This window comes from Eptatretus burgeri, chromosome 12 (genome assembly GCF_056783735.1).
Source record: "Eptatretus burgeri isolate ZD-2024b chromosome 12, Ebu_testis_v1, whole genome shotgun sequence".
NCBI lineage: Eukaryota > Metazoa > Chordata > Myxini > Myxiniformes > Myxinidae > Eptatretus > Eptatretus burgeri.
The window spans coordinates 45,342,656-45,414,744 of record NC_140972.1 but is presented as its reverse complement, the minus strand read 5'-3'; the positions used below and the strand labels follow the sequence as shown (position 1 = coordinate 45,414,744).

The following is a 72,089-nucleotide window of genomic DNA, read 5'->3' as shown; positions in this document are numbered from 1 at the left end:
CATTTTTCTTCACGCGGCGGCCTGATTCAGCATTATCTTGCAAAACAAGTAATCTATAATCATGTATGCCTGGTGTTGGCTTAATGGTTAAGGTAGTGGGCTTGGGATCCTAGGGTCCTGAGTTCAAATCCCGCTCAGCTGTTGAATTAACACCAGGTGTGGTTGACTCTGCCTGTCATCCTTCTGAGGTCGGCAAAATGAGTGCCAGCATGCTGGTATACTGTGTCGGAGTGGCGACCCATACAGGATTGTTCCCAATAGCCAAGGAGACTGCTTCGGCGGCACCAACGCTCTGCACAGAGTATGGTCCTAATGGATGGAGTTATAATCATGTACATTTTTCTCCTCCTTGATAATTAGTTCGGCGAAATGCGACCCGGAAACGATAATGTTATCGGACAAAAAATTAACGGACATTATCGGATGAAAAAATCGAGTTATCGGAAGTTAACTGGTCCGATCACGATAAATGGAAGTTAACTTCCGATAATAGTCCGATAAAAAAGTTAACTTCGATAATTATATATCGGATTATCGGTTTTGATTATCGATTACCCGCCCACTTTTAATGGGATTTTATAAACCCCGCCCACTTTCCATGGGGTATTCCCAGAAGCCACGCCCACTTTTCTAAGCCCCGCCCACTTTTCTCTAGCTTCCGCCCACTTTTTATGAGGTATTCCCGTAAGCCACGCCCACTTCGCTAAGCCCCGCCTACTCTTACATCATTTCCAGTTCATCTCTGACTCACAAAGAAATCACTAGAAAATTCTTGCATGTTATGGTTTTGAAAAATTTGCCTGGGCTTGCCCAGGGAATTTCCAAAGGAAACCACACCCACCAGTCTTTCCCTATAAAAGCCTCAAGCCCAGGCTCCATTTTAAACACATTTTTTTTGCTGGCAATGGTGTGCTGTGTGCTTGCCTGGAGATAGAATACTTGTATGGAACTAAATCTTCAAGTTGATAAACTGGATTCAAACCTCTTATCAGTTGAGGTAAGATTTTATTTTCCTATTTTCAAAGTTTGAATGAAGCATACTCATTTAATAATTAAATCACTTAATTAATACATTATTATTTTCTCTCACAGGAAATTGTATCTGAAAATACGGATTTTGCCACAACTTGGGGCGAAATTGTTGGCTTGGTTGAAGACTTTGTGAGCGACCAAGACCCACAGAATGAGCTAGGCCTTGAGTGGGATGACTTTGGGGTTCCTTGGAGATCGACGACTTGTATGGAACTAAACCTTCAAGTTGATGAACTGGATTCAAACCTCTTATCTGTTGAGGTAAGATTTTATTTTCATATTTTCAAAGTTTGAATGAAGCATACTCATTTAATAATTAAATCACTTAATTAATACTTTATTATTTTCTCTCACAGGAAATTGTATCTGAAATACGAAATGAAAATACTGCTTTTGCTACAACTTGGGGCGAAATTGTTGGCTTGGTTGAATACCTTATGAGCGACCAAGACCCACAGAACGAGTTCGTCCTTGATGACCCAACCAAAGAGTTATACCTTGGAGACCAGCAAAGTCCTGAAAAAGAGTTTTGCAACAATAGTACTCATTGTGAGTTATCAAGACAATACCCCCTGAACAAGTTATACCTTGATGAGCCAGAATACAAGTTTTACCTTGGAGACTCACAAATTTCAGACATTTTGAAAAATGGAGTTTTCCTTGATGATCCACAGTTTTACGATGTGAGATCTATCACTGAAAGCCATAAAAATTGGAAAAATGGAGATTTCCTTGATGATCCACAGTTATACTATGTGAGATCTATCACCGAAACCCACTATATTTCTGGAAATTGTGATTCTACCTTGGAGTCGTGGATAGATGGTTATATTTTTGGAGACTTGAAATGTGGGTTCTGCCTTGATAACTCACAATGTGATACGTATCTTGGAAACTCAACAGGAATGTGGTTATACCTTGGAGACTTGGAAAGTTGGGTTTATTTTGGAGACTTGAAATGCGATCACTCTTTGGGATCTAAACCTATCAAGAAAGTTCTTACTCCCCCTTTCTACATCATCAAACCTGAAAGCCTTAAAAGACAGAATTGGAAGAAGAGAAAAAAAACATAAAAAATATATATTGTTAGTTCTGGGAAGAAAGTGCAGGCTAACTCCCCCTTTCTACATCATCAAACCTGAAAGCCTTAAAAGACAGAATTGGAAGAAGAGAAAAAAAACGAAAAAATATATATAGGTGGAAATCTCATTTTGAAAAAGACATTGTGTTGGGTGAAGGTTGGGGGGTTGGGGTTGAGATTTTGAATGTGAGGGTTGGGGTTAAAATTTTGAATGTGAGGGTTGGGACACACACACACACACACACACACACACACACACACACACACACACACACACACACACACACACACACACCACCAAACAAAAGTTAAGCCTTGAATATTCAGTTGAGGATTCTGTGTTTAGGGTTCACAGATCTAAGAACGTCCCACTTCACACACATTATATACTGTTATACACCTCAGACCTGGCCCTCGAGTGTCCACAACGGTGTATAGTAGGAGGGAGTGAAGCGCCAACCTATTGCTCCCATTGCACACACACACACACACACACACACACACACACACACCAACAAACAAAAGTTGAGCCTTGACTATTCAGTTGAGGATTCTGTGTTTGGGGTTCACAGATCTAAGAACGTCCCCCTTCACACACATTATATACTGTTATACACCTCGGACTTGACCCTCGAGTGTCCACAACGGTGTATAGTAGGAGGGAGTGAAGGACCAACCCATTACTCCCATGGGTATTATCTGGTTAGTTTTGTCTTTTGTAATTCCTGTAAATAAAATGAACCTAAAATCTCTTCCCCTTCTAAATCATATATCTTATAAGTCCAAGGAACCGTATCTATTACATAAACAATTTTAAAAAGTTCGTTCGTGCATCGTTTAATATAACCTTTTTCAAAATGAGATTTCCACCTATATATTCTTACGATATCACCAACTTTGAACTTAGGTTTTCTGATATTAATCTCTTTTTCATATTTTAATTTTGTAAATGTTTCTGATGGTTTCATATTCGTTGACGTGTGAATCGTGTCATTATACTTATCCACAATATCCTGAATAAAAGATGACCATTGTTGTGAACCGAGTTCTGTGAATTTTTTATATAGTCTCTCTTTTAAGGTACGATTAAAACGTTCAACAACAATGGCCTTCCCTTCATTAAAGGTACTGTATAATGTAATAATGTTATTTTTTAGAAAATTCATAAATGTCTTGTTATAAAACTCTCGACCCTCATCAGTCCACAATTTTTTAGGTTTTCTCTTACTTTTATTAAATATCTGTTGAAAGGCTAACATAAGAGTATTACCTGTTTTGTTTTTTAAAGGGACAACCCATGCGTATCTACTCCTCAAATCAATAACGGTTAAAGCATACCTGTACCCCTTATCATTATTGAGTTCAATCAAACCAGTGTACCAGATATAATCAACTTCCTTGGAATAAACCTTCCTTCTACGAAACTGTGTGAATATTGGTTGATGTAATTCATCAGCTAATTGCTCTTCAGTCTTAATGACATCATTAGAGCCCATAAGTTTTTTGAATTTCCAAGTCCAAGTTTCAATTTAGCACTGATCATCTTCTTCACGATGAACCGATCAACTTTTTCTCTCAAGGTTGGATTTTGTATCAGAGACAAATTATACAACATTTCTCTATCGGCTTCATGCTTTTCTTCCAAAGTTGTGGTATTCCCATAATCAATATCGTGTCTCATGCACACTTCATCAACTCTATTGATGGGTTGACTCCATGATTTAGAATTGTCTGCCTCATCTAATGTTTTATCCAAGTTTGTGCCTGGACCACAGAAAGAATACCCTGGTAGATGTAATTCCCCTCGTATTCCAGTAGTTGTAAATTTACTTCCTGGTAAAAACTTTTGCATATCTCCTCCGAGTTTGTGTTTGGAGATAAATTAATTTTTTTTTGAACCACACACCGAACATATACCTTTTTGTATAACCCTGTTATTTTTACTTTTAATATACGAAATATTTTTCGTATTCGTTTTCTTTTTACATTTGAGACAATAACTCATTTATTTATGAGAAAAATTCCTGCAGAGTGCAAAAACCTTTTTAGTTTCTAGCATGCACATTTGAATCTTGATTTTTAAAACATAAAGAATCCTGAGAAATGCCTTCGCTCTCTCCTCCATTTATTTAAGAAAAAAAAAATGAAAAACTTGAATTAAAATGAATATCTTGCCGATGTCAATAGTCTTGTCAAAAATATTGCAAATAGACTTGTCAATTCTTTGTTTTCCTCCGTCGTGGGTTGAGTTATTTTCTGTCATACCCCCAATCTTTTTTTAATCTCACTGGTTTCCATATTTTCAAATTTATTTAGTCTCGCTTTTTCCTCCTTCTCCTCCCTCTCCTTCTCTCTCTTCTCTCTCTCCTCCTTCTCTCTCTTCTCTCTCCTCCTTCTCTCTCTTCTCTCTTTCCTCCTCTTTCTTCTCTCTCTTCTCCTTTTCCTCCTCTTCTCTCTCTTCAACTCCTTCCTCGTCCCTTACTATCCTCGAATCGCTTACACCCCATAGAATATCATACATATATTCATCAGGATTTCTTGTTATTCCTGTATCCAAAATAATTTTTTTACAACAGGAAACCAATAAAATTTCTTTTGAATTTCTAAAAGAGCCTTACCTTTTCTTAACTTTATAATTTTTTCATTATTTAACATTCTAATAAAATCTAAAGTTGTCGGTTTATCAACATCAGCATAATGCCAATCTTTTATTGAAAATGCCTCATTCTTATGTTGTAGTACATATTTATAAAAATACCGAATACCCTTTTCTTGAAGGTATGCTTGGACACAGAAATGATAATTTTCTTGAAGCCTTCTTGCTGTCATTTATGTATTAGAAATATATGTCAGAATAATATTATGGCACGAAACACCTCCCCATCTTCCCATAGTTAAATAATTTTGTATTTCCTTACTTATTATATATAATCCTGTTTTTTCTGTTTTCATGATATAAACTATGGCAAAACCATTATTATATTTACCCTTATTAAATTCTTTTATTTGTTGTTCACTAATCGTGCTTCCACAAAACTCATTCTCTATACCAAGTGGATAATATTCTTCCTTACGAGACTGATTTAATTGTTCTAGGTCTTCTAGGTCAATTTTAAATGACCAATTATACCCTAAATCATTCATATCATACCCCCATTGTTCTATTCTCATACAAACGATACGGACTTCTTTATAAAAATTTATTTTAATTCGAACTGTGAATTCTGTATGACCTGGAGATAAAATCAACACTTCTGTATCTTTGGAATAGACGGCTGTTTTATTTAAGGATATATATTGTGATAAATTGCTTAATCTCAGCAAGTCATTCGCGTCAGTCGGGCTTGGATAATTTTTTTAATTTATTAGCATTTTTCATATTAATATTTTTGGTTATATTATATTTATGTCATTCAGCCTGTGCCTTTGTGTAATAATTTGATAAATCAATATCCAGTTTTGGGATACACCAAAGATAGAACCATCTTTACCAACATAAGTCATTTATATTAGATTAAAAATTTTGTCGTAAAATTTTTATTTTTGTTGAGTTGAAATAACACATATGGACATAATTGACCACAACACTTGGAATTTAATTATTGGACTTGAAATGTTTGATAAACACCATTCTGTAAGAATTTTATGACTTCAACAGGTGGTGGAAGACCAAAACTATCAAAATAATATTTGTCTTGACTATTAAAAATACAAACCCAATGAGAACCGTTCCCATTATTATCTTCGCAGTTCATAATAATATTCTTTGTATGTTTAGGCACATTTGTTAATTCATCTCTCATACAAATAACCACATTATGAATTTTTAATTTCTTACAATATTTGACAAGTTGTAAATTTGATGTTGTATTCTTTAAACCACTCATCAATGCTCATTTATTTATTAGAAAGACATAATCCATTACCTCTTTTAGTTAATTTTACACCTGCTTGTGTGATAGAAGAAAGCATATCTCCAACTAACAATCTCGCTTTATCAGGCAGACCTTCAAGTTTTTCAGCAAAATCTACAATTACACCACTTCCACTAATTTGTTTCTCCAACTCTTTGTTATGTCTTTCCAATTCTTTTTGAGCCTGGAGTTGAGCCTTCCTCTTGTTGGCAGTTTTCACCGCTGTTGATATACCACCCGTCAATGCTCCAACCGCACTTAAACCAGCAAATAAAGGAATTAGAAATGGGAGAAATCCTCCACTCGTCTGTCTTATTGAATATTTTTTCAACATTGGTTATGTCATTTTAATTTTAATTGAGCCAGTATCATTCAAGATTTTAACCTGTTCTCTTGTGAGCAAAACATCAATTCTTACTGCTCCTTTTCTCTGAATTGTATGAACGTTAATCGTACAAGGCTTTTGATTTTGAGCACAAGTTGATAGTTTATGAAGATTGATTTGATTAACATATACCCCAGTTGGTACTTTGCCACTCATTTATTTAACAAAAAAATTATGTGAGACTAATCATAACACCATTATCTGTATTAATCTGCAATTCTGTTTCTTCCAAAAGCAAACAATATGTATCAAATTCTTCACTCTATCCTCTTTCAATGTATTGGGAAGTATCCACTCGATTAGACTTTATAGTTTCCTTTTGAGCGCTCAGGTCAAACGCATAGATTGTATACAAAGTTTTTTAAATGCTGTCATTTCCAAAATAGGTTCTTTATTTCCATTACTTTCACACACCTTTTGGTAAGACTTGTATGCTTCAGCAAAATCATTTTTTTCCCAATTAATTTCCAATCTATCTCGTGGATAAAATGTTCCATCTCGAGAAACGCAAAGTTGTTTATCCTTTGCATTATCACTCAATGCATTATTCTTATCAATCGCAGTATCACCATCTGGCTTTTTTTAAAATGATCCACAGATATCGTGGCTTTCCTTCCAGAACATCCAAATTCCACGTGTAAGTGGTTTGGTTGAGTTTAACGTGTTGACATCTTCTTTTGAGGTATGATACACTGAGTGGTTTCTTTGAGTTAAGTCTTCTATTCAACATCTTTCTGTTTTAAAATTCGGAGTATATTCCCTCATATACCAACTCATTTCATCAATTACAAATTTATTCTGCTCACCAAAAGCACTACCAACACCAAAAAGCAATCTATTTTCATTATCATTCCTTTGGAGTTGAAATCTAATTTTTAGACCTGACAGAATTTTATCATGATCACAAAATCCAAATATACCTTTAAGAGAAACTGCCACAGTAAAACTATTAACTGCTTTTGCATCATCATTATACGCTCCTTTCCTTTGAGTATATGCAGGGTCTGTGGTTGTTCCCATTGACATATCAGGAATAAAACCTTCGACAGACCCCTTTCCCATTCTATCACTGAATGTATAGAGTGTAAATTTCATCACTTCAGATACAGCAGAGACATAATCAACCACTTCAACTTCTTGTGTTCCAATGTTCAAACGCACACTATCAAACATTTTCCAGAAGAAATCATTTAGGAGTGTAGCGTTTGTGTTATTCCCAGCCTTAGTGAATTTAAATTTACACAACAAGAAACTTTCGGATAGATTCAAATAGGTTTGTTGATTATTTATTTCAAAACTTTTTGTACCATTTGCATTCCAGTATGTTCCAGTTATTGCATTTACCTTGAAGTAATCTTTTTTCATGGAGTTTGAGATAATAATGGTATCATCCAAATCAAAGATACTATCAATTGCTTCCATGCTTGTATTTATTTAGGAAAAAAAAGATGTTAAAACTTTTGAAACCCTGATCCAAGTATTCGAATTATTTTGTCGTTCTTGGGGGGACAACTGAGTTTTGCCTTTCTTAATTTCTTTAATTGCTTGTAATTTATGAGATTCCTTCTGGGCATCTTTTATGCTCTTTACAGCAGCTGCTACATTTCCCACAGCAGAAGCAGTTGAACCAATTAGGTCTTTATGGTTAAGAATAGTTGAACCAATACCCATGAGAGTATCAATTATCCCATCTCCTCTAAATTGATGTCCAACACCCCTTTGTCTCTTAGGTTTATAGTATCCTCTACCAAGATACATACCTTCACCCTTGTAGTATGGGGAAAGGAACATCCCTTCCCCTGTAATTATATTTTAAATTTTCCCAACTCGTGTTTCCTCACAATAACCATCGTATTTATTTATTGGAAAACTTCACATAGGTGAATTCTGATGGATATAACTTCCCCATTAAAAGAAATCATACAATTATCTTGGTCGGTTATCCTACAATTTACTGTTTCAGTTTTTTCCTGACACAGGGAGATAAACCAAATTTTTGGGTTCCATATTGAATTTATAACCAATTAGGGTTGAGTATGCACTGAATGAAAATATTGTATTTGTTTTTATTCCATCATTATAAGGACCATCAACCAAATCACAGTGAAGTAATACCGAGTTTATTCCTGAGGATATTTGAATGACATTATCACTGTAAAACATCCCATTAATTTCAACCTTTTTTGAGGAGAAACCCAATAACTCTCTAAATGAATTATCAATTGAGAAATCAACCTTGTAGTTATTTTTAACTTTAATCGTTGATTTTGAAGTATGTTTTTGAATGTCTATAACAATATTTTTTGGTTCATCACCCTGTTCTTTCATAAGACGAGCAATTTCGGAAGATATTTGAGAAATCTCATATGTTCCGGGTGAGACTGTTATCGTTTTGTATCCACTTCCAGGATTATAACTAAACTTGTCATTTTTATCAGTTATATAAAATAAGGTATTATAAGTTTCCATGGACAATAAAGATGCCTCATATTCTTTTGTTATGTCAAGTTGTAGTGGGTATGGGAATGAAGATGTGTGGTCACTTGTTGTGAAATTAAAACTCAGGATTGTGCTTCTCATCTTATTTAATATGAGATAAAATGTCTTTATATTGAGATTTATTAATTATTTTCATGTTCATCAACTGGTCAAAATGGCTGATGCCTCATTAAAACAATTGTTATTTCCAGTCTTCTTACTACCTAACAACAAAAACAGTCTATTCACTAATTGCGATGGGTCATTTGGAAGAAAACTAATACCTGAACCAAGGATACTTAAAGCCTGAATAATGTATTTTTCCTTCTTATTTTTTCTACTTTTACCAGAAATACTAACCCTACAATTAAGAGTGTTCAGCAGATCAATATATATTCTATCATCATTATTTTTCATATCCAATGGTTTATCAATATACTTTGATTCATCCCTCACAGTTGAACCTTGTCTTCCATCTTTTGTGAGAAGAAACATTAATCTCAGAGTTAGTTTAACAGGGGGTTGAGAAGAACCCAAGAACCTTAATTCATTATTAAATATCAATACCTTTTCTTGAACAAGATGAAATATTGCTGGTTGTTCTGTTGGAATGAGTCCTGCTTTGGTTTTTGAATCCGCTGAATATTCATTGTTTTGAAGAGCATTCACAATATAATCAGGGGGTCAATTAATCTCTTCCAGTTGTTGAAATAAACCTTCATCATCATATTCTAATTCTCCTAAATGCTCTAATTCTTCCTCCATCATTTGATCAAAATCTTTTAACATTTGAAGTTTTTTTAGGAGTATATTCTACTGTGGGAACTGTGGAAACATCTTTCATTTTTTCTTGGGAAGTTTTTAAAAGTGGTTTAAAAAATTTATCTTGTTTTCTTTCAAATGCTTCTTCACCCATTAGTTTCTGTCTACGTTTCTTCTTTATGTCTTCCTGTTGTTTTACAACTTTTGAAACCAACTCTTGAAGTTCCTTAAATCTTCTTGCTCTTTCTTTCGCATCCATTTCTTAATTGGAAAATATCATTTTATGAATTGTAAAGATCAACAGGGAAATTTTCCTTTTCTTCATCATCCAAGTTGATGTGTTCAAATAAATCCTTTTCTTTAAACATTTAATCAAATTCTTTATTAACATTAATACGAGTTGTAATTTCTTCTTCACTAATACTTGCATCTCTGCTTTTCATACGTTTGCGTTGAGTTTCTTCATCAACATCAAAACCGAATGATAAAATCTTCACTCCGCTCAGATGTTTAATAATTTGTCTCGTTCCTTCTGGATTAGTTTCTAATATCCCAAGACCACCAGATTTTAGTTTCCTTAACTCAATCTTACAATGTGAATATTTTGTTGTACCAAGAGAAACCTCCTCAAATATTTGACCTTCATTCCTCAATCGCATATGTTCCTCCACTGAAATATAGTGATAATCTTCACCTTTTTCTTCTCCAAGTCTTACTGCTCTCGTTGTTGTTGATACAATGCGTATCACGGGGTGTTTTTAAAGTAAATTTACAATATTCTCATTTGTACTACGCAAGAACCTTGATTTATGAAAGTTTTTTCCAGAAGCAGATTTACCCACAAGATTTATAATAATAGTTGTCATTTATATATGTAATTGTTTATAAAACAAAAAATATATCCCTTAATATCTCATCTTGTTTCACAACAATATATTTATATTTTTCAGTCGTGTGCTTCATGTAATCCCCAAATTCCTTTTTACTACATAATGTAGAACAATTATCTCTCCAAAAATTATTTATATCGATTTAATTTAACTTGAATAAAATAAAAGTATTAGCATTGTTTTTGATGGAACGACAAGGAAGTTGAAAGTACGATTGACTAAGATAAATACAATTACAAGAAGAATGTCTCCCTCTTGTGTAGTAGCTGTCCATTACCGTTTGGTTTCTGTCATTAACACAATCATCAAAGATATCGAAGTTCTTTTTTGATTTATCCAAATCTTGGGGAGATGGTATCTCATCCCTATTATCACTAAGAATACAAGTTATCGGTTTTGATTTATTTTTACATCTCTGTGTATCACAAAATAGTTGAATTATATCTTCAATGTTATAATCATTTAGGTTTTTTTGACGTTTAAATAAACCGATTATATCTTTTTGAAGACCAGCATTAAAACCTTGTGAGAGTAGTTGATACTCTGGTTGAAAACTCGACTTTGTGAAAATTATTAAATTATCATAATCTAAAAAGTTGGGAGTGAGGGGCATTTTTAAAAGTAAGCAGGTTTTTCCACATCCACTTGAACCAACTATGAGACATCTTAATGAATTTGGGAGATTTTTATGGTTGTTAAATTTTATCTTATTTTCCCAAATAGGAAAAAATCATTCATTTATATATTTAGAAAACAAGTTATTTAATTTATTATTGGCTTTTATAGAAACTCTATATTTTATCCTAAGTTCAGGTTTAATTTCAAGATAATCCATTATTTTATTTATACAATATCTTGTGTTGATATTTCCCTGAAAATTACATCCATGAATAATATATAACAACAATCCTTTGAACATTTCTCTTATACGTTCAGTTTCTTCCCTTGTAAGGAAAGGTGTGTTATCACCCTCATACTTTACATTCATTTCTCTAATCAATCTTGTAAAGTAATTCATTTTTGGTGTAAATCTAAAAGAATTATTTTCCTTTTTATATTTTTTATTATCATTAATTAGAAGATAATCACAGAATATACATTGTTTATAGGCTTTTGACTCTGTGTTTAATCCCCCTCTTTCACACGCAGGACAATTCTCAAATTTGTCATATGAAGAATCAGGAAAGTCAAGCATATTTATAAAGTAAAACTTTACCTAAACTGAAATTCATCTATACTTTCAGTTGTATATTACCATCGATATCAATATACTTTTTTTAATTATCAGATTCAACGACAACATTTTTTATATTAAAGGTAATTTTAAAATTATCGTTAACTACTATTGAACGAAATGTCATTTCACCTGATATATTAACATCCTTTATTTCATCAGGATTTACATATTTCGGGTTGTTGAAAAAATACAAATGTCTCCTTGCATATTACAGATGGTCTTTTCTTTCTAAAGCTTCATCCATAAGGTTTTTTTTTTTTGATACTTTGTCTTGTTTCATTGCTTTTTCTAGTTTTGAATATATTACCAGAAGGAGAGGAGAAACTTTTGTTAGAGATACTTTAATTGATGTTCTACCAGGTATACTAAAAGCCCTTCCACTGAAGGAAATTGAAGAATTCATCATATCCACCATAATTGTTTTTTTCCAATAGTTGTTATATTTATCTTTGTTCAATTTTACATCCTTGACATATTTCTCAGTATCTTTTACAAATGAAGAGATTGATTGAAACTTGTCTTTTGTGTCTTGAAACATTGTATTTATTCAGTGAAAAAAGTTGGAGGATAAAATGGTTTTAAGCACAGATTCACCGATAAATTAAACGAAATTTTAATCAAGAAAATTTTGTTTAAGCAAAGTTTTATTATATAAATATGGTGAATACAACGTACTGCGATGTTTGTAATCACGAATATAAACATCATAAAAAAACACCTTCGAACCAACAAACAAAATTAATCTATTTCATCAAATATCTCCTCGAGTTGGAAAGAAAACATTGTGATATCTGCTCAGAGGATGTTTTGAAGAGTAGTTATAAAAGACATCTTCAATCACAAAAACACAAGAAAAATGAGTTTAAAGTAAAGGGAGACTATTATATTGAAAACACTGATGGGGAATTTAAAGGGCATATAAAAATAAGGATTTTTCAATTTGGAGAACCCGGTCCATCATCAATAGCTGAATCAATTGAAATAGTGAAACCTGCTGTTGAAAAAGTTATTAGAAAAACATTAAAAGAAATGAAAACTTTAAAGTTTTATATGGGAGTGAAAATGAATATGAAAAGACAAAATGAAGAACAAACTCCTTATATGAGAACAGATCTTCATTTTATAACATCATTTCAAGATTTTTTGAATAGTGGGGTTTATGAAGAACTATCAAGACAAGAGGAGGATGTTGATAATACAGTGGTAGCAAGTGGATTTCATATTTTTAAAAATCATCTTTTTAGGTATACACATTCTAAAATCAAACCCTCTTAAAGCTTCTTCTTATATTGAATTACCAAAAGAAATAAAACTAAAGAAGGCAGTTATTAATATTAAGAACAATGATAAATGTTTTCTCTGGTCTGTTCTTGCTCACTTACATCCACCAAATTGTAATTCAGAAAGAGTAAAGCAATATATGAAATATGAGAATACCTTGGACATTAAAGATTTTAAATTCCCAATGCCACTAACAGATATTCCTAAATTTGAGAAAAAGAATAATCTTTCTATTAATGTATATGGATTAACGGATACAAACAAAGTTCAAGTATTAAAAATTTCAAACAACTGTAAAAATGAAGAAACACACATTGATCTTTTATATTTTAGTGTTGGAAAGAATTCACATTATACATACATCAATAATTTATCAAGATTAATCTCTTCTCAGGTATTCAGAACAGCAAACAAAATATATCCTTGTAAGCGATGTCTTAATTCATTTCATCCAAAAAAACGATTAGAACAACATTCAAAATATTGTAGTAATCATAAATCAGCTGTAATTACAATGCCGAAACCTGGTAAAAAGATTTCTTTTGAAGATTATCATAAATCTATCATTCACCCATTTGTGATATATGCTGATTTTGAATGTATCCTGAAAAAGATAAATACTGCTTCTCCTTATCCAAAAGAATCATATACAAATAAATATCAAAAACATATTCCTTGTGGTTTCTGTTATTATATCAAATCATCTGTTGGAGAAAAGTAGAATAAACTTGAACATTATAGTGGAAAAAAAGCTTCACAAGAGTTTGTAAAACAATTCGAAAAGGATTGTATAAGACTAACTAAATTAATGAAAGAAACAAATGAACCGATGAAATTAACCGAAGAAGAAAAATAAAAATTTAGAAAGAACAATATCTGTCATATTTGTGAGGGGGAAATTAAGGAGTCTAAAGTTAGGGATCATTGTCATCTTACTGGTAAATATAGAGGTCCCGCTCATTCCTGTTGTAATCTTAATTATAAATTTACTTCTTTTATTCCAGTCTTTCTTCACAACAGTGCCAACTATGATACACATCTATTTATAAATGAACTTTCAAAAACACCAGGGAATATTTCTGCCATAACAAACACAAGTCAAAAGTATATTTCATTTACAAAAATGATATTCACAAAATATTTAACTCATATTAGGTTTCTAGATTCTTACAAGTTTATGGGAACACCACTACGAGGAACTACCTCGCATCAAATCTAAGCTCCACGGGGTCTTTTCCAAATCTTAATTAATTCTTTCCAAAAGAAGAAATTCTAACTAAAGAGGAAATTCAAATTAAAGAGAGAATTCAAAGTAAAGAGGAAATTCTAATTAATGAGGAAATTAATGAAGAAATTCTAACTGAAGATGAAATTAGATTTATAATGAAATTCTAACGAAAGAGGAAATTCTGATTAAAGATGAAATTCTGATTAAAGAGGGAATTCTAACGAGAGAGGAAATTCAAACAAGGAATGAAATTCAAAGTAAAGATAAAATTCTTACAAGTAAGGGAATTTATCCTTATGATTATATGGATTCATTTATGAGATTTAAAGAAACACAACTTCCTTCAAAAGAAAGTTTCTACAATAACCTTTATGAAGAAGAGATAAGTGATTCGGAATATAAACACGCACAAGAAATATGGAAAATATTTAAGATAAAGAACCTTGGAGAATATCTTGATTTGTATCTAAAAACAGATGTTTTATTGTTAGCTGATGTGTTTGAAGCTTTTGGATCACTCTGTCATAATAAAAATTGTTATGGATTAGATCCTGCCCACTATTTCACAGCTCCTGGTTTAGCTTGGAGTGCAATGTTGAAAATGACAAAACAAGATATAGATTTAATCAGTGATGTAGATATGCTTTTGATGATTGAGAAGTCTAAGAGAGGTGGAATATCACAAGTATGTTCAAAAAGATATGCTAAAGCAAATAATAAATATCTTCCAAATTATGATAGTGAAAAAGATAGTAATTATTTGATGTATTTTGATGCTAATAATTTGAATGGATGGGCAATGTCTCAATCTCTGCCTTATGGTAAATTAGAGTGGGTGGAAGAAAAGGATTATGAAAAGGCTTTGATGAATATTGTTATTTCTTCTCAAGAGGAATTGAATGAGGAAGAAGAAGGTTATTATTTTGAAGTTGATTTGAGGTACCCGAGTGATCTTCATAATAAGCATAAAGACCTTCCTTTTGCATGTGAGAAAGAAACCCCAAAGAAAGAATGGTTAAGTGATTATCATAAAAGTTTTAATATTAAAGGCAAATCAACAGAAAAGTTATTAACAACATTCTATGATAAAGAGGGATATGTTTTGCATCAGAGAAGCTTAAAACAGTTTTTGAGAGGATTGAGAGTTGCTAAAATTCATAGAGTTTTAAAATTTAAACAAAGTCCTTGGATGAAAAAGTAAATTAAATTCAATACAGATATGAGAACAAATACAAAAGTAAAATTTGAAGGGGATTTATATAAGTTGATGAATATTGCTGTCTTTGGAAAGATAATGGAGAATGTTAAAAACAGGCAAAACATTAGATTTGCAACATCTTGGAAAGAAGCTTCGAGATTGATAAATAAACCAAGTTTTAAGAGAGAAGAGGTTTTTTTCAGAGAACTTTTCTGCTATTCATATGGAAAAGGAAAGTATTGTAATGGATAAACCAATTTATATTGGAACAGCAGTTCTTGATTTATCAAAGATATTGATGTATGATTATTTGTATAATGGCTTAAAGAAAGAGTATGGTGAAAATGTTTCATTGTTGTATATGGACACTGATAGTTTTATCCTAGACATAAAAACTGATGATGTTTATAAAGATATGAAGAAAAATATTGGAGTATATGATACAAGTAATTTTAGTAAGAAGAGTGAGTTATTTTCCTAAAAGAATGAAAAGGTTATTGGTAAGTTTAAGGATGAGTTGGGTGGAAAAGTAATCAGTGAGTTTATTGGATTGAGAGCAAAGGCATATGCTTATAAGTATAGTGATCAGATTGATAAGAGGTTAAAGAGAATAAAGAAATATGTAATAAAGAAATCAATAACTTTTAGAAATTATTATAATTGTTTGATGAATAAGAAAGAAGAATATAGGAAAATGAATACAATAAGAAGTTATAAACATAACAGAACTAGTGAAGAAATAAATAAAAAGGCATTAGGAGCCTTTGATGATAAGAGATTTATTTTAGATAATGGAATAGATTGTGTTCCATCTGGATATTGTATGATAGAGTGTATAGAATAGATTGTGTTTTAACGATGGGAAGATGGGTTAGGGTTTTTTTAAGGGCTACCGCCACGTTTTTTCACAATATATAAATGGTCAAACCAAGTATTAATCAAACTAAAGAGTGGAGAAAATCTCAGTCTTGGTATATAAATGGAAAACATAATCAATGTGAAAAATATCAAATGAGTCTTATTGAAAAAATAACTAAAACAAAGGTAAATAAAACAAATAAATGAATCAATTTAAAAACTAGTAAGTTAGAGGATGTAAAGAAAAAAAATATATATCCTTGAATGGACTGAAAACTTTGATGGTTATAAATTGAACAATGAAAAAACAATTTACTATTGTGGTGAATTGAGGTGAATTGAGGGACATGACGCGGGATCACATGTTGTACGTCTCGCGTATAAGGGGAGGTCTCCGCGGCACGGGGTGATTGTCCCCGGGGCATTGCCATTTACATCGGCTGTTCACTTGGTGCTCGTTGACTGAAGGTGCTCATTGACTGGTGAGAATGGAGATTATATCGAACTCCGTGCTTACGCGGATTTAGTCTGCGATGATTAACTGCACATGTATACGTTACTGCTTATGTACTCCTAGCTGAACCTGTATTCCCCGGTGTGCCCGCAGAAGCGGCTCCAATCAAATGGAATAAAGCCTAAACTCTGAAGGTTCTTCTCTCGCTCTCACTTCAATTTATTCCATTTGGTTTTCTCGGCTCTCTCAACCAACGATGGACAAGATCTACTTGTCTACAAGATCTACAAGATGGAAATGGATAATCCACCCGACTGACAATACGGTATGCATGGCCGCCACCTCGCTACAATCCCGCGTACGAGGGTACTGCAATGTTGAATTGGACGTAAAAGGGTACACGCATCGGGATGTAAGGGTACTGGTGCTTCGTGATTTGTGCGCAGACGTAATTCTGGGTCATAATGTCCTCAAGCAGCACACGAGCGTCGAAATACCCTTTGGAGGAAGCAAGCCTCGTCTAATTTTAAATGCGTTGACCACCGCGGAGGTGACGTCCCCCCAGCTGTTCGCTAACTTGTCGCTGGTCTGCAAACCGATAGCGATTAAATCGCGGCGATATACCACTGCTGACATGAATTTCATCACCTCAGAAACCAAACGATTACTGGAAGAAGGAATTATAGAACCGAGCGATTCGCCATGGCGCGCACAGGTGTTAGTAACCAGCAGTCAGAACCATAAGAAACGAATGGTTGTCGATTATTCCCAAACGGTCAATCGCTTCACCCAACTCGACGCCTACCCCCTGCCGCGCATAGACGAGATGGTCGAACGCGTGGCCAATTATAAGGTATTCAGCACCATCGACTTGCGAAGCGCCTCTCACCAAATTCCCATCCGAGAGGAAGACAAACCTTACACCGCATTCCAGGCAGGGAGGCGCCTCTACCAATTCAGGAGAATACCTTTCGGTGTCACGAATGGGGTAGCTTGCTTCCAACGGGTTATGGACGACATCATCTCAGATGAAAACCTCAAAGACACTTTTGTTTACGTGGACAATGTCACTGTGTGCGGTAGGGATCAGGGGGAACATGATAGGAATCTGGACAGATTCTTGAGCATTGCTAGAAAATATAATCTGACTCTCAACTACGAGAAATGCGTATTCTCGGCAAGGTCAATTGACCTTCTCGGCTACACGATAGCCGACGGCACAATTAAGCCTGATCCTGAACGATTGCGCCCGCTCCGTGAGCTACCACCACCTCAGGACTTGCAGACAATGTGCCGGGTGATCGGCATGTTCGCTTACTATGCGAGATGGATTTCGCAATACTCCGAGAAAATACATCCCCTAGTGCATTGCAAAAACTTTCCACCAGATGCCGCTGTTGTAAGAGCTTTCCACAACCTCAAGGATGATATCAGTAAGTCCGTGGTTTTATCGATCGATAGCTCGGTGCCCTTTGTGGTGGAAACCGACGCTTCAGATCACGCGATAGCTGCTACACTTAATCAGTCTGGGCGGCCGGTCGCGTTCTTCTCGAGAACTCTCTCTAGAAGCGAGCAGAGACACTCGGCGATAGAGAAGGAAGCGTACGCCATCGTCGAAGCGCTGCGGAAATGGAGACATTATTTACTGGGAAACCACTTCACGCTCATTACGGACCAACGATCCGTGGCATTCATGTTTGATGGGAAAAATAACGGGAAAATTAAGAATGAAAAAATTATGAGATGGCGGATAGACCTAGCTTGCTACAGTTACGACATTGTTTACCGGCCCGGGAAGGAAAACCCTGCTGCAGATACCTTCTCTCGGGTCTACAGTTCAGCAACAATCAGTCAGGCTTTGCAAGACCTACACGTGTCTCTCTGCCACCCAGGGGTAACCAGAATGGCACATTTCGTGCGCAGACAAAATCTTCCCTATTCTGTTGAAGATATTAAACAAATGAATGCTTCATGCCCTGTTTGTGCTGAACTAAAACCCAGATTCTATGGCGCGGCATCTGGCAGACTGATCAAGGCCACTTCCCCCTTCGAGAGACTAAACATCGACTTCAAAGGGCCCCTGTCGACCGAGACAGACAACAGATACATATTCACCGTTGTTGATGAATATTCAAGGTTCCCTTTCGCATTTCCGTGCTTGGATATGACCTCGGGCACTGTCGTGAGATGTCTCTCTGACCTCTTCGCTATGTTTGGGAAACCTTCGTACATACATTCAGACAGAGGGCCGTGTTTCATGTCGGCCGGGCTAAAACAATTCCTACTAGAGCTCGGCATAGCAACTAGTCGAACGACGGGTTACAACCCACAGGGTAACGGGCAGGTGGAACGGTATAACGGGGTTATTTGGAAAGCCGTAACTCTGGCGTTGAAATCAAGAGGACTGGGCCCCGAGCGGTGGGAGGTTACTCTTCCCGACGCTCTGAATTCCATACGCTCATTGCTCTGCACGTCCACCAATGCAACTCCTCACGAACGAATGTTTACTCACCAGCGACGTTATGTTGACGGTCAAACGGTGCCCAACTGGCTGACCCATCCCGGAACAGTGTTCATGAAACGCCTGGTACGACAAAGCAAGTATGAACCCCTGGTGGAGGGGGTCGAACTCATTGACACTAATCCAGAGTATGCTCATGTCAGGCTCCCGGATGGCAGGGAGACCATTGTGTCGGTTCGCCATCTGGCTCCCTCAGGTACTCCTCCCGCAGGTACACCACCTTCTGGCACTCCTCCTTCTGACATCCCCTCCCCAGGTGTTCCCCCCCCAGGAACTCCACCGGGCGACGGGGCTGCCGCGTTCCACCCGAGAGCGATCGAGGAGTCATCCCCGGCACAAGTCGAGGCTCACCAAGAGGATCGGGAGCCTCCCTCAAGTGAAACTGCCATTTACTCCCGGAGAGGTCGACGAATAAGGCCCCCTCGACGACTCAATCTGTAAAGGGGATTATCGGCATTCTCGCTGCTCATGCTCCTATATGCTCATTATATCATATATCGATGCTCATTTCCATGCTCCTACAACTCAAAATAATCACTGCTTGGCATGTATGCTTCTGTAGACCTATTAGCCCGCGTTGCTTGAAATGTATACTCCTATAGTGCTAAAGCAATCATGGTGTGTAAGATGGGCCCCTAGTTGCATTTTAAAGGTGGGGAGAATGTGGTGAATTGAGGTGAATTGAGGGACATGACGCGGGATCACATGTTGTGCGTCTCGCGTATAAGGGGAGGTCTCCGCGGCACGGGGTGATTGTCCCCGGGGCATTGCCATTTACATCGGCTGTTCACTTGGTGCTCGTTGACTGAAGGTGCTCATTGACTGGTGAGAATGGAGATTATATCGAACTCCGTGCTTACGCGGATTTAGTCTGCGATGATTAACTGCACATGTATACGTTACTGCTTATGTACTCCTAGCTGAACCTGTATTCCCCGGTGTGCCCGCAGAAGCGGCTCCAATCAAATGGAATAAAGCCTAAACTCTGAAGGTTCTTCTCTCGCTCTCACTTCAACTATAATCTCAAAATGATATGTGGCTCAGGAGGTGGTCAAACAAGAGCATTAAGAGAAGTTTATCATTTCGTAATGGCACAAAAGGGGTATCTTAAAAAATATAAAGATTCAAATGTTTTGTTTTAAAATATTTTAGATGGGGATTATTGTGCAAAGAAAATTAAACTATTGAAGGAATTTGAGAATGAACAAATCTTTGTAGGTTCAATGAGTGAGCTAAACAATATGCATTGGTTATTTGAAAAAGTGTCCCTAGGCTTACATGTTTCAGATATTTCTTTAGAATCACCTTGAACAAATCACGTTGCTACTTTACTACTTGAACAAATCTTTATCTTATTGCATTGGTTATTTGAAAAAAAAAAGTGTCCCAAGGTTAAAAGGGGAAACAATTAAATATACCTATGGATAAAAAGGGGGTTTACTTCTTAGGGGGGAAAAAAAATGAATCGCTGAAAATCCCCGATTCATTTACATGGGGAAAAGTGAGCCATAATCAGTATATTCACCCAACTGATCTCATTCAAATTTGTACTTATTTTGTTTCTCGCACAACTACCTTTCCAGAGAGACCATTCCATGCTTTAATTGCTGACTGAGTGAAAAATCCTTGCCTTCCTCCCTCCTGGTTTAACACTCGCTGACTTTACTCTCGGGCTTTGTTTCCTAGTCCTGTTGGTGTCTATTCTGTTTGATAACAGTTCTACACTTCTTTTGTTTATGGAGCCTTCATTATCTTAAACATCTCTACCCATGCTGTCCCTTCATCACTGCTTGCACTCGCTAACTCCTCTCCACTACTTGCTCTCGCTAACCCATCTCCACTACTTGCACTCGCTAAACCCTCTCCACTACTTGCACTCACTAACTTCTCTCCACTACTTGCACTCGCTGCCCCCTCACCACTGCTTGCACTCGCTACCCCCTCACCACTGCTTGCGCTCGGTAGCCCCTCACGAGTGCTTGCACCCGCTACCCCCCCCCCCTCACCACTGTTTGCACTCACAACACCCCTCACCACTGCTTGCACTCGCTACCCCCCTCACCACTGTTTGCACTCATGACACCCCTCACCACTGTTTGCACTCACGACACTCCTCACCACTGTTTGCACTCATGACACCCCTCACCACTGTTTGCACTCACTACCCCATCACCACTGCTTGAACTCGCGACCCCTTCATCACTGCATGTACTCACTACCCTCACCACTGCCTGAACTCACTACTCCCTCACCACTATCTGCACTCGCTACCCCCTTATTAGGTGTTCAGAAGTTCAACAAAAGGAGATGACAAAGAGGCCCCTTGCATGGAGTGTCATTGAATTTGGGTGGCCTTGGCCATGTTATGATTAGGAAGTGAGATCGAAGGTTTTTGCTTTATTATTAAAACTAGTGCATGCCCACACGTGTGTGCCCGTACGTGTGTGGCCGTACGTGCATGGCCATACATGCAAAAAAAACCAAAAAACTTTCAAACCGCGTGCCAGAAACAACAACCACACAGGCCGTTCCTTCACTCTCGCGTGCCTGTACATGCGTGGCCGTATGTGCGTGGCCGCACATGCAAAAAAAAACAAAAAACTTTCAAACAACCACACAGGCCGTTCCTTCGCTCTCGTAAACGACGACTGGATTGGGGCATTGTGTTTATCTATAAATGCGCATAAGAAATCAAGAAAATATTAGAATACAGTAAGTCATCACTATCTGGAAGTAGTGCATGCCTGTACAGAATGTTCACATGCATTCAGGAATTATTGCTTGTATTGAAGTAACAACTGCTGTGATACTTACACACACAGAGTTAATTAAAATCCAAATTAAAATTAAGTTTACCTCACTGTCTTTGCTCGCCATGACATTCGCTGCCATTGACCATTGCCATTCCTAGGCCATGGTGAGGCGACAGGGTAGGAATTGTAGGAGACCTGAAAGTACAGTGTCATTAGGTATTCCATGTTCAAATTGTTTTCGTTTGAAAATAGTTAAAATAAAATAAGAAGTTTGCAAAGCATACCACCAAATTGAGATGTATTTCATTGGCAAGCATGTTGAGTAGAGCTGAATTCCTTAACACTTCCAAAGGCCACACCGTTTTGACACTTGGAAACAAAAAAAAGGTTGTGCACTTTTTTTGATAAATTATTTTCGGAACAATTTTTCTTCAATAAATAAATAATAATAAAAATTGTCTACATGTACACACCTTTATCTCGTTAGCACCTCTTCATAAACAACATTGCTGAGGAAACGACGCTTCTTCTTTGTTTCCTCGTCCAGTGCAAGAATGTGGAGGCTACTGGATCTGCCAACGTTTTGATGTCCTCACTGTTCGGAAGTTCGCATATCGCAGTTACGATTATTCGCAATTTCGTTTTAATGGCCAATTATTCAATTAGCGCCAACGTATTTTGCCTTTTTGCAATGTCATCGCAAGGAAAAACACAAAGAGAAGAGAAGAGAAAAAAAAGAAGAAAAAAAAAACGTACGTGCAAAAAAAAAAAAAACTTTCAAACAACTACACAGGCCGTTCCTTCGCTCTCATAAACGGTGACTGGATTGGGGCATTGTGTTTATCTCTAAATACGCATAAGAAATCGAGAAATTATTAGAATACACTAAGTCATCACTATCCGGAAGTCCGTATGTTGTAACCCGTCATGGGGAACGCGGCTGAGGTTCTCTTCCCCATTGGCCACGCCTACGCAGCAACATGTCCTGTCATTGGTTTGGTAAATAAATGGCCATAACTTGGGAACCACTTGTCCGATTAATATCAAACCTTGAAAAGGCACATACTCAGGTCCCCAGCAATACATCTGGCAAGTTTCAATTAGATCGGACCAGTGGTTGTCGAGAAACAGCGGTCACACACACACACACACACACACACACACACACACACACACACACACACACACACACACACACACACACACTTTGCTGGAATTATAGATAGATAAGATTAAGTGGGATTTGAAAAAAAAGGAGGAGCTTGGGCCGAGGGGGGCAGTAACCCACATAATTTGCGTTCCTGTTGTGTGCAACAAGCAACAGTGCTGTGTGTGTGTGTGTGTGTGTGTGTGTGTGTGTGTGTGTGTGTGTGTGTGTGTGTGTGTGTGTGTGTGTGTGTCTGTGTCTGCGCGTGTGTGTCTGTGTGTGTGTGTCTGTGTGTGTGTGTGTGTGTGTCTGTGTCTGCGCGTGTGTGTCTGTGTGTGTGTGTCTGTGTGTCTGTGTGTGTGTGTGTGTGTGTGTGTGTGTGTGTGTGTGTGTGTGTGTGTGTGTGTCTGTGTCTGCGCGTGTGTGTCTGTGTGTGTGTGTGTCTGTGTGTGTGTGTGTATGTGTGTGTGTGTGTGTGTCTGCGCGTGTGTGTCTGTGTGTGTGTGTATGTGTGTGCGTGTATGTGTGTGTGTGTGTCTGCGCGTGTGTGTCTGTGTGTGTGTGTGTGTATGTGTGTGTGTGTGTGTCTGTGTGTGTTGTTATGTCTTGCTTCCTTCTTGGGACTATGGTGCAGTAATTTGCCTTTATTTTGATTTATTATATCTGCACGTCAGGCGCATCTGGGAAGTTTTTTGTCATGTGCAAGCATACCTCAGTGGTAAATAATAAATAAGAAACAGAGCAATCAGAGATTGCAAACCCAAGCCAGGACTACTTCTGAGTGGTGTATTTTCATAAGTTTTTTTCTTTGGTGTGGTTTCAGAGTTCGAGATCCAAAGTTTTTTCCGTTTTTCCAATGTGGCTGCACACCACGTGACCGATGATGTCATAATTACCATCAAAACATTCTTCATGAGTATTCACACCAATGGTGAAAATTTCGTATCAATCCGACAAGCGGTTGCGGAGAAAAACACGAAAGTTCTGTGCAGACAAACAGACAGACAAACAAACAAACGGACAAACAAACGGACCCAAATGCAATACCCTGTCGGAAACCGTCGGCGAGGGTAACAAAACGAACAGGGTATTTACCTGAGGTGTGTTCCATGACCATGACCAAGGAGCTGCTCTCGCTTGCCAAGCTAGCCGTTCCTTATCAACCGTTTCGTTGGAGAACTCGCTTGAGTGCTTAAGCCGCTTGGCGAGCGCTCTACAAGAAACTTGGTAACGGAACACACTGCTGTTGCTTTGTTGTTTTTTTCTGGGGTAATTTACACATTTAATGGTTAAAATTATCTGCAATGCAATTCTGATGAATGTGCATCCATTGCCAAAGGAATGAACGAACGAGGGAATGAAGAATATAATGAGAATGAAATTTTTCTTTCTTCGTTCAATTGAAGGATATTGAATGAAAACTTAAATGTTAAAATCATCGTTTATAATTAAATGTGTTCATCTCGAAAATATTAATTGTTTTAATTGTTAATTATCTTCTTTTAATGTGTGGTTTTAAAAATGAAACTGTTCCGATGAAATTCTGCATTGTTCCCATTGTCTCCATGGTTACCATCGTTCTCAGTGTTACGTACGTTGAACCCACAAACGATGCTCATTCATTTGGTGGGAAGAACAATGGAATGTGAATCATGGCTTATCGTGCTGTCCTCACTGGTTATCTCCATTGGTCCCATCTTTTACTACCCGATCTACCAACATGAAGCGATCTTCAAACGGGTGAGTTTTAAACGGAGAGTTTGTTGATGTTATTTCCGCCATGTTTGTCCACCGATAACTCCGTCCATTGTTGGAAATTAAATGAACTGAGCTGTTAATGTAACGGAGGCTTAATGGTCCAACGCTTCATGACTGCACCACCATCGGCCACTTCGGTTCTGTGTGGTGGTTGTTGCGTTTTCCGGGACGTTTTCAGTTTCCATATTTACGACGAGTGAACGTCATGACGTCATGACGTAACGCACGCAAACACGACGCCCGATTTCAAGAGGGTGGAACGCACAGTCCGCCTCCTGCAGTGGACCGTTCGACGTCCCACGTCCCATTTCCGTGTTTCGTGAGATGGTGTGAAGCTAAGAAGAGATTTATCTATTTCAGTGGACGAGTTGTTCATTTATGAAGTAAATTTAATTTTAACATTTGTGTGTGTGGAGATCTTGGTGATGAAACTCCCTCAGAAGTGAAGCTTCGTGATCCGATTCGCCCGAAATTTGTAGATATCTTGGTGATGATCATTCGATCCAAGACCCGAGTCGTCCCCGAGTCGGTACCTGATCAGCGCTTGTATTCTTTCTGTTCAGACCAGGACTCTGAACCCATTATAAAGGAGCAGAGGTTGTGAATGGAGAGAGGAATGTAAAAAATACAGGTCATGTGATGTGGTGAAGAATACGGTTAATGGGCATCAAAATGCAAACTAGGAAATGAATTGCCGTCCCAAACAGCCTTGAACGACTCGAGAAAAATAATCGTTTCCCGTGGTCCGGGGAGGATATTTGGTGGAGCATCTTACAGATCTCGTATTCTATGCTTGGACCCCATGTGTTCCTCGTGGACCCCATGTGTTCCTCGTGGACCCCATGTGTCCCTCCTGGACCCCATGTGTTCCTCGTGGACCCCATGTGTTCCTCGTGGACCCCGTGTATTCCTCGTGGACCCCATGTGTCCCTCCTGGACCCCATGTGTTCCTCGTGGACCCCATGTGTCCCTCCTGGACCCCATGTGTTCCTCGTGGACCCCATGTGTTCCTCGTGGACCCCGTGTGTTCCTCGTGGACCCCATGTGTCCCTCCTGGACCCCATGTGTTCCTCGTGGACCCCATGTGTTCCTCGTGGACCCCATGTGTCCCTCCTGGACCCCATGTGTTCCTCGTGGACCCCATGTGTTCCTCGTGGACCCCGTGTGTTCCTCCTGGACCCCATGTGTCCCTCCTGGACCCCATGTGTCCCTCCTGGACCCCATGTGTTCCTCGTGGACCCCATGTGTTCCTCGTGGACCCCGTGTGTTCCTCGTGGACCCCGTGTGTCCCTCCTTTTTTTTAGTTGTTTTTTTTGTATACCTTTCGAGGCTCGTATGAGAGCTAACACACAACGCACAGAAAGGGGGGCATGAGACAAGAGGGGCGGGAGTGGGAAGGACAAAACAGTGGGGAATAGAGACATGAGGAGATCTGTGGAAGGGAGAGGGATGGGACGGGGAACATGGGGCACAGTGTCGGCCCCACAGGGTGGCATTGGGGGGGCAATGCCTACCCAGATTAGACTTTGTGCCCCCCAGTCACTTATAATGAGATGGCGACATTAAGACATTTGGCCAATGAATTAATGCTCAACATATTTGTATTTGTTGTTGTTGGTGCATAGCCTTTTTCCCCCATTTCCTCCCGCCGTGGAGATGGTGACATTATATGATTATAATGCTCAACATAATTTATTTTATTTGTTGTTGGTGGTGCGATCGTGTTTCCACAGTATGTTGCTTTTTGCTGTGTAGTTGTTGTTTTGTCAAGGTGTCAACTGAACTACAGTACTAGACTAATGTTAACCCAGCTAGTTATAGTGTTATGTGCACACTACAGTAGGTCTCTCTATTATGCGATGTCATTATAAGTGAAGGCCTATTATGTGCACAGTACCTTTTTTTTTTCTCTCCCGCCGTGGAGATGGTGACATTACATTAAAGACATTATAATGCTGTAATTTTATTTGTTGTTGGTGCATAATTGTAGTAGCCTATACTTGTAGCCTTTTTCAAAGCACTTTCACTGTGTCGTTTATTGTAGAGGTGAGCATTTGCTTGCTATATATAGGGGTGTTGAAAAATAAAGTGCCCCCTTTGGAAAAATGAATGCCCCCCTGCTGATTATAGCCTGTAGCCGGCACTGACGGGGCATACAAGATGGACATTACAGGGACTTTCAGGAAGGAAAGCAGGAAATTTGAAGGAGGTGGGTTTGGGGTGGATTAACGGGGGTAGAAAAGATCGAGGATTTGGATGAGGGATGATAAGAGGTGGTGGTGAACAGCTGTTTTGAAGGCCTGGAGGGAAAAATGGGATTGAATAGAGTGAGGGAGTTTTTTCCAAAGGCAGGAATAAAGAGGAATGAAAGAGTGAAGGTGAGCAGTGATTCGTGATTTTAGTAGTTTTTACCAGAAGGGGGTTGTTGGCGGACCTTGAGCGCCCTGTAGAAATGTGGTGGGGACAAATCGCAGAGAGAGCAGGGGGGGTTGTGGGGGCGAGGCTGGAGAGGAGACTGTAGAAGACAGAAAGACCACCGACCAGCCTGCGGTGATTGCGTGAGAGGCCCAAACACTCAACCTCATCGCGGGAGATCCCAATGATCCAAAATGCCTTGGTTTCCACAGCATGAAGCCGAGAAAGGTGGGAGGCAGGAGCACCAGCCCAGAGGGGAGAGCAGTACTCCATCAGGCTGCGGACGAATGTTTTGTATGTGGTTAGGAACTCAAGTGGGCTGAGGAAGGACTGCACAATGGAGAATCCCAGTTGGTGACTGGCTTTGGAGGCCAGGTATGAAATGTGACTTTCCCAGGAAAGCTCATGGCAGATAGACCCAGAAGCTGAAAGAAAGGACTTCTTTCAGAGGATTATTGAGAAAGTGGATCGGGGGGGGGGGGGCGGGTTCTAAACGGTCCTTTTGGAGAGACATAGTGAGAGTGTGAGATGTTGGTTTGTGTGGGATAAAATCACTTTGACTAGTATTGGTTGGTTTGGTTTGAAATCAGCTTGATGAGTATTGCTTAGTTGGGGTTTAAATCAATTTGAGGAATGTTCGTTGGTTGAGTTTGAAACTACTTTGACATGTATTCGTTACTATTGGTTGAAATTACTTCCACGAGCAAGAGTTAGTTTGGCTTGAAAGGACTTTGATTGGTGTTGGAAAGTTGGGGTTGAAATCACGTTGACAATTGTTTGTTGGTTTGGGTTGAAATCATGTTGACTAGTATTGGTTACTTGGGGTTGAAATCACTTTAACTAGTGTTGGTTAGTTGGGGTTTAAATCATTTTTACTGGTGTTGGTTGGTTGGGGTTAAAATCACTTTGACTAGTGTTGATACATGGTACTTCATGTTCCCGTCCTGCAGCATCTCTGGGGACCTTCCATTTATCCTCAGAAAAAGATCCCCATCAGCCTTACGACCCCCCACCCCACCCCAACCCCACCACCGAGGTTTTAGTCATGAATGGTGGCATTTATTCGTCCACAAACACACTTTCCTGAGAGTGACGAGAAATGTGTTCTGGGTTGGGCTGTTAGACGTTCCCATTGGAACCTGTGGTCAGGATTTTGGGATCCCAGGTTCAAATCCCTGATATGGGATTGTCAACAAACCTTTCCAATCACTGACATGCCAGTACAAACCAGTCCATACCATCAGAGAAGTAATTATGAGTTTACCTTTCATGGTGTAGTTAATACATCCGTTATCCCTCCACACTTGTTGATTCCTGGAGTAGACCACTCGTCCAGTCCGACCCAGAACAACACTAATCTCATACCAAACGAGTATGGTCAAAATGTTCCCCTGAGTACCCCTTCACCCTCAACGTTCATCACCATTTTGTGAAATATCTTCGATTTATTCTCAGTTCTTGTTTTCTTGTGTCCATCACACAGGAACCTGCTCAGAAGGCACAAGAGTTTTTTACATCTTTGTGGAATACTGTTTCCAACATCCTGCCAACCTCCTTTCTGAAGGTATGATCACAAACACCACTCCAGAAACACACACACACACTTTAAACCCAGAGGATATAAATGCCACCAGGACAGACACGTACTTCCAACAAAGTGTGTCCACACTTTGGATCAGGCAAGGACAACCACATACGTAACCACGCACCCCCCAGAACACGTCTCCAACTGTTGATAAAATTATACTCTTTCCTCGCTCTTCAGTGCAAAGGACCTGGAGGGGTCCGTTTGGTCTGACGCTTGTTGACTGCACCGCCAGCAGCCATTTTGGTTGTGTGTGGTGGTTGTTGCACTTTCTTGGGAAGTTTTCAGTGTCTGCATTTATGATGAGTGGACATCATGGAGTCAAGACATGATGCACTCAAACATGGCGCTCTATCTCAAGAGGGTGGAACGCACGGTCTGTCTCCTGCAGTGGACTCTTTGAACGGCTCACGGTCCAACGTCCCACGTCTGGGTTTCCTGAGATGGTGTGGAGGAAAGAACATATTTGTTTATTTCATTGGATGAGTTCATTTATGAAGTAAATTTTTTATAAATTGTTCCACCAGAGGTTGAATTTAGCGATGAGATCTGCCCAAAAGGTCTGGAGATCTTGATGATCATTCAATCCAAGATCCGAATCGTCCCCAAGTCAGTCCCTGATCAGCACTTGTATTCTTCATGGTCAGACCAGGACTCTGAATCCATTGTAAGGAAACAGAGCTGAAGGAGCAGAGGTTCTGAATGGAGAGGAGTGTAAATAATACAGGTCATGTGATGTGGTGAAGAATACGCTTAAGGCCAAACAAAAAAAGGAGTTTGTTTCCGGTTTCCGACCGACCCATTGCTTTTATATGCGACCCTACGATTTTTGTTGACAATTTGGACTCGGGCGCGTTTGACTCGGGCGCGTTTGACTCGGGCGCGTTTGACTCGGGCGCGTTTGACTCGGGCGCGTTTGACTCGGGCGCCGCTATTTTGAATCTGGCGTGTTACGTCAGTGAGAGTTTCAAAATGGCGGCGCCCAAGTCAAACGCACACGAGGACTGCTTTGTGGATCGGTCTTTTCACGGTTAGTTTCACCTATTGTGGTGGTGATGGTGGTGATGATGGTGACAGTGGTGATTTGGTGGTGTGGTGGTGGTGGCATACCTGCCAACCCTACCGATTTAGCCGGTAGACTACCGAGTTTCGAGGATATCTACCGGCTACCAATTTTACATGCTTAATTATCCCAGGGTTTTAAAATTCAGGGAAATTTTTTTTTTTATCCGAGTTACAGAATACGATACTGTACAGTACCTTGCAGTTTACGTTTTTCTGTCGTCTATGCGCGCATCTAAACCGTTACACGCGTCTGCTATCGTTAAATCTGATTATCCGCCCTTAGTTTAGTGATAGTAGACGCGCGTAACCGCCTGGTGTCGCTAGCGTCGCACGGTCGAGTGGACAACAACAAAGCCATTTTTCGCGCGGATGCTTTCACAACAATCACAATGGACACTCCTGAAAAGAAAAAGCCACCTTTGTGGTACGACAATGTTTTCAAGGACGAGTGGATCAAGGCATCGTGGAAAGGTACGAAGCACGCGTTCTGTGAGCTGTGCAGGACTGATATATCTGTGTCTCACAGCGGCTACGGAGATATTGCCACTCACATTAAAACGAACAAGCACATGAAAAACGCGAACGCTGTCAAAAGCACGCCCTTAATGAAAATGTTTTTGCCGAAAACACAGACAGCGTCGGCAATAAACACTGAAGTCCTGTTCCAAGGATTTGTTGTAGAACACAACTTGTCACTAGCCGTTAACGATCACTTTTCAAAACTGGCGACACGAATGTTTCCAGACAGCGAGATTGCGAAACAGTACTCGTGCGGGCGGACCAAGGCGACATACATTGCGTACAGCATCGCTTCACATAGTGTAAACTGTGTGAAAGAGGAAGTTAGCGGTGAGATGTTTTCCCTGGCAACGGACGGGAGTAGTGATGAAGAAGACAAATTTTTCCCGATTCTTATCACACATGAAGACAAGCAGACTGGACAGATCACCACGTCATTTTTGGACATGCCTTTTGTCAATTGTGCCACCGGGGAGGAAATTGCCGATGCTATGAAGCGATGTTTGACCAGTGCCGGACTAAACCTTAAACAGTGTTTGGCTTTCTCTGCTGACAACGCCTCCGTAATGACATTTTTTTTGCCATTTTTGTTACTTGTTTCAAAAATGTCATGTATTGAAGTGCCAGTGTAATTATTTTGGAAGCTGTTACTTGTTGCACATAATAAATTTGACAAGTAGGCCAGATTTTGCTGTGGTACATAGTTGATTTTATTGAGGCTATAAAGTGGTCTAAAATGCAGGAGAGTGCACCATTTTTTCAAAAATTTTCCGGGGGTGGGGGAGGGAGCATGCCCCTGCGTCACGCAAAAATCTACCGATTTTCATTCCAAAAAGGTTGGCAGATATGAGGTGGTGGTGGTCGTGGTGTGGTAGTGGTGGTGCAATCGACTTGCAAAAATGCACTAGACTTGCTGTTAAACTATATATATATATATATATATATATATATATATATATATATATATATATATATATATATATATATATATATATATATATATATATATATATATATATATATATATATATATATATATATATATATATATATATATATATATATATATATATTAAGCCTGGTGTTGGCGCAGTGGTTAGGGCAGCGGCTTGGGATCCAAAAGGTCCTGAGTTCAAGCCCCGTTGGGCCACTGAATTAATACACCAGGGGGTTGACTCAGCCTGTCATCCTTCCGAGGTCGGCGAAGTGAGTACCAGTGTACTGGGCCGGTGTATACCCCGGTTAAAATAGGTGTACCATATCCCTGTGTCGTAAGAGGCGACCAGGGTTGCGTCAGGAAGGGCATCCGGCGTAAAACATGTGCCAAATCACTATGCGGATCATACAGATGATCCGCTGTGGCGACCCCTAACGGGAGCAGCCAAAGGAAGAAGAAAAAGATATATATATATATATATTAATAAACAATGCATATTTTCAGCATGCATGCACTGTTAAATATGTAGAGAAATTTAAGACAGAATAAAGTGCATTTTAGCAAGTCGAGTGTACCACCACTACCACCCCCAACCACAACCAAACCACTACCACCACACTACCACACCACCACCATGACCACCACCACATTACCACACCACTACCACCACCACACGACTTCCACCACCACTACCACGAAGGAAAATATACATTTTAATCGAGTTATATGAATGTATTCTGGCAAAAAAAATTGTCAAAAAAATAAAAATTCCCTACCTCCCGACCCAATTTTTTTTGGCCATGCAATAGGAAACAAATGTTTTTTTTTGGCCTAATGGGCATCAAAACGCAAACTAGGAAAAGAATTACCGCCCCAAACGACCTCGAACAAATGGAGAAAAGTAAACGTTGCCCGGGTTGGGGGAGAATATTTGGTGGAGCATCTTGCAGACCTCAGGTGCTCCTCGTTGTCCCCATGTGCTCGTTGTCACCATGTGCTCCTCGTGGACTCAATGTGTTCCCGTGGACCCCACTTGCTCTTCAGTGTCCCCATCACTTTGATTAGTATTGGTGAGTTTGGCACCAAATTGCTCAGGCTGGTGTTGCCAAGTTTAGATTTAAATAACTGTGACGGTGTTACTTCATTTCAATAACAATAACTATTGCTGATGTTGGTTAGTTCGAGTTGAAATCAATTTGATTGGTATTGGTGAGTTTGGCATCAAATTGTTATGATTGTTGTTGGTCAGTTTGAGTTGAAATCACTTTGACTCGTCTTGCTTAGTTTGGATTGAAATAATTTTGAGGAATGTTCGTTGGTTTTGTTTGAAACCAATTTGACATGTATTTGTTACGATTTGTTGAAATCGCTTTCACAGGTGTTCGTTAGTTGGCGTTGAAATCACTTTCACAGGTGTTGGTTAGTTGGTGTTGAAATCACTTTCACAAGTATTGGTTCAGTTGAGTTGAAACCAGTTTCAGGACCGAGGAGTATTGGTTATTTGGGGTTGAAATCACTTTTGAGTCTTGGTTAATTTGGTTTGACACCAGTTTGACGAGTGTTGCTTAGTTTGGGTTGAAATCACTTTGACTAGTGTTAGGACTTGGTACTTCATGTTCCCTTCCTGCAGCATCTCTGGGGACCTTCCATTTTCCTCATCAAAAAATCTCCATCAGCCTTACGACCCCCACCCCCCCCCCTTCGGTTTAATTCACGAATGGCGGCCTTAATTCGTCCACAAACACGCTTTCGTGAGAGTGAGGAGAAATGTGCTCTGGGTTGGGCTCTAAAACGTTCCCATTGGAATCTCTGGTCAGGATTTGAAGATCCCAGGTTCAAATCCGTGATGTGGGATTGTCACCAAACTTGTCCCATGACTCACGTGTCAGTACAAACCAGTCGATACCATCATATGAGGAATTATGAGTTTCCCTTTCCTGGTGTAGTTAATACATCCTGCCCATCCACACTTGTTAATTCCAATAGAATACCACTGGTCCAGTCCTACCCAGAAAACCACTCATTTCTTATCAAATGAGTATCGACAAAATGTTTCCTTGAGTACCCCCTCACCCTCAACATTTATCACAATTTCAGCGAAATATATTTGATTAATTCTCAGTTCTTGTTTTCTTGTGTTCATCACACAGGAATCTGCTCCTCAGAAGCCACAACCGTTTTTCACATATTTGTGGAATACAATTTCTGACATCCTTACAACCTCCTTTCTGAAGGTATGAACGCACACACCACTCCAGAAACACACTTTAAACCCAGAGGTTATGAATGCCACCAGGACAGACATGCACGTCCAACAAAGTGCGTCCACATTTGTATCAGGCAAGGACAACCACATACGCAATACGCACCCCCCAGAACACGTCTCCAACTGTGGACAAAATTAAACTCTTTCCTCACTCTTCAGTGTAAAGGACCCAGAGGGGTCTGTTTTGTCCGACGCTTCTTGACTGCACCGCCAGCAACCACTTTGGTTGTGTGTGGTGGTTGTTGCACTTTTCTGGAAAGTTTTCGTCATCTGCATTTACGATGAGTGACATCATGGAGTCGAGACATAATGCACTCAAACATGGCGCTCTATCTCAAGAGGGTTGAACGCACGGTCTGTCTCCTGCAGTGGACCCTTCGAGCAGCTCATGGTCCAATGTGTCCCACGTCTGGGTTTCGTGAGACGGTGTGAAACTAAGAACAGAGTTATTTATTGCAGGGGATGAGTTGTTCATTTATGAAGTAAATTCGTAATATAATGTTCCACCAGAGGTGAAATTTAGTGATCCGTTCCACCCTAAATTTGTGGAGATCTTGGTCATGATCATTCAATCCTTGACTCGAGTCGTCCCCAAGTCGGTCCCGAATCAGCGCTGGTATTCTTTCTGATCAGACCAGACCTCTGAACCCATGATAATGAAACAAAGCGAAAGGAGCAGAGGTTGTGAACGGAAAGAGGAATGGAAAAATTTCAGGTCATGTGATGTGGTGAAGAATATGGTTTCTGGGCATCAAACTGCAAACTAGGAAAATAATTGCCATCCCAAACGACCATTTTGTCTGATCCACGAGAATATTGCGGGCCCAATATATTTTTGAACTATCATCCTACGTTACATCTCGTTTTTGGCCCGATCTGTCTGTGGTGAAGAATCGCTTTAAAGATTAAATAATTCTCATATCCAGATCCGAATCCAAATCTTCACCAAAACCGAACCAATTTGTCCACCAACTTTCATCCGAATCCATCCACAACTTTTTGAGATATCGTGCTACATATGAGTTTAGCCGCATCTCTCACTGGTGAAGAATCATTTGAAGAATTTTTGTAGTCGGATCCGGATCCGGATCTTCACCAAAATCTCATCAATTCGTCCTTGTCGCCCACCCAACTTACCCACCAAATCCATCCACAACTTTTTGAGATTTGCTGCACACAGACAGAAACAAACAAACAGACAGAGAGGGGTGAAAACATAACCGACTGCACCTTCGGTGGTGAACGTAATAAACGTTTCCCGGGGTATGGGGAGAAGATTTGGTGGAGCATCTTTTGGACCACATGTGCTCCTTGTGGACCCCATGTGCTCCAGGTTGACCACATGTTCTCCTCATGCACCCTGTTTGTTCCTCAGTGTCCCCCTTCACCTTTACTAGTATTGGTGAGTTTTCATCAAATGATCTGGCTGATGTTGCCCAGTTTAGATTCAAATCACGATGATGGGTGTTGTTTAGTTTGGATTTAAACAAATATGGCTGGTGTTGGTTAATTTGCATTGAAATCACTTTGACTATTATTGGTTAGTTTGGTTTAAAACCAGTTGGATGCTTATTGGTAAGTTTGGGTTGAAATCACTTTGACAGGTATTGGTTACGATTGGTTGAAATCACTTTCACGAGTGTTGGTTACTTGGGGTTGAAATCACTTTGACTGGTGTTGGATAGTTGGGGTTGAAATCACTTTGACTAGTGGTGGTACTTGGTACTTAATGTTCCCATCCTGCATCATCTCTTGGGACCTTCCATTTATCCTCATAGCCTTCCGACATCCCCCCCCCCACACCCCCACCTTCCCGACCTCAGTTGACTTCATGAATGGCGGCGTTCATTCGTCCACAAACACACTTTCCTCAGAGTGAGCAGAAATGTGTTCTGAGTTGGGATGTTAGACGTTCTCATTGGAACCCGCGGTCAGGATTTTTGGATCCCAGGTTCAAATCCCTGATGTAAGATTGTCACCAAACCTTTCCCATCACTCATGTCAGTACAAACCACTCAATACCATCAGAGAAGGAATTATGAGTTACCTTTCCTGGTGTAGTTAATACATCCTCTGCCCCTCCACACTTGTTGATTCTAATAGAATGCCACTTGTCCAGTCGTACCCAGAACAACACTAATCTCATAGCAAACGAGTATTGACAAAATGCTCTCCTGAGTACCCCCTCACCCTCAACATTCATTACCATTTTAGTGAAATATCTTTGATTCATTCTCAGTTCTTGTTTTCTTGTGTCCATCACACAGGAACCTGCTCCTAAGAAGCCGCAAGAGTTTTTCACATCTTTGTGGAATACCCTTCCCAACATCCTTCCAACCTCCTTTCTGCAAGTATGATCGCACAGACACACACCACTCCAGAAACGCACTTTAAACCCAGAGGAAATAAATGCAACCAGGCCAGACATGCACAGCCACCCTAACATGTACACACTCAATAACAGACCAGGACAATCGCATACGTAACCTCGCACCCCCCACGCCACCCCCCTCCCCACCACCAGAACACATCTCTGACTGTTGAGGAATCACTGACCATTTGTGGCCATTTCATTTAAATATCTGTGATGACTTGAAGATTCTTTTTAGCTCACCTTGAATGTAGTTAAGGGGAGCTTATGGGATGGCGCATCGTCCGTCCATCCACAAATACTTTCAACTTTTTCTCTAAAACCACAAATATAATTTTGATTAAACTTTACCTCAACGTTCATCACCGTATATGTACCAAATTTTGATCATGGCATTGCAAAAATTGGGCCTCAATGGGGTCTACAGGGGTTGGAGTTGACTTTTTGTGACCACGGCATGTGGTCACATGCAGCTAATCAGGAGTCAGCTCTCAGGCTCCCTGATGTCACACACTCAGGCCATCCTCCAGTCACAAGGCCTCGCGTATCATTGCACAAGGCGTGGATAGAGGAAATGAAAGGACATGTAATATATGTGAATACAAAGGGATGCAGGAGAGGACAAGAGACACTGCATTCGATCAGCTGATCCTGGCATCACCAATTCACGTAATTATGAGATATACGCTCGAAGACTGATGAGCAAATAACTAATGAATTACCTCCCACCATGATACAAGGACAGACCCTAAGAGATTTTCATTACATCTTCACATGCCACGTGCAATAGTGCTGAGATTATTTGGTCACAATCAAAATTAGAACGGCACACGTAGAGCGCATAATCTCACCTCACATGTTCATTCTGAACAAAAATACCATCGTTAACTGAACAGTGAACATGCTAATACTCAGGCCCAATGCTATTATAACCCATATACCCGGATCATCCATCCACTCTGTACTTGCATATATCCATACACCGGATCAGCACATCATTTCTCAGCATGGGTTATAAATGTCATAACTTTATTTTTCACTCACATTGGGATATAGATGAGATATCGGAAGTTTCTGATTTTTGGATAAGGATTTCAAATTAACTAATTATGACTGGAATACGAATTCACTGAGGACATCATCATTATCACCTTATATACCCCATGGAGAGTTGATGACACTGCCAAGTTTCAAATTTTTTTCGTTGAGCGGTTTCAGAGAAAATGATGTCCAAATTTTTTTCTTTTCATCCAATATGGCTGCCATTCCATGTGAACTATGATGTCAGAGTTAGCAATAAAATATTATCCATGGGGAGTCCCTGCTCTGAAAGTTTCACATTTAAGTTTTGCAGCTTTGGGGTTGGAGGATGGCCCTATTGTGTGAGGTCATGGAGCCTGAGAGCTGGCTCCTGATTGGCTGCACAGGACCACATGCCATTGTCACAAAAACAGCCAACTCCAATCACCAGACAGGGTGATGTCAGACGTCAGAGCCTTTATAAGTGCTGGTGTGGTCATTTCTTTTCCAGTCCTCGAGGTTCTTCGGTGAGTTGTCGTGGTTTTTCAGCACTTGGTCTGATGATCTGAATCAGGAAGGTGTGGATACTTTTATGGATCAGACAAACGATTTAACATAAAGAGGTTCTGGCCAGTCTTGTGACCTCTGTTTTCTGGACCAGTTTTCCTCCTCTCACCTACGGTCCCACACATCCGCTGACTGCATCTCACTCACTTTGGCATTCCTTTCTGTGTCCTTTGGAGCTCCGCCTCGTTTTATCTGATGAGGCCCGAAGCGACCCTTTTTGGGAGAGCGCATGCATGGGAATGAACCATCATGTTCAGCAGAAGAAAAATGACTCTCAGGACTGAGGGAAGGCCGATGCTGCAACATCTCTCATCTTTTATTTTGCCCTTTCATTATCTCATCCCTTTGTTTCTGTGATGTCTTTGAAATTTAAATTTAGTCGGTGTCAGTCAATTTTGTCTTGGGCTTGGCGTCACTGATAGAATTCTTTTACCCCACCCCCCCCCCCCCCCGTGTCATTTTTTTTCTTTATTTTGTCCCCATTCCATTTCATTATGAATTAAATCTGTATTTATCCTAATATCTCTGAATTTATTCAGATTACAGACATGCATACTGGGTAATAAATTATTTTTGAAAAAGTAATCGCACCAACTCCTTTGCACGTCGATCAATTATTTTTGTTGATACATGCACGATTCACGTTTGCATGCCAAAATCACCTCCACGCTATTTTGCGGAATTTATCTCCAGCTTGACTCCGTCTGTGTCCCTCAGCATCCCACCTGAACCCATTATATTTCTTTTGACAGCCTTGATTTCCGATGCCGAGACCAATTCAGCTGTCATGGGCGACTCGTACATGCGTTTGTGAAAATATTTGATTTGAGAACTCTGATCCACTAAAGCTGCCGATTCATCTCCTTGTTAACCTCCGCCATCGTCGAAGATGGATGGAGGTTACTGTTTTCACCCCTTTCTGTTTGTTATCTTGCCAAAACGAAGTTTTTGCAAGATATGTTAGTCAGCTTGTATGTTTTTTTTTTTAATTTTTTTATTTTTATTTTTTGTTTGTTTGTCTGTAATCACGTATAAAAAATTCTGCAGAGCACAGTTATCATCGGAAATTTTTGTAACTTCGCATATCAGAGGCCTATATAGGTCCCTTTCAGTGCACAAAATTTTGAAGGTCAAGGTCAAAGGTCAAGGTCACTTTGGTGCAAATTAGGGGAGTCGACAAAACCCTTATTTTTTGAGTAATTTTGATCGGATCGTCTTCAAACTTCATCGGAATATAGTTCATGGTCTGGCGCTCAGCTGATTAATTTTTGGTGGCGATTGGCCTTGACCTTCATATGTTTTTTTTTTGTTTTTTTTGTTTGGTCTGTAATCACGTATAAATCACTCTGCAGAGCACAGTTATCATTGGAAATTTTTGTAACTTCGCATATCAGAGGCCTATAGAGGTCCCTTTCAGCGCATAAAATTTTGAAGGTCAAGGTCACTTTGTCGCAAATCAGGGGAGTCGACGAAACCCTTATTTTTTGAGTAATTTTGATCGGATCGTCTTCAAACTTCATGGGAATATAGTTCATGGTCTGGCGCTCAGCTGATTAATTTTTGGTGGCGATTGGCCTTGACCTTCATGGTTAGCGTCTCAGGTCAAACATATTTGACCCCAAGGTCAAATTTTCAAGTTTTAGGAACCATATCGTGTAGTACCTCAAATTGAACATCTCGATGAGTGCTTTCTAGATATGTCAAGCTTGAGACATTATGACGTCATTTGGTGACGTTATGAGGCAAAAGCATATTTTTCATGGTTACTCTGTAGAACGATTCTCATCGGAATCTCTCGTAGGCAGATATTCCTCAAGGAGTCGCTCCTGGTGGATAGCAGCTCTGTTCACCTCAGTGTGACCTTAAAGAAGTCACACGTGGTCACCTTTTGGCAAGATACGGGTCACCCTGCGGGTGACATTGGTTTATTTGTTTGTTTGTTTGTTTGCTTGTGAACAGTATTACAGAAAAACTCCTCGACGGATTTCGACGAAACTTGGTGGGGGGTTTGGTATGGTCCAAGGATCATGCCATTAAATTTTGGACTTGGTCCCCCCCCCAAAAAAAAATTGTTAGAGAAAAAAAAGTTTTTTTTTTGCATTTCTACATGTTTAAAGTAATTTCCAATCCCCCCCCAAAAAAAAATTGTTACCCCCCCCAAAAAAAGAAAAAAATTCTTTTTTTGCATTTCTACATGTTTTAAGTGATTTCCAACCCCCCCCCAAAAAAAATTGTTAGAGAAAAAAAAATTTTTTGCAACTTTTTTTTTCAACAAAATTTCGATTTTTTTTTTTTTTTTTTTTTTTGCATTTTTACATGTTTTAAGTGATTTCCAACCCCCCCACCCCAAAAAAAAATGTTGGAGAAAATAACAATAACAGCACTGTTGACATCATATTTAATGAATAAGATATAAGGTTCACTTGAGTGACCCAGCAGTATTGGCGGCGGAGGTTTTGCACTCTCCCGAGTGATCCCCCTCTAGTTTAGCTCTGATTGGATAAATTAAATGAACATGGAATGTGTGGTTTGAGTGCTGCTTTCACCTGCATCAAGTCTCAAGTTGCCTCTGCTTTGAGTTACATTTGATCATTTTTCACCTGCTCGTGTGTGATTTACTACAAAGTTATTTAAATTTAATTATATCTTGTTAAACTTGTGTTAAATTTTAACTTTTGGATCTGTCAGTGAAAATCTCACTGTTTAACCTTTTTTTTTCTTTCTTGCAGTCCCTGAAAGCAGCGACTTCATTTTCCAAAGAATGTAAGTGACGTTTCATCATACGATCGATTTGTGTTGTTCTATAACCTATAATATGTTATTTTCTAAATATTTATTAGCAGTGATAACATCCTCTATTATCCAAGTCTTGTGCAAAATGGATCAAACGCCAGTCGTTGTAATTAATAATTTCAACTTTTCATCACTTATGAGGAGATCTGAGGAGATCAAAGTCAGAGTGGAGGAAGTGAAGAACCAGTTAGGGAAACGAAGGGATTGACTCAGCTGGACAGTGGGGTTAAGAGTCTGCTTTCCAAAATTGCAGATGACACAAAGCTTGAGGTGAGGTAGATGGGAGAGAAAGTGGTGGAAGGGTGGGGGGGGGTGTTGGTGGTGATCTGAATCAGGATGGTGTGGATACTTTAACGGATCAGACAAACGATTTCAAATGAAGAAATGTGAGGTGGTAGGAATGGGTAAGAGTAATGAAAGTAGGGATTACATAATGCAAGTCTTTGAAGCGTATCACATCGGAGGAGGGTCTGGATTGGTAATATATTGTTGCGAATTCGCGCCCGCCGGCGTGCGGTCAGCCACGTGATTCGAATCGCGGCACATCGCCCACCGGACGGACAATTCTGTCGTGACCCTCTCGGACTAACGCCGGGAGCTAGTTACGGGTGGGCCTTTCGGCCTCACCACGATCGTGCCAATCGGCCACCCGCGTGGGATAGGGTTGTTCGCCAAACTCGACCTACCTAAGTACCCATGCGGATGGTAGACCGGGCGATCGCACCTCGCCGCAGGTCGACTCTGGACACGGGCCGCTTAAGCGGTCCGTTCCGTGCTATCGGGATAACCGAGCGGTGTTATCGTCGGCCTCGACGGTTCCGATTAATTATCGGGCATGTTAAGCCCACTACAAACCCTTTACGTGAAGCAAGATGGAGATTCAAACGAAGGAAAGGACGCAGCGAAACGGGGAACAATTCAACATAATGCACTTTATTTACACGACACACGAAGAGCACACGTATATCAATTTAAAACAAAAACAACAATGCAGAGCTAACCGAATACGCGAACACACATCAACACTTATACAGTTTTACTTTACAAGACACGGCGCCACAAGATCCATACAAAAAAAAACAAAAGAAAAGGCCACCCTCAAAGACAAGGGGGCAGACGGGGCCCATGGGCCTTTATGGCGTGGGACTTGGCAGACCGAACGAGTCCCACGAGACTGTTGCAGGTTACCTGCACCCTCGCGGTGCGATGGTGGGCGAGCTCTCTCCGGCGCTCCTTGTACGAACGCGCAGGTCCGCGCGACACAGCTGGCAGAGCGGCACCTCCAGTCCGCGTCCCCTCCGCGACATCCGGACTCTCCACCGACTGCAAGCTCCAACGAGCGGGTCACTCTACGGACCGCTTCTCCAAGACCCAGACGGGCAGAAGACCATGAACCGCCGACTGATACTGACACTCACCGACCGCCCTGACCTGACCGCCCTGACCTGACCTCCTCTGACCTGACTTCCTCCTAGCGGCGCCTCCGTGCGCCCTTTTATTTCCCCGGCACCCCGCCCCTCCCTTCGCGGCACGCGGGGGGGGGGACATTCCACCAGAGAAATCGGGGCGGGAGTTGAGTTTCCAACCGTCATTCTTGTTTACCAGAGAAATCGGGGCGGGAGTTGTTGTTCCCCTTTTGTGTTCGTGGAGATGTTGACGATTGCTGGCGGAGTGGTGAGGATGGCATGGTTGTTGAGAGGCAGGTGTGGTTGTGGTTGGTGGTTGTTGTGTGATGGCGGTTGAGACGTGGTTGGTTCAAAATAAAGATAGAACAGAAAAACGGCTATCTCAAAGCGTCGCAGCCTGAATGGATCACATAAATTCCCTCTAAACAACGGGTTTGGGGCTAACTACACATGTACTTAGAGATATCTCACCCACGGGCCCTTCATGGTGTAATGCGAATTTCCACAGCCGTAACACTATATAGGAGTGGAGGGTGGGCAGGGTAAGCAGACAGCACAGTGCCAGGCAGCTATACAGGTAAAACTAACAGGATTTTAAGTTTTATTTGTAGCGGGATAAATTAGAAATCAAAATAGGTATTTTTAACTTTACAGGAATTTCATGAGGTCTCACAGAGAAGATTGTGTTCAATTTTGGTCACCACATCTGAGGAAGAACATAATTGCCAGGGAAAGGGTTCAGCGTAGAACTACGAGATGGGTTGTGGGCCGATCTCGACTACGTTATGAGGAATGGCTGAAAGTGATGGCACTTGATACATTAGAAAGGAGAACATTTGATCGAGTTGCTTATGATAATGAAGGTTACAGAGAAAATAAGTGCAGAATAACTTTTCAACAGAAGGACACTGACAGGACAAGTGGTTTAAGATGATAGAAGAGGCATGTTAGGAAGGTAGCAAGGCAGGGGTCTTTGACTTAGAAAGTGGTGAATGCATGGAATGGTGTCCCAGCAAGTGGAGTGACAGCAGAGTCAGTGGATAGTTTTAAAATTGAGTTGGATTGGTATCTGGAAGTAGTGGGGATTAGAGGGTACTTGTATATTGGCATGATTGCACAGACTTGATGGGCCTAATGGCCTCTTCCTTCATTGAAATCCCTTGCATTCATTTATCTGTTTTTCACCTGTGAAGATTTGCAGCCATTGAAATTTCTTTCATGCTGTAGTACAATATTCTAGCATTGTTACCTTGTGTAAGCAAAGCAAAAAGCAGGGTGAAGCAGTTGGTTGAGTTTGTCTGTCTGTCTGTCTACAAATGTCAGTTTATGATTGAGGAGAAACTTCATTGAAATTTAATGTTATATTTTGAACATGAATCGGAAGACAAAGCTGCTGTTGAACAGTACTTTGAGTCTGAATTGGTCCTGATTGCACATGTGCAGAGAGGAGTAAGGTATTTTTTTTAATGTCTGTCTGTCTAAGTCTGTCTGTCTGGCAATCAACGAAAATTGAAAATAATTCCAAACAGGAAACTTACTGTTTTTAATAATGTCAGAAAGAACACAAACAAGCACGGATAAGTGATGTAACGTGTTAAATAAGGTGGTGTAAAAGACGTCAAAGATTGTCTGGTAACAACATCCTCTTGTTTTGTTTTTTTTCCTTTTACAGCACTTCCCTCATCATTCGAGTTTCTGGGGATTTACACCGAAGACGACATTTTAGATTTTTTGTTCAGAAGCTCCATCATATTGGCTGTTTCGACATGGATGTTGAAAAGCTTGATTGAGGTATGGATTTGGTGTGCGTGTGTGTGTGTGCGTGTGTGTGTGTGCGTGTGTGTGTGTGCGTGTGCGTGTGCGTGTGCGTGTGCGTGTGCGTGTGCGTGTGTGTGCGTGCGTGTGTGCGTGCGCGCGCGCGTGCGTGCGTGCATGCGCGCGCGCACTTGCAGGGCATGCTTGCAAATGCTGGGGTGCATCCTCTGTGCAGACATGAGTTATCAAAATGAGCTCGATATTTAACATCTTGTCAGAGTAATTATTATAATAGTAATAGTCTTGTAATCATTTGTGAGGTAAATATGCCAAAAGTAATATAATTACACTGTTGTTTACATTCTGATTCATTGCTCGGGAAACGTTAAGAGGCAGAGTTGATTCAAAAACAAAGGGTGATTGTCATATTCCTGTAACTTTTACCGTGTTGCACATCGTTAACAACAAAGCTGGTTCGAGTTATCTTGTTTCATATAAAAAATATTACACAAAGTCAAGGCTCGTGGAGGGGCGAGGACACTGGATCAGGATGCAACAGAACAAAACGAACAGTGCAAAGATGGGTGGAAACACCAACAACAGGGTTGAAGGACAAAATAGAGGTAGACTTGAACAAATAAGGGATGTGGGAAGAATGCATGGGGTGGACAAGATAGAGACAGAAGCAAAGTCTCAGGAAGGAAAAACTGGACGTAAAATTTCGTACAATTAATTTCCAAATTCATGAAGACAAAAACGAGCAGTCGTACAACAACAACAAAACACCTCCATCAAATTAACAAAATTTGGTTTCTATTGTTGTATTATTTGAAAAAAAATTGGTTCCGGCTTTTTCAGCAATGTAGATCATGCATACAGGGAAAGTATTTTCTGAATGTTTGTGAGGAACAAACATGAAAAGATGTTCTTGTATACTTGGTGCCCGAAACGAGGTCCATCTGGATATGTAAACGTGCAATACTTGAAGTATTCACTGTAACACTTCGCACTGTACTTGGTCTGCAAACGATAAATGTTCATTTACTTTCCACCACTCACTGTACATCGTCCGCAAATGACAAAAACCCAAAGACATCTCCAATAATACCGCCACAAAACCGAGAAACACCAGCTCCCTTTTGTCGTGATCATGCCCGTGAAAAATCATGTGACGTGCCATTATCTTCAATCACGTGATCCTCTGTGGGCAGGAGTGAAGGTCCACTGGTCCACTTTTGTTTATGGACAATTTTGTGATTTTTCTTTTCCCCCTGAAATATTGGCTTTGAATTACATTAGTGTGCAAGCAGGGTGAGGCCTCAATCTGTTCACCATTGATCGGAAGGGTACTGAGTTATAGGATACGTCTGCCAACACTGGTTGTTCCCTCCGCCAATAAAGGTGGATGGAGGTTAGGTTTTCACTCTTGCTTGTCTTTCTGTGAGCATGATGTCTCAAAAAGTTATCGAGGTATTCAGACTAAACTTGGAAGACAAATTGGGTGTGTGGCAGGGAAGAATTGTTTTGATTTTGGTGAAGATCCGGATCTGTGAAAAGTTGTTCTTCATAATTGAGATATAGTACCAAAACGATATGTGTGTGTGTATATATATATATATATATATATATATATATATATATATATATATATATATATATATATATATATGTATGTATATATCGATCGCAAGATATTCCCCTCGCCACCGAAGGTGAAGGTTATGTTTTCACCCCTTTCTATCTTTCTTTCTGTTTGTGTACAGGTTAGCTCAAAAAGTTGTGGATGTATCCGGATGAAATTTTGTGGACAGGTTGGGTGTTTGACAGGGGCACACTGATGAGGTTTTGGTGAAGATCCGGATCTGACTACCAGAATTTTTAAAGTGATTCTTCACCGTTGAGAGATTGGGCCAAAAACGATATATCGCACGATATCTCAAAAAGTTTGGACGGACTCAGATTAAACTTGGTGGACATGTTGGGTGTGTGACAAGGAAGAAGTGATTTGATTTTGGTGAAGATCTGAATCCGGATCTGGATACGAGAATTATTTAATCATTAAAGCGATTCTTCACCATAGAGAGAAAGGGCCAAAAACGATATAGTACTGTTTTGCATGATATTTCAAAAATGTATTGGGCCCGATATGTTCTTGTGGATCAGGCATTTCGTGGCAGAGGTATGCGCTCTACCGAGTGCCCTTCGAGTTCAAACACGTTTTGGATGGATTATGACAAAACTAGGTGGATTAGTTGGGTGGGCGAGAAGAATAAGCCGATTAGATTTTGGATAAGGTCCGGATGCAGATCTGGCCAATCAGTGGGATACAAAAGGTAAACTGTTAAGCCTGGCAGAGGCATGTGCTCTCTGGAGTGCCATTGTAGTTGGTGAATTTGTCAAGAGGAGGCAAGTTATCCCTGGCTCTGAAAAAAATGATAATTTGTGCTCGAATCTACAGGAAGCATTCCACCAATAGTACAAATGTGTTCCCAGTAATGACGTAAACCGACAGCCACGTGCTGAACACAAATTTGTGATGCAAGCAAAGGAGAAAATCAGGAAATGTTTCCCTATCCAGTCATAGTCTGCATATTTCATGACGTGGTTTTGCACATCCACTCATCAATGGAAGTTGTGTTTTTTTCCGAGGGGAGGAAGTGTTGGCAGGACGTGTTTCGTGGAAAGACGAAAAGAAGAATTTCTCTCTCACTTTCAGTTTTGCACTCCAAGGATCATTGATGTAAAAACACAGTGTTGTTGTACAAAGTAGATGTATGTGGAACCACCAGCACTGGCTTTTGTGGTGAATCATGCTTGGACACTGCAGAGTGAAAATCTAAATAATTAATACTTATAAAACAAAATTATTGTCGGTAATGATTAATGGTTTAACTTTTGGAAGTTTGAGTTTCACCAATTTAATACAACTTCACAGCACTCAATGAAATGTAATCCTATAATTAGACAGGATATGCCAACAGGATCAAATGAATTGATTGAATACAGAATAGAGTGGAATGTGGAAATGATGAAAACCGAACAAGTCAAACGTATTCTTCCTGAACTTTTTTTGTTCAGAATGTGTAGAATTGGGTGGAAGTCACAGTATGTATCATTATTCTAAATTATATTGTTGTTGCTATTCTGTGTCTTGCAGATATTACTTGCGTTGAAGAAGGTTCGTGAGTATAAAAGCCATTGCCCTCGGAACCACAGTAAGTTAAACCTCCTGGAATTGCCGACAAATTTTGTTCACTTACCATGAAAGATAATGTTCATAATCATTTTAGGGCTGGCAGGATAGCTTGGATGTATGCACATTGGATGTATGCACATCTGCCGGCATTAGTTGGTGGACGGACGATAAAGATCCCTTGGTGTCCTTCGTGAAAAGTAGGCAAGCTATCACCAGCTCCATGAACAAATTACAAATTTCTGCCCTGTCGTACAGAGGCCATTACATCATCAGTGATGCTTCCTGCCAGCCTTGTACTGCATATGTAAGAAGAGAACAATAATGTTTATCTCAACATGCAAATACCCTGCTATAACAATGTCCCCTCCCCATTCCTTCCAAACAGACCACCTATCATTGATGAATCTGCCACAGCATCTTCAAGCAAGTTATGACAACAAATGGAGTTTTATGCTGTTCCATTGTTCCTGCCAACATGGAAACCTTCACAAGCCACAGGGCAATGGAACCCAGAGCCACACAGCAAACACTCCATCTCTTGGACAATCCCAGTTACAGCATCCCTCACCTCGAAATACTCAATGTAATGAGAATAACCTCATGAAGGGATATTGTCTCCAGTCTAACAAGAGCTCAAACCAACATATATCACCGATATCTCCACACGTATCGGTGAAACACTTCCAGCAAGGAATAACTCCAGCAATGATGCATAAAGAGAATGAAAATTTTCAATTCAAAATGAAGGAATTGCTTCATAACCCACAGTGTGAATGCAACAGACTAGTTGAGCTGGCAAATGCTGTCAGCCCAATCATGGTTTACCATGTGACCAACAAATCATGTGGAACAGGGATGAAGAAGGGCATCTTGCCTCGTTCCGAAAACAAAGGTGCAGTGACAACTATTCAAGCATCACACAAAGAGAACGTCGTGCAAAATGAGTTCCAAAAACAGTACCAAAGTGCCATAACTATCCAGGTAAGGGCACCACTTTACACATTTCCTTTTCACAAACCCTCAAGCTATGAAATGAGCAGAAATACACCAGTCTTACATTTTGGGACGGTTTGGTGTGACAACATAGATCGGCAAGTTGGCATGCTAAGTTCAAGTCATACATTACGGTGATTTGTCCATTGTGTACGACTGTCCATGGAATTCAGTTAAAAGTATATTGATACCTTCTCATGTCCTGGTTCATGTGATGAGTACATGCTTTACAGAGTTCCTTATATTATTAGCCCCTTTTGGACTTCGTCTGAAACGGGGGCTGATGTATTTGGTCTTGATTTTTGTGTGCGTGCGTGTGTCCGCAACCACATGTCTGGACTGATTTTATTTAAACTTGGCACAAAAACAATACATGATGGGAAACATATGCACGTCATTTTTTTCGACATTACATCCAAGATGGCCGACTGGCGGCCATTTGAGTTGTAAAATAAAACCTAGTGCTGAACACATCCTCAACCATTTCTCGGAGATGCATTCACCGATCTTGTTCAAACTAGGCACACAGATAAAGAATGATGGCTAACATATCCACGCCATTTTTTTCGGCATCAGATCCAACATGGCCGACTGGTGGCCATTTTAGTTGTAAAAAAACCCCGATATTGAACATGTCCTCAACCATTTCTCGGAGATGCTTTTTCTGATGTTGTTCAAACTTGGCACGCTTACAAAGAAGGATGTCTTGCATCAGCACATTGTTTTTCTTTGAGAGCAGATCCAAGATAGCTGACTGGCGGCCATTTTAGTTCTAAAAAACCCAATGTTAATCACGTCCGAAACCATTTCTTGGACATACATGTACCGATGTTGTTTAAACTTGGTGCACAGATAAGGAATGCCACCTTACATAAGCACATCCATTTATTTTGAGATCACATCCAAGATGGCTGACTGGCGGCCATTTTGTTACTTAAATGTGTCCCCAACCATTTCTCCGACATGCATGGTCCGATTTTGTTCAAACTTGGCAAAAGCACAGCACACAATGGCATACACGTGCCCCTCACTTTATTTTGCGATCTCTTTAAAGATGGCCGACTGATAGACTGGCGGCCATTTTAGTTGTGAAAAAAACCCGATGTTGAACACATCCTCAACCATTTCTCAGACATGCAATTACCGATGTTGTTCAAACACGGCACCCCGATAATGAGTCACAGCTTACATATGCGCATCATATTTTTTTGAGAGCAGATCAAAGAAGGCCGACTCGTGGCCATTTTGTTACTTAAATGTGTGCCCAACCATTTCTCAGACATGCATGGTCCGATTTTGTTAAAACTTGGCACTGACAAAGTACATGATGGCATCCACGTGTCTCACTTTAATTGTGATCTGATCAAAGATGGCCGACTGGAAGACAGGCGGCCATTATAGTTGAAATAAATATGGGCGAGCCCTTTAACTCCATTCAGCAAAATTACGAAAACAATGGGGGTTATGACATTTTATGTCTTTTTTTTTTTTACTTCTTGTATTAAATACTGAACATAAAACCAGCAACGAGGAAGTGATAATGGTGAAAAGGGGGATCTCAATAATGAGCAATGTTTGTGTGGTTCAAGTTTGACTTGAAATTTACAGCATAACATAAGTTGACACATACCGGTCAAATTTCAGCCAATCCTGTACAAGACCTTCCATGACCCTTTCAATTGCTTTAAAATGAAAGAAAAAAAAACCAGGTGAATGTCCCATTTATGCCCAACTTGGTAAAACTTAAAATAAAATAAATACTGTGTTGTGGAAGTCAGTAAAAAAATTTTTAAATCAAATCCAAGAACCGAATAACTGCATTTTGTATTTATCTTCTCCAAATCCTGATCCAATATGATGGTTTGGATAAAGCTTCTGCCATCTCTTCTTGCAGTCAAACTTCCATGGTTACAGGATGAGGAACCAGCTCAAGAGAAGACCAAATTAAATGGTGCTGCTATGTGGGAGAGCAGATAGAGGTTGCTGGTCTTGGTGGGTTTCAGACATACGCTGATACAGCAACCGCTTGAGTTTAGCACTGGATCGATCTTCTTTGCTTGGGTTGACCATTCCCAAACTGCACAGGCATATTCAGCCATGCAAAAACAGAGGGTCAGTGCAGTCATTCATATGGTTGTGGGATTGGCTCCCCGTTGCGAGTTACCCTGTTTGCTGAGAAGAACATTTTGAGTGCTGTCTTTCCCTTTCACCTTGTCGATGTGAGCTTTGGAGGTTAAATAATAGGCGAGGGTCACACCAAGATGTTCTGGGTTTTCTCAGTGTTCTCGTCTGGTTCCACTCCACCAAATTTTCAGTTTGCATGTTTATTCAAGTGGAAGACAGAGACTTGATTTTTTTTGAGGGATTGGCTCTCAAGTGCTTATTTGCACAGAATGAGGACAAGTTGAACGGGCCTGAGAGAGTAGATTCCAATTCAGGGAAATCATTATTCTTTGTTGTGATGCACCGGTCATCTGCAAAGGGAAAGATAAAGCCCCTGGTCTGGGGATGGAAAGACTGGTCATTGACATAGGTTTTAAACAGAATGGGATTCAGGCCGCCACCTTGAGGAAGGGCTGTTGTTCTGCTTGTGACATCAGCTCTTTATTCCGGACAGTTCGATGGAGAGGGTTGTGAGGGTGGGGGGAGTGGGTGGAGAGACACAACAAACTTAAAATAAAATAACTACTTTATGGTACAAGTAAGTACATTGTTGAAGCAAAATCAAAAACCTAATAGCTGCATTGCATGTTGATTTTCTCCAAATCATGACCACTGTGACTTTTTGGATTAATCTTCTGCCAACATTGTAATCTGTTCTTTTCCTTGCAGTCAAACTTCCGTGGCTTCAGGACGAGGAACCGCCTCAAGAGATGGTCAAATGAAATGGAAACGATTGCATTTCGGTCCAATGATGACATCCTGCATCCAAAGGTGGAAATTCCACCAATCATTGTGCTGGATGAACCACATTACCCAAGCAAAGTTGAAAACCAAATTCATTCCAGCACTTTGAGGTCTCAAAGCAATCAGGTATGTTACAGCAGAGCGAGCTCTCAGAGTTCACGTGCAAGTCAGGAAGGTGATCAAGAATTGGCACTTGAGTTCCAGCACCAAGCTCAGCTGGGCATTTTAATTCGACCCCGAATGGATCATCACGGTGTCATTGAATCACGTGACTCGACGTCGAAAACCACCAAGGAATCGTCTTCGTCTTATAACGACTTGGTCAATAAAATTTGGATAAAGAATAATTCATTGCAAATCCCGACAAAGCCAGAAGCAGTTGTGACAATTCAAGCGAGTTATCGAGGACACCTGGCCAGGAAGGATTTGAAGAAGCAGCACCAGAGTGCCACAACTCTCCAGGTAAGAAAACATTTCAGAAGTAATTTAATATATGTTCTAAAATACAAAATTGTCATTCAAAAAAAAAAACTTTAACAACATGACATAAGTCGACACGTATCGGTCAAATTTCAATCACCACTGTACAAGTCCTTCCATGACCATTCAATTGCTTCAAAATGACAAAAGAAACCTCCCCAAAACAGGTTAATGTCCCATTTATCCCCAACTTGGTGAAGTTTACAATCATCATAATTCATAATCATCATCATCGTTTTGTATCGTCACTCCATTGGCGAGCAGCCGAACACTACATCATTAGCCTCTGCCATATCCTTTGGCATACATGTCCCATTTCACATGCCACAGCTCAAGAGATGTTCCATGGTCTGGGGACCCTTCCCCCATTCACAGTCTGCTGCATCTTCAGTGTTTCCCCATCTCAACATGTTTGATTTACATCTCCCCATGCCAGCCCATAATCTGTTCAGGCTGCACCATGTTATCTGTAGCAGTTTGGCACCTGATGGGAGCTTCTCTGATGGCTTGAGGGTCGTGTGTTCATCTTGCGGAGATTGTTCTAGTCTCTCTTTGCACATTTTCAGCCTTCTTGATAATTAGTTACCATCCACTGGTTGGACAAAAGAGAGGAAGCTACTGTGAGATTTGAGATATGAAGGGAGCAATGAATGACCATGGAGTGGGCGCCTTTCATCCTCTGATTGTCAGAGGCATTCTTTCTGGCTACCTACAGCCCCTTCTTATGTTGGGTACTGCTATGCAGGAGAGCACATAGAGGTTGCTGGTCTTGGTGGGTTTCAGACATACGCTGACACAGCAACAGCTTGAGTTTCGCACTGGATCGATCTTCTTTGCTTTGGTTGACCATTCCCAAACCACACAGGCATATTCAGCCATGCAAAAACAGAGGGCCAGTGCAGTCATTCAAATGGTTGTGGGGTTGGCTCCCCGATGCGAGTTACCCTATTTGCTGAGAAGAACATTTTGAGTCTTGGCTTTCCCTTTCACTTTGTCGATGTGTGCTTTGGAGGTCAAATAATAGGCAAGGGTCACACCAAGATGTTTTGGGTTGTCTCAGTGTTCTGGTCTGGTTCCACTCCACAGAATTTTCAGCTTTCAGGTTGCATGTTTATTCTTCAAGTGCATGACAGAGACTTTATTTTTTTTTTGGAGGGATTGGCTCTCAAGTGCTTATTTGCACAGAATGAGGACAAGTTGGACAGACCTCAGAGAAAGAATAGGTTCCATTTCAGGGAACTCATCATTCTTTGTTGTGATGCACAGGTCATCTGTGAAGGTAAAGATAAAGCCACTGGTCTGGGGATGGATAGACTGGTCATTGACATAGGTGTGAAACAGAATGGGAGTCACGACGCCACCTTGAGGAAGGGCTGTTGCTCTGCCTGTGACATCAGCTCTTTGTTCCGGACAGTTTGATGGAGAGGGTTGTGAGGGTGGGGGGAGTGGGCGGAGAGACACAACAAGCTTAAAATAAAATAACTACTTTGTGGTACAAGTAAGTACATTGTTGAAGCAAAATCTAAAACCTAATAACTGCATTGCGTGTTGATTTTCTCCAAATCATGATCCACTGTGATTGTTTGGATTAATCTTCTGTCAACATTTTAATTTGTCTTTTTCCCTGCAGTCAAACTTCCGTGGCTACAGGACGAGGAACCAGCTCAAGAGATGGTCAAATGAAATGGAAACGATTGCTTTTGAGTCCAGTGATTACAACCTGCTGAACAAACTATATCACCCCAGCAAAGTTGAAAAACAATTAAATTCCAGCAATTTGGGTGCTCAAAGCTCTCAGGTGTTTGACAACAGACCGAGCTCTTGCAGTTCCTGTGCAAGTCAGGAAAGTGATCGAGACTCAGCTCTTGCGTACCAGCACTGGGTTCAGCTCGGCATTGTAATTCGACCCCGATTGGGTCATGATGGTGTCAGCGAGTCACGTGGTTTAACATCTAAAACCACCAAGAGATCATCTTCATCCTACAATGACTTGGTGTGTTGTTATGGGGTCGATGTAATTGGGAAGAAGAATACGTTATTGGAAGACCTGACAAAGGAAGAAGCAGTTGTAACTGTTCAAGCAGGTTATCGAGGACACCTGGCCAGGAAGAATTTGAAAAGGCAACACCAATGCGCAACAACTATCCAGGTAAGAAAACATTTAAAAATGATTTTTAACAATCTCTAATCTACAAAATAGTTTTAGTGTTCAAGGTTTAAATTTAGCATTGACCTGGCTGTTATTCTAACCTGAGTCCATTGTTGATAATTCCTCAGTTTAAATTTCAATCCCATAGAACACGCTGCTGTCACCATTGTTTGTGCATCTCTTCCTCGTTCGTATAAAAGTCCACTTTTGGCTTCTAATCTCCATGTTCTGCAATTGAAACAGTGAGGAAGAGTAAGATACCCCTACCCGCTCCCTGTATGTAAATGTTTCTCGTTGCTTTCATCCCTTTATTTCACATTTCCATGTGAAATTGCTTGCTCTCCCCTCAGCCAAAGAGCCTTCTGGTGTGGATGGTGTGAAAGTTATACCATGAGCTTTGGATCACTTTTCAAAAACGACACACTCTTAGCAAATACTCTTATTACTCTGAATGGTGAAATGTGCAATGTAGATGAATGGAGGTGAGTGAAGCGAGAACCTGTTGTGGTGTCGTAGCTCTGCACAAAGACTAAATTGTACTCATCATACCCCAAGCCTCCCCACCCCCCATACCATCCTGCCATCATCCCAATATGTATTGGAGCATTCTAGGAAGGAGTCAATCAACGTTGCTCTCAAAGGGCAGGTGTTGTTTGATTACAAGATAGTTCGTAAAAGTATCCCATTTCTTCGTTCTGGGTGTGGCCAGGTAGGATGGTGCGACGTGGCACGTTCCCCCCCACCAAGAGGAGGAGATAATTCCTCCTCCTCTGATGTCGGACACTGTGTGCGGCAGTGTGAGGGACTTTCTCCACTCGTTCCTCTATTTATTGCATTACATTGAGGGCAGGAATTTGTTTGTTTCTGATGTTGTGGTTGGTCAGTGTCCTGGGAGAAGGGAGGGTTGAGTTTCGTGAGGACCTTGGACTGGAGCATGGTGGCGACTTGTGGGGCCCTTAAGGCAGGGAATAATGAGGCATTTAGGACTGTGATTAGTAGAACTCCTGCGTCATGGGGCCATGTTGGGTGGGGCCCTGGGATGGGGAATGGGGAGAGCCCCTTGTGGTCCATCATTGGTGAGTCTCAATTTGGGGGGGGGGGGGAAGGCGGGTGGCAGAAACTTGCAATGAGACAGCATTTGGTATAAAACCATGGCCCCACTAACAAGGGGGTTTCAGATGGAACTGCCGAACCAGACAATAAAGGTTAGAACAAACATGTTTTGTCCTTTTCAACAATACTCTCATTTCACAATTTTCTTAGTTTGCTTCTTTTTACTTCCACCACCAAATGTGGATGGAGGTTATGGTTTCACCATCGTTTGTCTGGCTTGGTAGCAGAATATCTCAAAAAATTATGGATGGTTTCAAGGGAAACTTGAACATGTTGGGTGTGTGACAAGGATGAATCGACTAGATTTTGGTGAAGATCAGGATGCAGGTTCTTCTTGTAGAATTTTGAAATTTTTCTTCACCATTGAGAGATGTGGCCAAAAACGTTATGTAGCATGATATCTCAAAGTTATGGACAGATTTGGATGAAACTTGGTGAATGAGTTGGGCAGGTAATAGAAACAAGCTGATTTGATTTTGGTTAAGGTGCGGATGCAGAGCTGGCCTATCAGTGGTATACAAAATGTAAATTGTTGAGTCTGGCTGAGATGTGTGCTCTTCTGAGTGCTGTTCTGGTTTAGTGTTGTTTTTGGATATTTTTGTTGTTGCATTCTGTACTTTGTCCATCCAAATGCTCATCCATTGCAACTGTTGGGGGATGAGGTTTCAACAATCAAAATAATTTGTTCCTTTCTCCACAGGCAAACTTCCGTGGCTACAGATTGAGGAAAGAACTTGATCAAAGTCCAAATGAAACAATTACCTTTTGTTACAACGATGATAACCTGGATTCAAAGGCTAAAGTAGTAGCATTCCACCTGCAGGATGAACCAGATGACATCATCAAAAAACAAGGCAAAGTTGCTTCCACAAAAGCCACCTCTACACATGAATCAAAAGAATTTCAAAAACGAACAGCTCGTGCTGCAGTTCAGAGTTCCCAGGTGAAGCCAGATCTTCCTTCTTGCTCAACTCATGATGCTGGGGCGAAATCAGCTCAGAGTTGCTTATGCTGCAACATATGTCACATTCGCCGTCTCCATTTTCAATTCCTTGAATAGTTATAACCTTAAAATCTGGGCAGCATTCGAAAGTGATGGAACTTGTACAAAACAGACTCCTTTCCTGAAAATCAGTTTGATGAGAAATCCTAGCTGCTGTTGTTGTTGTTGGAGGTATGGCTGTTGGATGCTTGCCTAACAGTACTTACAAACTGGTAACTGAGACAAGAACCTGGGAAACCAGAGTAGGAGAAAAGATTACATGGAGGAACAAAACTGAGAATATCACTCAAGATCAATGTGCCCGAATTGTAGAGAAATTAAAATGATGGACCCAGTTGGGGGGAAAGTTTGTCCTACATTGGACTGAACTAAGTTATCAAAGTGAAGCCACGTTTCTTGTTAACAAGTACATGTGAGAGGCTCCCTCTCTCAACAGTTTTACTTCCATTGCTTTTCTCGATTTCAATATCCAAACTTATCCTCTGATCATGAATGATGCTCAGTTTCTCATGGTATTTGGAGTTTCCTATAACCGATCAGTGATACATATTTAATCCCGCTTGAACCATTTTTCTGTGTTCTACGTTTGTAGCATGCCCATGCTCCTCGTTGAGGGAAACATTTTTGATCAATGCCTTCCTCGACGGGTTCCTCTACTTATTGTATTAACCTCTGTTTCTGTCTTGCCTGTTGTGTACAAAAAACTCCACTTTTTTATCGACAACAAGCAAGACAGAAATAAACAAGGTAATAATCAAATCTGTATTTCCCAATACATGCATGTAAATCTTGAAAATTGTTAATAAAATATTTTGGCCATTTTTAGTGGAGCATTTCCAGAAGTAGTGAAAGTGTTTTTATTGGGACCAAGTGAGACTTCAGATATGATTAAAATTGTGTTGTTGGGACACTTCAGCACACAGTCACACTGTGCGGATCATCTGTGGTTGAAGCACTTGCACTCTGAGCCTTCATTCCGAAACTAAATCTCCAGTATTTACCACACGCACACGAAGCAAAAAGCCGGTTTGAACAATTGGTTCACTTTGTGTGTCTGTCTGTCTGTGTGTCCACAATGTCAGTTTATGATTGAGGAATAACTTAATTTCAGTTCAATGTTATAGTTTGAACATAAATCGGAAAGAGGAGATAATGTTTGTAGTCTGTCTGCCTGTCTGGCAGTCAAACAAAACTGAAAATCATTCCAAATCGGAAACTTCGTTTTTTAGAACATCGTAAAGAACACAAACAACAGTCATGAAGAACTAATGTAACAGGTTAAAGGAGGTGGGATTTTTTTTTCTTGGCTCGTTTGAGAGCGAACATACAGAACGCACAACAAGGGGAGCAAGAGACAAGAGGGGTGGGAGAGGGAAGGAAAAAACAGTGGAGAACTGAGATATGAGGAGATCTGTGGAAGGGAGAGGGATGGGATGGGGTACACAGGGGAAATAATATGGACACTCCAGGGACTTTCAGGTCCTTGCATGGCAGGGACTTTCAGGAAGTCCTGTGAAGCTGAGTCATGGTGAAACCGGTGATGTGCATGATGCAAATGGGTGTTTGGTGAGCTTGGGGGTGACAGACCTGGGGTTTCTTGGAGTACCCAATGTGCAGAGTGTAAATGTCACGGAGTGTGTGCCGAGAGCGAGTGAACCGGAATGTGCGAGAATGGAGCGTGATGGTGAGGGAGCAAATGTCGGTCAGGCATCGACTCAGATAGGAGTCGTGGGTAGTCAGACAGATGGGAGACATGAGTCCCCCGTGCATGGTACACTGTGTGGACCCGGAGGATTCGCCCCAGCGTCGGTCCCATATAGACCGGCGTATGGGATTCGAATGCAGGGAAGCTGTGCCGTGCAGTTCGCATGGTATGATGGCAAGAGCGACCTGAGGGCATACTTGGCGCAGTTTGATCACGTGTGTAGGGGTAAGGCCTAAGTCACATCTGGCACGGCGGCCGTAGTGTCTACAAAATCTACGGCCACGAGCAATTATAGGGCGGCCGCAGTATTTCCATAGTCACACAATGTAGCAGTCACATGTTTTTATTTTTCGGGTAGCCGCACAGGGTATTAATAAATTGTGGAGACCGAAAACGTGAGGGTGCCGTATGGTCTTTGATTTGATGTCGCACGGTGACCTTAGGGCGTCCCTGCGGCGGCCATATAATTTTCAAGGCAGACCCAAGGTAGCCTCCAGGTGCCCGCAAGGCGACCGCAGGGGGGCCCTAAGGCGAACGTGCGGCCAGACGGATGGTAACGAGTGGGTTTTTTTTACCAGTTCTTTTTTTTCGGCTTGTCGAATTGCTGCGGCCAACGTAGAAATGAAAAAAGTTATAACTCCGCGCTATAATTCCACGGCGACCCCTACGGCTTGTAAAAGATAGCCATATGGCGTAGGGCCACCTTGAGGCCACCTCAGAAACTCTGCGGCCGCCGCACGTTTCTGTCAATTCGGGGCGGGGGGGGGGGTACAGCCGCCGTATCCTAGCCGTAGAGCAAATGTGACTTAGGTCTAACGGTTGGGGCCCGGACAAAGGTGGGATGCACCTTGTAGCAGCACTGCAAGGTGTGGTGGCCGAGGTTCTGACCACCATTCCCCCTGGGGCCATTACTACGGGAGGAGCCGCCTCAGAAAGGAGGGCGGACCTGGAGGAAATGGTTTGGGGCATGGTAAACCATCAGTTGGCGAGGTCTGGACCATGACAGGTGGCTCTGATGATGGCACCCGGTCGGCCGCCGATAAATGCTCACTCGGAATTACAGAGGGCGCAATTCGGAGTATCGGAGGCATACGCTTTCCCAGGTAAGGTGTTTTTATTGTGGTCTGACAGGTCACCTGTTGCGAGACTGCAGAGCTCCACGCAGGGATAGACTTCACTATCCAGGACCACCAACTCCGCCCCGGACCGGACCGGACGAGCAAGCCTTCAACACCCCCCCCCCCTCGCCCCCACCAGGCCCCGGGAAACTAGGATGTGCCGGCCATATAGGTCCATGTTTGGCTGTGGTAGATGGAAAAGTGACCCCATCGATGCGACAGGTCATTTATTGTGGCCAAATTGGTATTGGTAGTTCAACAATTAGGTGTAAAATTGTTGGGGTAGATGCCGTGGTGGACACAGAAGCAAGCGCCACGATCATCAGCCCTGTGATCCTTGATTCGAGCAACGACAGCTGGGATGATATCCGCTGTCTGGAAAATCATCGCCTGCAGCTGGCTACCTTGACAATGGCTCCCATCATATGGCGTGGTTTTGTAACCCTTAAAGACCCAGTCACACCTTGACGTTTTAGCGAGCTTATGCCGATTGTTGAAAAATTTGTCTAAAACGCTGGCACGCGTCGAATACGTAATGGGTAAGTTTTGGAAACATTGAGAGCACGCTGAAAAACACTGCCATACGTCGTAGTACGCTGGCTTTCATCGTTGTACTTTGCGGTTGTCCTCAAATTTTAGCATGCTTGAAATTTTATGACTTATGCCAGCGTATGACTCACAAGTTCCGCTACACTGGCCATAAGTTGTAGGCACGTTATGCGATCGTTGTCACACGTTGACACACGTTACTTGAAAGTTAATCATAAGTCAAAACACGTCGAGGTAATGTTTAGCGTTCCCGAAACTTATTTATAACCTGTGAGTAACGTGTTGTAGGCACGTTATGCGATCGTTGACACACGTCCACACACGTTACTTGTAAGTTACTCATAAGTCGAAACACGTGAAGGTAATGGTTAGCGTCAGTGTTCCAGACTCCCAGGTTTTTTTTTTTTCTTCGGTATGACGGTGATGTTGACACTTCGATTTCTAGTGCGGTTATGATTTAAATCGTTTACTATCGTTATTTTGGACCAACCACGATCGCCTCAACCATAAACCACAACAACCACGATCAACACCAACCACGATCGCCTCAACCACCAACCACAACCACGATCAACACCAACAACGATTGCCTCAACCAACAACCACGATCAACAACAATCACGCCGCCTCAACCACCACCGCGTTTTCTACCTCGGCACACAGTTGCCAGAGGCCTGGCCTTCGTCGAGGGAAAGCAGGCGGCCCCCGTTATCCCCTCCCCCGATACAAACGAATGGCGTCTCCACGGTGAATTTCACCCTGCAAGGGACAAAGACGACTACCGCAGCGGCGGGCGTCCCTAATTTGGCGGGAAAACGCTTCCTTCTTGAAATTTCCCGCATGTTCTGGAAGGGAGGGTGGGAGTTGAGAAGGAGCTGGCGTGGGTATATAAAGGAGGAACGCGAGCGCAGAAAAGAAGAGTGAGAGTGGGAGAGTCGTGACCGTTGACACGAGGATCAAGAACGAGGTGGCAGGATCGTGTGCTCTGAGGGGATTGCGAGGAGGGCGCTCTGAATCGCGCTCTCGTTCGCAGGGTCGTCGAGTCGGAAGAGACGCCAGCGGTGAAGGCTGGGTCTGGAGAACGGAGCCCAAGACTTCACCACACGGTCACGTTTTCTTTCTTTCTTTCTTTCTTTCTTTTGGGCTTTTGTGTGTGTGTCTGTGGCGCCGTGTCCTTAAGTAAACCTGCTTAAGTGACTGTAGATAATAATAAAATCATAGACGGTTGTAGTGCTTCACCTTGCTCGTGTCTTGTCCCCTTCCCCTATTGATTGCATACCTGCATACGTGCCTCCCTGTTTCCGTGTGCATTATAAGTAAACGTCCTTGTGTGAGTGTTAACCCGTTCGTCGTGTCCTCTTTTTTTTCCCATTGTACCGACGTATTGCTCTCGGAATAATAGCGGGCTTTTTGAGAGCCCATAAAAGTAATCTGATCCAACGAAGCGATGACGCTCTGTTGAGATATAAACGGCAATTTGATCTGGAAATTCGTAACACTGGTGTCGAGGAGCGGGAAACAAACTCTCCCGCCTCAAACAAAATTAACGGAACCGGATCAAGGGTGTGCGAGGCGACCCTCCGGTTCCATTAAATTTCGAGCTGTTTAAATTTGTCACGAGAAGCAAGATGGCGTTTCAAGGCGAACGGGAGCAGGGGGTAATGGATGTAGAAATATTAGAATCCATGTCCCAGGATGAAATCCCCATGCAGGACATTCCCATTGAGATGCAGGTTGAACATCCCCCACAAACAACCCCAGAACTCGAAATGGGCGCAGCGGCGGGGGCCGCGGCTTTTGACACCCTTCCCTCCCTCCGTCAAAGTCCCTCCCCGGTCCTCAGCGAAACCGCGACCGATAATGGCGGATCGTTTCAGCTGACTTTGCAAGATGGCGGCACCACGTGGCAGGACGAACGAGCTGGGAGGGAGTACAACGGTTGTGCGGTCCGCAATAACGACGGGCGAGGTCTTAATTAATGGGAAGACCGAAACGTGTAAGAGGAGACACGAGGTGACGACGTCCGAAAAATTAAAAAAAGAAAGCAAGATTGAAGTACGCGGAGAGAGTGAAGGAAGAACGAATGAAACAGGAAAAGGAGATCGGCCAATTGAAAGAAACGATGAGATTGGAGAATGAAGAACATGAGAGACGGTGGGGTAGAAAACAAAAACGATATGAATTTGAGATTAACCAACTCGAGGAGAGTGCAAAATTGGAGTCCACAGAGATGGAAAAGCTCCGGAAAGATAACGAACAACTCAAAAAGCTCAGAGAGGAAGAACGACTCAAATGGGAAGGAAAATGGAGCTAGGAAGAAACAGAAATACTGAACAAGGAAATAAAATGTATTGAGACGCGGGAGATAGAAAAAGTAGAGGAGAGACTACACGATAAAGATGGGGTGAAAGACGAGCACATACACATGGAGGTAGTGGAGGACGATGAGGGGGAGCTCGGGGAATGTGTCGTGACCCGGTGCAAGCAGCCGGATAGCCTCCTTCAGGAATGGAGGGAGACGCTATGCTCCCCTTGAAGTGGATCTCGACCAGGTGGGTCCGGTCAAGATTTGCGAGGTAGAGGGGGCGAGTGCTGTTGACGGGTGCACACGAAGCTTGGGGGGTGTGAAGACCCCGAAACCCCTTGTAGTGCAAATCCCCATTGTGAATGTCCCAGTGTGTGTGTTCACGAGTGTGGCGAAACGTGTGCTGAAACACGTGCATGGTGTGGGTGAAAGGTTGTGTGTGAAAGGAACCGCGTGTGAGTAAAATGGTGTGCGAGGTTGCGAGTGAGCCGAAGTGCGTGCCTCCCAGCACATCGTGTGTGGATGAAGCACTGTGTGTGGAAGAGATAGCGTGTGTGAGTGAAATGGCGAGCATGAGTGAAAAGGTGTGTGTGAGTGAAACCCCCTGTGCAAGTGAACGGCCGTGTGTGAGAGCGCTGTATGTGAGGGAGATGGCGGTTGGCATGCGCGAACATGCAACCGAATGTCATGTCGAGATGTGTGAGTGTCGTGGAATGTGGGAGTTTGTGCGCGAGAGTGCGACGATGACGTAGCCTGATGGTGGACAAAGGCCGAGTAGCGGCCGTAGCTGTTTTGGGAACCGTGCCGGGTTTGCACGGCAGCGCGCGCGGGGTCCGTGCTGTGCTACGCACGAGGCCGACACGTGCGCGGCTACGCGAGTGAAGCCCGGTCCGTAAACGCACGCGGTGGATTAGCCGATCCTGCGGACGGACAGAAGGTTGGCTGGGATTTGGATTTGGACCGGATGGGTTCTCCACGCGAGCATGATTGTAAAGCTCCGACGATCAGAGCAAGTGTGTTCGCGTGGGGAACCCCTCAAAACGCGAGGCTTGCTTTGGATGCGCAGGGTGACGTCGTAGCTGTATGGTCTGAATCCGGCAGGTGGGGAAATCCCTGCCGGATGGTACCATCCGAAGAGGGACGAGGTGCGCGAACAGCTGCCATGACGTCATGGGGAAAGAGCGCAGGTTGCGAGTTGCTGCGCTGGTGTCTGCATTAAAAAAAAATCAAGCCTCGCTTCGGGTGAACAGGATTCCCGGGCAAGGGGTGGAAGACCCCCCTGTCTGGGCACAGGATACCACTAGTTAGGGGGAAGGGTTAGTGATAGCTAGACCGGCTTCATGGGGCAGGGACAATTCCTCATGGGGCTCGTGGAATGGATTAGGTAGAGGGATTGCACTTTAGATTTAGGATGGGAAATTATATTTGGAGACAAGGACAGACTGTGAGTGTGTAGTGGGGACGTAGCTTAACTACGTAGAGTTAAAAGGAACGTGCTATATTGTAAGGGATGACGAGGGAGCACGAGGTAGTTAGGGGATGCAGTCAGAAGAATGGCAGTGATCAGTGATGTGTGAGAAAAGGAGTGAAATGAAAACAAACTTGTTGAGTGAGTGAGGCCAGCGGGCCTGATTGTATGGAGCGAATGTGGAATGCATGGTGCGATGAGTGATTGGGGGGAGGATTGATTCCCACCCAAGGGACCCCGGAGTCAGTATAATGTGAGTTCGTGGGTTGGTTAAATTTACAAAATGGAGGTCGTTTTGCTGTTGGTGGGAACGTAGGCTCAAAACCCGTTTGGAGGGGTGCAGGAGCCCTGTTGATGGGCTGGGAGCGTGTCTGCGAACGGTCAGTATCGCTTAGTGGGTACCCCGGGCACCGCGCTAGTCGACCGCGGTAGGCCAAGGGTCCATGGGGGGCCGGGATAGTGTAGTGGGCCCGCATGATGCGGGGCCCGGGGCACCATTGGCCGCGTGGGCAGTGCATTGGGCATGGGCACCCAGGGAAGGGGCCCGGGGTGCCAGCCTGCCACGTGAGCGTTTCAGGGAGTAGCCATGGAGGGCACTCCCCAGTGTTTAGGGAGCTGTTAGGCTCGGAGGCAGTTGCAGGGCCCGGGGGTGCCATAGTTTGAGAATCGGCAGAGGGTAGTTCCTGCCAAGGGAGCCACGCGTCCCAGCTACGAAACCGTGTGAGGGCATGAGGGAAAATTGGAGGGCAAGGCCCGAAAATGTGAACACCAACACAGGCGACGGGAATCTTGGTTTGTAGAACCAGCAGTTTAAGCGAGAGGCGCTTTTGGAAAGCCTCAGGGTAGTTTAAGGATAATAAACGTTAGGGTAGATTAGGAAGTGTACCCCATCCGCACCATCCATCCCTTCGCTCTCGTTGCGGGCCGCTGGACTCACCGTGGTAAAGTAGATCGCTGAGATCTGAGGAGGCCATTCTGAGGTTTCATTGGGCCTCGACACAGGACACTAGCTCTCCCTTATTCCCCTCCAGCAAGGGAACGTAGGGGTTGGGAGTAGACTAGGAGACAGGATAGGTTTGCCGGACAGAGAAAATATAGGGGGTTAGGGAGACGATTTATAGAGGGGGAAATAAAAATAAAATAAAACGAAAAAATAAGTTGGGGGCTAAATTGGGGATTTTTTGCAAATTAAGGGAGTGGGTATGGACAGACAGGCAAAGGCAATAGGTTGGGAGGGAGACGGTATGGTAGGTCCGAGCACGCCTTCCGAGTGGCCAGCACCACCGCACTCCCTCCACACACTTGCAGGACAAGAAAAGAGGCCGGCCAGTTCATCTGCCGGCTGTTTTGCTTCAAGGCCTCTGCCGGTCAGTTCATCTGCAGGCTGTTTTGCTACAAGGCCTGTGCCGGTCAGCTTCACCACCGGCCCGTTTTGCTACAACGGCCTTGTCTTGCCTTGCCTTGCCATGCCTTCTCTGCCTGCCTTTGCCTTGACCCCATGTGTGCTAGCCCTTCCTTGCATTTGCCCCATTCATCCATCACCATGTGTGCCAGGATCATCGCGCGTTCTGCAGGGACTGCCCTGTAGGCAGCTGCATCACGGGACTGCATTGGTGGCCCGTGCACCGTGTTGTCCATCCATCCATCTACACCATGGGACTGCATTGGTGCAGCCCGTGCACCATTTTGTATTCACTGCGCTCATTTCACGGGGGAGGCCGAGGACTGTGTTTGAGCAGCCGGCCACATTCCCTGTCACCTGCATTGGATTCATGAGCCAGAGACTGCATTTGGGTAGCCTGGCTCCCTGATTCACGAAATGGCCTGTGGGATGATATTGTTAGGTGCTTTTCTTTTCCCACAGAGTCCATCAGTTCTGGGCCATGGTTTAGTGTAAAATTATAAGTTAAGGTTAAAGTAAATTGTACACGAGTTGCGCCCCCCTGCATGTGTGTCATATCGCCGGCAATTTAGTTAAGTCGTCTGTATGAGTGGGTTTGTTTAGTTAGTTACTCAGCCCGTAGGTTATTTACTTTTAGGACACGAATACACTAAATGTTGCACTCAGGGACCCGAAGATAAAACGTACTTGGGGAAACTTGCATATGATGGCACACGAAAATTCAACGACTCAGGACGAGTCTGTAAAAAGGGAGGGGGTAGTGTTACGGCTGTGGAAATTCGCAGAACACCATATAGGTCCTTAGTTCAGGTATGCTGATAAGTCCGTGTTCAGTTGGATTTCCCCACCGTTGTTTAATATAATGGGAATTATTCAGGTCACCCGGGCTGTGATCTTTGAGTTAGCCGTTTTTCTTTACCATCGTTATTTTGGACCAACCACGACCGCCTCAGCCATCAACCACAACCACCCCGATCAACACCAACCACGATCGCCTCAACCACCAACCACGATCAACAACAACCATGCCGCCTCAACCACCACCGCGTTTTCTACCTCGGCACACGGTTGCCAGAGGCCTGGCCTTCGTCGAGGGAAAGCAGGCGGCCCCCGTTCCCCCCTCCCCTGAACGAATGGCGTCTCCATGGTGAATTTCACCCTGCAAGGGACAAAGACGACTACCGCGGTGCCGCGCGTCCCTAATTTGGCGGGAAAACGCTTCCTTCTAGAAGTTTCCCGCATGTTCTGGAAGGGAGGGTGGGAGTTGTGAAGGGGCGGGGCGCGGGTATAAAAAGGAGGAATGCGAGCGCGGAAAAGAAGAATGAGAGTGGGAGAGTCATGACCGTTGACACGAGGATCAAGAACGAGGTGGCAGGATCGTGTGCGCTGAGGGGATTGCGAGGAGGGCGCTCTGAATCGCGCTCTCGTTCGCAGGGTCGTCGAGTCGGAAGAGACGCCAGCGTTGAAGGCTGGGTCTGGAGAACGAAGGCCAAGACTTCACCACACGGTCACGTTTTCTTTCTTTCTTTTGGGCTTTTGTGTGTGTGTCTGTGGCGCTGTGTCCTGAAGTAAACCTGCTTCAGTGACTCTCGATAATAATAATCATAGACGGTTGTAGTGCTTCACCTTGCTCGTGTCTTGTCCCCTTACCCGATTGATTGCATTACCTGCATACGTGCCTCCCTCTTTACGTGTGCATTATAAATAAATGTCCTTGTGTGAGTGTTAATCCGTTTGTCGTGTCCTCTTTCCCCATTGTACCGCCGTATTGGTCTCGGAATAATAGCGGGCTTTTTAATAGCCGATAAAAGAATTGGGTCCAGTGAGGTCTCGCGATAATACACCACTCGGTTATCCCAGTACGGAACGAACCGCTTAAGCAGTTCGTGTCCAAGCAGACCTCGGTGAGGTACGGTCTCTCGGTAGTATGCCTGCGCGAATACTTAGGTATATCGATAATTCGGCGATTGACCCTGTCGCGCGCGGGTAGAGTGTTGACCCGGCCATGGTGTGTGTTTGGAGCACACCCGTGACTGGTTTCCGGCGTTGTTCCGGAAGGTCGCGACTAAATTGTCCGTCCGGTGGGCGAGACGGTCGCCATTGGCTAAAGCGGCTGTTCGCACGCTGGGCGGGCGAGAATTCGTCGCAGTATGTATATATGTATATATGTATATATATATATATATATATATATATATATATATATATATGTATGTATGTATATATATGTATATATATATATATAGTTGTGGTTCTCGGAACAGCATGAATACAACAGATAGATGTCCTAAGACAGTTATGCCATTAATATACGTATAGATAGACCCTTTCCTTTTGTTTAGTGGGAAGACAAGGGAGTGTGTTGTGATGGGTTAATAGTTCGGTTATTAAATCATTTTCCCCTCATTTCATCCCCACTCTTTTTCTTTTCTTTTCTGAGGCAAAATCCGCGATGTGCACTTTGGGCTGGACTCTCGCTTTGAGCTTCCACGACAACCCACAGTACCCTCTGCCTGCTCGCCCCTCGTCTCGTCTACCATAAGCGTGCACCACCATCTACCCAAAACCAGACATGCGCGACGAGTCACGTACGCTTTAGCACCCAGGTGGGCGGGCTGTACCGGCGTCTGCCCGAAACCCGGCCCAAGCTGGCGGACCACCTGTGGGGTCAGAGCCAGTCGGAATGCCCGACTCGGGCGATGATGTTGGATTCGGCATGGCCCCTCCCCCGAGCTCAGGGCTCTATAAAAGACTGGCAAGCTCCTCCTAAGAAGTGTTGTGTTCGGTGTGGGTGTTTTTTTACGCGGAGTGTTCCTGTTCCTTGTCTCTGCCCACACGATGTCGACGAATCGCCTTCTGTTCCTCGTCTCCGCACACACGAGGTCGACCTCGCCTCCTGCTTCTCGACTCCACCTACCTGGTCCCGCCTACTGCTCCCCCCTCGCCCTCTGGACTCCGCCCTTCTCCACTCAAGCTCCTCCTTCAGAACACGATCTCCACACGTGCGGCTGTGTCCAGAACAACGCGGCTATTGTTGGGTACCGCACCACGGAACATCCCTCCCCTGAAACACCCCGGTACCGAAAGCTATAACCTCAACTCTCCTCGCTCCCTGGCTGCAAAAGTCCCCTCACATTTGGGTTTCTTTTTCTGTGTGTGTCTGAGTGTGTTGGCGCCTGTCTGTTAAGTAAGCCTGTAGAAGATCCTTATTGTTGTTACTGTTAATAATCTCATGTCAAGTCTGCACTGTGTCTGCTTTAGTAAGTTGTTTGTATTGTTACGTTTGAGGGGGGGGGGGGGGTATGCATTCAGAGGGTAATTAGGATGTTTAATTAGGTATGCCATGCTGTTCGAGTGTACCAGGATCTCGATGTAATAAGTAGCAATTCAGTGGTGATAAGTTGTCTAGTCAATGTCCATTTCTTCAAGGGGGAAATGATAATTGTCACGTAATTAGATAGGGACACGGGATAGGGTAAGTGTGTCTGCATAAACCCCTTTTAGTAGTCCCTGGAGGCTGGCCGTGACGTCACAGGACAGTGCTGCGGATGGCTCCGCCCCGTGATCACGATTGGCGGAAGGCGACAGCGCAGGGCCAATAAAACGGCTCGATTGGAAGTGACGAGGACGGGAGGATAAAAAGGTTCTGTTCAGGGTCGAAAAAGAAGAAGAAGAAGATCGGGACAGAAAAACCGTTTTGGTGGAGGCTGTTGTGCTGGCAGCGTGCTGTGTTGTTGCGCTGATTCGGCCCTGGTTTAATCGTGTCTCGAGGCCCTGCTGTGCTTCGTGCCTCAGCTCGGTTGGCTCTGGGGTTCTGCTGGCTCTGAGTACGGGGTCGAACGGCGTGCGGACCTGCCTCCCTCTCCTGCTCGCAACTTGGCGCCAGAACTGGTTCCCTGGCGGCTGTGAGCGGACTTGGGCCGACACCAGGAGGTCGACAGCACCACGGTGTCTCCTGCCCCTGACGAGCGCAACGCCAGCTCGTCCGGAGCCAATCCAGGGACTGTTGCGTCCGCACCACGGGCCAGCCTGACCACCAGGACCAGCTACGTTGTGTGTGTGTGTGTGTGTGTGTGTGTGTGTGTGTGTGTGTGTGTGTGTGTGTGTGTGTGTGTGTGTGTGTGTGTGTGTGTGTGTGTGTGTGTGTGTGTGTGTGTGGGTGTGTGTGTGTGTGTGTGTGTGTGTGTGTGTGTGTGTGTGTGTGTGTGTGTGTGTGTGTGTGTACCTGGCACCTTAGAGGGTTTGAGATTTGTATATTCATTGGAATTGTTTGTGTTTTCCCCACGCCCGAACCCACACCACCATCCCGTCGAATCGCCCCGGATCCCTCTTCTTGCCGAGTCTTGTTATTTCTGGTTAGAGAAATAAACGTTATCAACTCAGTGAAAAGCAACTCGTGCCACCTTCCTCGTCCCGTTTGTGGTAGAGCGATTAGAACCGCCATCTTTGGGTTATAAATAAATAAACCGCCTCCATCGTTTCGGCTCATTCTACGTTGGCGGGACTGTTCAAGTCCCTTGGACGTCACGTTGGTGTCAGGGTGTTGGATGTTCGAACCCCTCTAAATTATATTTGGTATCGGGAGAATATACCAGGATTAAAATCTCGCCACGAATTGGAATATAAAATTACTGCAGAAAAGCACGCGAGCGCGGGAAAATTTTGGCGGGATTTTTCAAATTCAAATTAATTGGCGGCAAACGGGACTTCTGCACCATGGCGGATGTGCAGATGTTTGAGGAGGAGGGCCGCGTGTCTGGCAGCGAGTCGGGGGAAGAAGGGAGAGACGGGGGTAGGGTTGGAACCTCCCCCATTCCGAGCATGGACCGTGCTCCATCGCCCGTAACGGAGCCGGCAGCACCGGAAACCGGCACGATGACGATCTGGACAATGTTGGAACGTTTAATGAGTGCAATTACAGCACAGGGGGAAAAAATGACTGCACAAGGGGCACAAATGGTAGAAATGACAGATCAATTGGGCATAATGGGGCAACAGTTGGGTGCACGGATTGATTTAATGAGGGATGAATTGGGGGAAAAGATGGAGAAAATGAAAACTGAGATGCAGGAGTGTGTGGATGTTCAATTGGGGGAAATACAAAGTAAATTCGAGGATAGATTGGAGGAAACAAAGGTAGAAATTACATTGGAGGGGGAAAATATACGGAAGAAATTGGTAGATAAAATTGATGCAACGAACATTCGGGTTGATAAAGTGGATGAAAGCCTGGAACGTCATCGTGCCTGTGTGGATGCTCGTATGCAGCTGCAAGTTGAAGAGTGGGGAGAACTGAGGAAGCAAGGGATGAATTTGGCGGAGGAGGTAAAAGAATTGGAGGTTCGTTTGGACGAACAAGATAAAATTATGAGCCAAGATGAAGTCTTGGATAAAGGCCTGGTAGAGCCGTCTTTTGTAAGTAGAGTGTCTGGGTTGGTTGAGAAGCAGCTACAAGCTTGCGACGGAGCCTTGGAGGAGGTTGTGCGGGCCCAGAAGATCCTGCGGGAAGAGGTGAGTGAATCGGTCCATTCAACGTTTGGAACAGGAGGCAAAATTGACCCATGAGACCCTCACCACAAAACATCTTTGGCCACAGTGGGCTCCGAAATTGGATACGCAGCCACAAGGGTGTTTGATCCCTGGGCTGGATTCGGACAAGGGAGAAACTGAGAAGCGGGCCACCGTAAAAGTGATCCCCCTGGTAAATTTTGACGGGTCAGGGAGCCTTGAAGCTTTTCTGACGCAATTTGAGTGCATTTCCTGACTAAACGGGTGGAATGAGCGGGAACGTACAGGGAATTTGGTGGCAACGTTGCGGGGACCAGCCGCAGATGTGTTAAACGTGATCGCGGAGGGGATGTTGACCAGCTCCCACATTTGCGAGGCGTTGAGCCGTCGGTTTGGGTTCGCAGCCAACTGTGATCTGGTGCGGGTCCAGCTCCAGCACCGCGAATTAAAGTTGGGCGAGACAGTGCAGGAGCTGGCACAGGACATTTACCAATCAGTCAGGATCGCGTATCGGGACCTCACAGTGGAGGCGTGGGACAGACTGGCACTCGAGAAATTTTTAGCTGCTCTTCCTGACCCTGAGGTCCGAGCGCGAGTGGAGCTACAGGATCCACCCACCGTTCACCGAGCGGCCGAGTGCGCAGCCAGGCTGGCCTCGTGGAGTCAGCCGGGTCGGGTGCCCGAGAGGCCATCGGTGACGATCCGACAGGCGGAGATTCGGGATCAGGGAGGGGGGCTGGGAGAAATTGGCATTACCCAAATGCTTCAGAGGATGAATCCTCCTGCTGAACCGCCAGATCTATCCAAGGTGCCCTTACATAGGTCGAGTCCGGAAATCACTGTCGGGGGTCGGGGAAACTAGATCGGGCTGAGCATACAGGGCCATGCTTGGCTGGTGAGATTGTGGCGAAGTGCCTCCTTTGGTGGAAAAAAATGAATTGTGGGAAAATTGGCAAGGGTTTGTAAGTTCTGCTGGGTTTTCGAGTGACAATAGGGACAGTGGGTAATTGGTAACAAAGCGGGCACGAGTGGCTGTCCAATGGCTGGTGCGTGGATCGGGTGAGGAAAAGTGCTGTGTGAGTTGTTTCAAGTTAAGAAGTGAAATATATGGTGCACACATTGATTTTTTTTTTATTGGGCATGGTGTGGTAACAGGGAAGGTCATGGTCGGTGAAGTGTTAGAAATGCAGGTGTCACATGTAAGGCCGATGGGGTGGGGGGAGTCATGTGGGTTTTGTGGGTGGGGATGATGTGCTTGTCCGCAGGGATTGCTGAAGCTCACGGTGAGCGGGAATTGCGACCCCCTTCAAGGAGATTCACCCCTGGTGGCTAATGGTGACAGTGTCTGGAGGCAACTGGGAGAGGGTCTGGTTGGGCGACCAAGGCGGGTAGGACCTTGGCGACCCAGGAAGGCCAGAGGAGCCAGTGAGACCCCTTCCAGTGTGTTGTACGGGATGAGAGCTGATGGCTACCAGGGGGGTGGGAATGAAAGGGAGCGGGGCGGAGAAACGTCCGGGTTGGACTAAAGTTTACCTGTGGGCATGGTTGCACCTGAGATGCCCCCATCATCTTGTGGTAACCCACCCCACGACCATGACGGGATTCAGCCTGCATCATTAAAATGGGGACCATGACCTAGAAATGTGATGATGACCATGGTGTGAGTGTTGTGAAGATGTGTGAGTCCCACTCGATCCCGCACAACTTGACATGTGCAGCAAGGGCATGATGTCCCTCATAATTTTGGGGCAAGCAAATTTGAAAATTGGCTCCCCAGGTAACGCTGGGTCTATTAGCATCCACTGGGGGACGCGGGCAAGTGTAAATATCCCATGAATAGTGTCGTTAAGGCTTAGAGTAGGAATGTAAAGTATAAGTGTTGTGTTTTTGTGGAACCTTTTGTTTCCCCTCCCCAGATCACTGGAAGAGTGTTGGGCAAGAGCGATGATCCAGAGGATGGAGTGCAACTTCGCTCAGTGCTCTTAAGTGATAAAATAAAAAAAATAAAAAAATAAAAATGAATGATTGTTTAGGCGAGGATAAGGCCATAAGGGGGTAGTACATTAAGCAGGATAGGTAAGTTAGCTGCGGCTCGCTGCCCATTGCCCCTCCTACTTTATTTCATTAGGTTAATTAGGTGTGAGTCAGTAAGTGTTAAGGCTGGTATGGTAGCGCCTGTGATATACCTTGCAGGAGCTGCGGTACCAGAGGAGGGGGCAGTGTTACGTTTGAGGGGGGGTATGCATTCAAAGGGTAATTGGGATGTTTAATTAGGTATGCCATGCTGTTCGAGTGTACCAGGATCTCGATGTAATAAGTAGCAATTCAGTGGTGATAAGTTGTCCAGTAAATGTCCATTTCTTCAAGGGGGAAATGATAATTGTCACGTAATTAGATAGGGACACGGGATAGGGAAAGTGTGTCTGCGTAAACCCCTTTTAGTAGTCCCTGGAGGCTTGCCGTGACGTCACAGGACAGTGCTGCGGATGGCTCCGCCCCGTGATCACGATTGGCGGA

General features: G+C 42.8%; 1 protein-coding gene across 2 annotated transcripts; it reads left to right on the top strand.

The window, feature by feature from the left end:
* Nucleotides 1-24,801: 24,801 nt before the first annotated feature.
* LOC147015527 (uncharacterized) lies at nt 24,802-56,353 on the top strand. 2 transcript variants are annotated; one of them, XM_085850334.1, is made up of 11 exons: nt 24,802-24,959; nt 28,876-28,956; nt 33,649-33,732; nt 36,032-36,115; nt 40,452-40,485; nt 43,594-43,712; nt 46,834-46,891; nt 47,258-47,853; nt 50,698-51,234; nt 52,883-53,401; nt 55,215-56,353. In XM_085850334.1, exons 1-11 carry the CDS (start codon nt 24,831-24,833, stop codon nt 55,572-55,574), a joined length of 2,601 nt encoding a protein of 866 aa, XP_085706460.1. In that variant the 5' UTR covers nt 24,802-24,830; the 3' UTR covers nt 55,575-56,353. The 2 variants fall into 2 exon arrangements, with proteins under 2 accessions (XP_085706460.1, XP_085706461.1); XM_085850335.1 differs by lacking the exon at nt 33,649-33,732.
* Nucleotides 56,354-72,089: the final 15,736 nt, after the last annotated feature.

Coding starts and splice junctions, on each gene's coding strand:
- LOC147015527 (XM_085850334.1), top strand. CDS start 24,831: ATGCTCATTCATTTGGTGGGAAGAACAATGGAATGTGAATCATGGCTT. Junction 33,733..36,031: donor TTACAACCTCCTTTCTGAAG/GTATGAACGCAC, acceptor TCCATCACACAG/GAACCTGCTCCTAAGAAGCC. Junction 47,854..50,697: donor AAAGTGCCATAACTATCCAG/GTAAGGGCACCA, acceptor TTTTCCTTGCAG/TCAAACTTCCGTGGCTTCAG.